This window comes from Vigna unguiculata, chromosome 2 (assembly GCF_037176805.1).
Source record: "Vigna unguiculata cultivar grain cowpea cultivar isolate G323 ecotype 2 chromosome 2, ASM3717680v1, whole genome shotgun sequence".
In the NCBI taxonomy this organism is placed as follows: Eukaryota; Viridiplantae; Streptophyta; class Magnoliopsida; order Fabales; family Fabaceae; genus Vigna; species Vigna unguiculata.
Window position 1 is genome coordinate 34,937,785 of NC_140793.1, and position 70,616 is coordinate 35,008,400.

At 31.6% G+C, this 70,616-nt stretch overlaps 8 protein-coding genes and 1 long non-coding RNA gene across 12 annotated transcripts in view; 6 read left to right on the forward strand and 3 right to left on the reverse strand.

Annotated features, from left to right (window-relative positions):
• Window positions 1-5,850: 5,850 nt before the first annotated feature.
• Window positions 5,851-7,115, forward strand: LOC114166698 (expansin-A7-like). The gene is made up of 3 exons (XM_028051472.2): window positions 5,851-6,067; window positions 6,147-6,462; window positions 6,549-7,115. Exons 1-3 carry the CDS (start codon window positions 5,905-5,907, stop codon window positions 6,859-6,861), a joined length of 792 nt encoding a protein of 263 aa, XP_027907273.1. The 5' UTR covers window positions 5,851-5,904; the 3' UTR covers window positions 6,862-7,115.
• Window positions 7,116-8,852: 1,737 nt separating this feature from the next.
• Window positions 8,853-15,793, forward strand: LOC114166689 (B-type cell cycle switch protein ccs52A-like). Its single transcript, XM_028051462.2, has 10 exons — window positions 8,853-9,383; window positions 9,466-9,588; window positions 10,071-10,175; window positions 12,680-12,859; window positions 12,961-13,023; window positions 13,114-13,308; window positions 13,702-13,803; window positions 13,898-13,960; window positions 14,089-14,157; window positions 15,381-15,793. The coding sequence occupies exons 1-10, from the start codon at window positions 8,973-8,975 to the stop codon at window positions 15,432-15,434; spliced, it is 1,365 nt and encodes a 454-aa protein (XP_027907263.1). The 5' UTR covers window positions 8,853-8,972; the 3' UTR covers window positions 15,435-15,793.
• Window positions 15,794-16,834: 1,041 nt separating this feature from the next.
• Window positions 16,835-18,876, reverse strand: LOC114173885 (protein STAY-GREEN, chloroplastic-like). Its single transcript, XM_028058545.2, has 4 exons — window positions 18,483-18,876; window positions 18,215-18,388; window positions 17,572-17,739; window positions 16,835-17,486 (listed from the first exon to the last, which is right to left on the reverse strand). Exons 1-4 carry the CDS (start codon window positions 18,609-18,611, stop codon window positions 17,142-17,144), a joined length of 816 nt encoding a protein of 271 aa, XP_027914346.1. The 5' UTR covers window positions 18,612-18,876; the 3' UTR covers window positions 16,835-17,141.
• Window positions 18,877-27,286: 8,410 nt separating this feature from the next.
• On the reverse strand, window positions 27,287-29,116 carry LOC114166160 (uncharacterized). The gene is made up of 3 exons (XR_003599858.2): window positions 28,922-29,116; window positions 28,740-28,802; window positions 27,287-27,525 (listed from the first exon to the last, which is right to left on the reverse strand). It is a non-coding gene; the product is annotated as an uncharacterized LOC114166160 (long non-coding RNA).
• Window positions 29,117-33,609: 4,493 nt separating this feature from the next.
• On the forward strand, window positions 33,610-42,004 carry LOC114173678 (FAM63A-like protein (DUF544)). 4 transcript variants are annotated; one of them, XM_028058198.2, is made up of 12 exons: window positions 33,615-33,947; window positions 36,751-36,869; window positions 36,952-37,058; window positions 37,154-37,241; window positions 38,802-39,873; window positions 39,983-40,037; window positions 40,144-40,225; window positions 40,373-40,453; window positions 40,685-40,789; window positions 40,879-40,928; window positions 41,019-41,139; window positions 41,511-42,004. In XM_028058198.2, exons 1-12 carry the CDS (start codon window positions 33,764-33,766, stop codon window positions 41,583-41,585), a joined length of 2,139 nt encoding a protein of 712 aa, XP_027913999.1. In that variant the 5' UTR covers window positions 33,615-33,763; the 3' UTR covers window positions 41,586-42,004. The 4 variants fall into 4 exon arrangements, 3 of the variants coding, with proteins under 3 accessions (XP_027913999.1, XP_027914000.1, XP_027913998.1); XM_028058199.2 differs by having other exon boundaries at window positions 41,518-42,004; XM_028058197.2 differs by having other exon boundaries at window positions 33,619-33,947; window positions 41,530-42,004.
• A 6,892-nt stretch (window positions 42,005-48,896) lies between these two features.
• On the forward strand, window positions 48,897-54,634 carry KNAT7 (homeobox knotted-like protein). The gene is made up of 5 exons (XM_085668103.1): window positions 48,897-49,778; window positions 49,888-50,008; window positions 53,533-53,723; window positions 53,831-53,962; window positions 54,136-54,634. The coding sequence occupies exons 1-5, from the start codon at window positions 49,506-49,508 to the stop codon at window positions 54,274-54,276; spliced, it is 858 nt and encodes a 285-aa protein (XP_085524229.1). The 5' UTR covers window positions 48,897-49,505; the 3' UTR covers window positions 54,277-54,634.
• A 1,670-nt stretch (window positions 54,635-56,304) lies between these two features.
• On the forward strand, window positions 56,305-60,556 carry LOC114173849 (phospholipase D beta 1-like). Its single transcript, XM_028058498.2, has 10 exons — window positions 56,305-57,516; window positions 57,588-57,704; window positions 57,841-58,035; window positions 58,114-58,362; window positions 58,490-58,558; window positions 58,639-58,786; window positions 58,961-59,109; window positions 59,393-59,566; window positions 59,677-59,874; window positions 59,990-60,556. Exons 1-10 carry the CDS (start codon window positions 56,551-56,553, stop codon window positions 60,281-60,283), a joined length of 2,559 nt encoding a protein of 852 aa, XP_027914299.1. The 5' UTR covers window positions 56,305-56,550; the 3' UTR covers window positions 60,284-60,556.
• A 1,445-nt stretch (window positions 60,557-62,001) lies between these two features.
• On the forward strand, window positions 62,002-64,026 carry LOC114173149 (bifunctional dTDP-4-dehydrorhamnose 3,5-epimerase/dTDP-4-dehydrorhamnose reductase-like). The gene is made up of 2 exons (XM_028057393.2): window positions 62,002-63,242; window positions 63,358-64,026. The coding sequence occupies exons 1-2, from the start codon at window positions 62,796-62,798 to the stop codon at window positions 63,814-63,816; spliced, it is 906 nt and encodes a 301-aa protein (XP_027913194.1). The 5' UTR covers window positions 62,002-62,795; the 3' UTR covers window positions 63,817-64,026.
• A 2,531-nt stretch (window positions 64,027-66,557) lies between these two features.
• The window catches only part of HMGS (hydroxymethylglutaryl-CoA synthase / HMG-CoA synthase / 3-hydroxy-3-methylglutaryl coenzyme A synthase), a 5,508-nt gene continuing 1,449 nt past the window's right edge, over window positions 66,558-70,616 (reverse strand). Inside the window, exons 3-12 of the mRNA XM_028058524.2 lie at window positions 70,308-70,440; window positions 69,869-70,012; window positions 69,532-69,690; window positions 69,231-69,304; window positions 68,712-68,787; window positions 68,474-68,529; window positions 68,303-68,390; window positions 67,987-68,127; window positions 67,749-67,898; window positions 66,558-67,070 (exon numbers count right to left, since the gene is read on the reverse strand). Of these exons, the coding sequence (XP_027914325.1) occupies window positions 66,843-67,070; window positions 67,749-67,898; window positions 67,987-68,127; window positions 68,303-68,390; window positions 68,474-68,529; window positions 68,712-68,787; window positions 69,231-69,304; window positions 69,532-69,690; window positions 69,869-70,012; window positions 70,308-70,440 (1,249 nt within the window). The 3' untranslated portion in view covers window positions 66,558-66,842. The remainder of the gene's footprint in view (window positions 67,071-67,748; window positions 67,899-67,986; window positions 68,128-68,302; window positions 68,391-68,473; window positions 68,530-68,711; window positions 68,788-69,230; window positions 69,305-69,531; window positions 69,691-69,868; window positions 70,013-70,307; window positions 70,441-70,616) is intronic.

The following is a 70,616-nucleotide window of genomic DNA, read 5'->3' on the forward strand; positions in this document are numbered from 1 at the left end:
TTTCCGCTATGCATCTCACCTTCCACATATTGTCCTGTTTTTTCTCTAGTTTGTGTTGATGATAGACAACTAAATAAAATGTGGCATAATCGTTTAGGCCATCCAAATTCTCATGTACTTAGTACCTTGTTTAAATCTGGTTCTTTGGGCTATAAAAACTCCCATGTTTCATTTGATTGTACTACCTGCAAACTTGGTAAAAGTAAAACTTTACCATTTCCTCATAATGCATCTCGGGCAAATCATTGTTTTGACATTATTCATAGTGATGTTTGGGGGATTTCTCCTATTGTATCTCATGCAGGTTATAAGTATTTTGTCACGTTCATAGATGACTACAGCCGATTTACTTGGGTATATTTTCTTCGGTCTAAAGCAGAAGTTTTCTCTGTTTTTCAACGTTTTGTTTCGTTCCTTAAAACTCAATTCTCTGCTCACATAAAAATTTTAAGATCAGATTCTGGAGGTGAATATATGTCTAACACATTTCAAAGTTTTCTTCAAAATGAGGGAATTCTATCTCAGCGTTCTTGTCCTTCTACACCACAACAAAATGGTGTTGCTGAAAGAAAGAACCGTCATCTTCTTGATGTTGTTCGCACTCTTTTGCTAGAATCCTCTGTTCCTCTTCGTTTTTGGTGTGAAGCTCTCTCCACTGCTGTTCATTTAATAAATCGGTTACCTTCTCCTACTCTCCATAATGTTTCTCCTTTCTATAAGTTGTTTGGGTATTCTCCTTCTTACTTTAATCTTCGTACTTTTGGTTGTGTTTGTTTTGTACATCTTGCTCCTCATGAACGTCACAAACTCACTAATCAATCTGTTAAGTGTGCTTTTCTAGGTTATGCTATTAATCAAAAAGGTTATGTTTGCTATGATCCGCAGCTTCGTCGCATTAGAGTTTCTAGGAATGTAGTCTTCTTTGAAAATCAGTTTTTCTTTCCCTCTTATGTTGCACCATCATCTTCATCTTTTTCCTTTATGCCACAATTTTTAGACTCTTCTCACACTATGGAACGGTTCAAGCCTGGTTTGGTGTATACAAGACGTCGTCTTCCTTCTGGTACCCTTCCTGATTCTGCTCCGACACTTGATTTTGTCCCTCCGCCGGCACTTGATCTTGTCACCTCTGTTCTACCTCTTCGTCGGTCCACTCGATCATCAAAACCTCCTGATTGGTATGGCTTCTTTACACCTATTTCTTTATTCACTACATTGTCGTCTATTTCTATTCCTTCTAGTTATACCCAGGCTATGGAACATGACTGTTGGAAAAAGGCAATGCAAGAAGAACTACAAGCACTTCAAGAAAATCACACATGGGATATTGTGTCTTGTCCTCCCACGGTAAAACCTATTGGAAGTAAATGGGTGTTCTCTATCAAACTTCGATCTGATGGCTCTTTAGATCGCTATAAAGCTCGACTGGTCGCTCTTGGTAATAGACAAGAGTATGGGATTGATTATGAGGAGACATTTGCTCCTGTTGCTAAGATGACTACAATTCGGACTATCCTTGCTATTGCTGCTTCTCAATCTTGGCCATTGCATCAAATGGATGTGAAGAATGCTTTTCTTCATGGTGATCTCAAAGAAGAAATCTATATGAAACTTCCTTCTGGTATGCTTCCTTCTTCCTCTTCTGATGTTTGTAAACTTCGATGTTCCTTGTATGGGCTTAAACAGGCTCCTCGGGCTTGGTTTGAGAAGTTTCGTACTACTCTGCTTAAGTTCTCCTTTACGCAGAGTCAATATGACTATTCTCTCTTCTTTCACAAGTCTACTATCGGTATCGTTCTCCTGTTGGTTTATGTGGATGATCTCATTATTACGGGAACTGATCATGAGTTAATTATTAAGTTGCAAACTGCGCTCCATGCAACATTTCACATGAAAGATCTTGGACAACTCACATATTTTCTGGGATTGGAGGTTCATCATCGATCCAATGGCATTTTTTTAAACCAACAAAAGTATATTCAAGATTTAATCAAATTGGCGGGTTTAGTTGGAACTACTTCAGTTGATACTCCTATGGAAGTAAATGTCAAGTACAGGAAAGATGAAGGAGATCTCTTGCCTGATCCCACTCTCTATCGGCGTTTGGTAGGCAGTCTTATTTATCTCACCACTACTAGACCTGACATTTCGTATGCTGTTCACCAGGTCAGCCAATTTATGTCTTCTCCTCGTCATCTTCATTTTGCTGCGGTTCGTCGTATTATCCGCTATCTTAAAGGTTCATCTGCACGTGGGTTATTCTTTCCCAAAGCCTCATCTTTACAGCTTATGGCCTATAGTGATGCTGATTGGGCAGGATGTCCGGATACTCGTAGGTCTACTACTGGTTGGTGTATGTTTCTTGGTGATGCCTTAATTTCTTGGAAATGTAAGAAGCAAGATCGTGTTTCTAAATCTTCTACTGAGGCTGAATATCGTTCAATGTCAGCTGCTTGTGCTGAAGTTATATGGTTACGTAGTCTTTTGGACCAGCTTGGGTTTTCCCAACCTACATCTACACCTCTTCATGCAGACAATACAAGTGCTATTCAGATTGCTGCAAATCTAGTGTTCCATGAACGTACCAAGCATATTGAAGTGGATTGTCATTATATTCGAGAGGCCTTGACCAACAATGTCATCTCTCTTCCTTACATCTCTACTGATTTTCAAGTTGCAGATATCTTTACCAAAGCTATGACTCGACAGCGCCATCAGTTTCTTGTTGGCAAATTGTTGCTGGTTGATTTACCAGCATCAATTTGAGGGGGGATGTTAGTGTGTATAAATATAATTGTTTATGTCTTTAATAGATTATTCTATACATGTAACACCTAGCTGTTAGGGATTCTCAATTACTCCATGTAAATAGGAAATCTCTTATAATCCCTCCCCCTTTATTGAATATTAATGTAAAGATATTCTGCAGTGCCTATTTAAGAAAAGGGTGTTGCAGAATCAAAAACAAGTCATTCTGAAATACAATCTTGAGTATTGGATTGAAGTATGTTTTCACATACCGTGATATTGTGACATACCCGGCACTATCCCCACCCTATAATTAGACTAATACTGTGATTTATGATATATGATCTGTGATAGATCATTAGTTTAACAACCCAAGTTTATATTTTGCCTCAGTTGTGAAACCAAAATGGTGTATGATTCAAGAACAAGATTGATTACATTACCGGAAGGAAGCAGTGCCTAAATTGAGGTACATTGGCATTATATTTCTGGCATGAGAACAGCTTCATGTTTGTTTTGTGAGTGGGGTTTTTCCTTGTTTTTATGGGACTTTTCTGCTAAGACATCTTAATCTAAATGTTATACATATACCTGAAGGTTTTTAGCTTCATACTATTGTTTTCTGCAATTAGTTGAGGTGGTGAGGGTCAGAAACTACTACTTACATGTGGAAGCTAGAGACTAATTTATCAAGCCAGAAACTCAAGGTCGCTGTTCTTCTATAGGCCATGAAAGTAATCATTATTCTCACTGTGGTACATCATATATACAAGTACAAGTTGTAATTTTATGAACTTAGTAAACAAATGCAGGATCGTCCACTGGAAGAGATGAGTTACATGATTTCTTTTGTAACAAAAAAACAATCTAAAAAAGTTATGAAACTGCCCTGGTGGGGGATTTTTATTTGTTGGCGTGCTTTAGGCTTTAGCAAGCTATAATTTTTTGACAAATTTCTATAGGATTTGAAGAAAGAAAACTAGAATAAAATGAGATTTTTTATATAGAAGTCTCTCGTATAATATTTTTAAATTATTATTTTTAATTTCTGGCCAAGTTAGTTTTAGCTGACGGATAAATTTATTTAATCAATTAATTAATTTATCAAGAAGTTTTAAATTAACATATACCCTAATTAATAGAGAAATGATAGGTTAATACTCATATTTGATCACTTCTTTTACCATCTTAAAATTAACTTGTAATTCAAGACAAATTAACTTGTAACCTATGAAGGTGATAAAAAAAGTGGTCAAATGTGGGTGTCAATCTATCATTTCTCTAATTAATATATATGCCTTTCACTCTTATATAATAGAATCATTTAAGATAAATTTTAATAGTCATTGTTTAAAGAAATCTTTACGTATTGGTCAGTGATTACTAAGTGTAAACGATATAATTAATAATATTAATAAGAAGAAGAATTTGTCAGTAACTTATAAGATGACGAGCAATGATATGTTAACAAAGTATTTTTAACAAAGTTTTGACAAACTTTCTTATTCAGGTAAAAAAATATAATTTTATTATTTTATTTTTATTAAAAAATAAAAAATTAATCAATGTTAATTCTATTTTTAGAAAATTTGTTAAGTTTGTTAAAATTTTGTTTGTCAAAAGGTAATTTTCCTAAGATGACACATAAAAAGCTCCTACATTTGGCTAGTTTATTTGTTAAAAATTTTAGTTGACTCGAAACATCTCTCCAATTAAAAATTAAATTTAACCTAAAATTGAAAAAAAAAACTCTTAGTTTTTTCCTTCTCCATACCTTATTTGTGTCCTATAAAATCCATTCACTTTAGAAAATAAAGCATTAAACTTCTAAATCCTTAACTATCAACATTTTTTTAATATATCAAATCGATGATAAACTCTTCAATATTTAGATAAAAAGTAACAGCTTGATGAAGAAAAAGAACAGTGGTGGGATCAGATTTACTTAATTTTAGTCAAAATAATCTGAAAATTTAAAAGAAAAGGCCTATGGCACAAACTAAAGAAATTGAAAGTGAGCTAGGGCTTTGAATAATCTTGTACAAAATTTATGTGTTTGGTTCCTTTTGCTTCCAGAAGAAAAAGGAGATGTTGATAAAATACAATTTCCTCTGAAAAACAAACATTTTTGTTAGGAGTGACAATACGAGTCAATCCGACCCATTTAGGTTCCGTGCGCATAAGACCCGTACATTGCGGGCTGGCCCACTCCGACACGCACAATTTATGCGGGCTGCAATCATTGGCCTGTCTCACACATCACTTAGCCCGTGGGTTGACTTGTTTTTTTATTTTTTGTTAGTTTTTATGATAAAACTTTCAATGTTTAAAAACTGGAACTTTAAGAAGTTCACAAAATTAAGTAAAAACTTTTGGAAGTTAGATGATAAAACATTTTTATCATATTCATATTCATACTATGACATACACAATGTATTCTTTAAATTTTAGCACATTAAAAAATATATAATACTTATCTTTTTCAATTATACAAGAATCTGGAACGTTAATTCAAGAGTCCATAAAAAAAAGTAACTAATATACACAAGTGTAAGTTTTTTTTATGCGGATCGCGGACCAATCCATGTAGACTGCGAACTTATGTAGGTCAAACTACTGCGAGCTAGTTCACTATCCTAACTCACATCGCATTTTTTTTGTTTTGTTTTGTTCTTGGTGGGAGGGTTAGCGGACTTTGTTAGTTCAAAGAGTGGAGTCGGTGGTTGTACTATAGACTCAAATTAAATACAAAAGTCAATATTTAAAATGTTATTGACTAATTAATTATAGTTCAAAGAAATAGTACAATGTCTAATGTGAATGAATTTTATAATCACACGAACATACAAAACTTGTCTGCACGTTTTTCACTAAAAATATATACCTTTTTTTTTTTCTTATGTGGTCTGTGGATGAATCATCTTTCATGGTCAGGGTTCGGGATTTGTCTTGTCTTGTCGATTACGTACATATACACCTTTGTCAAACCATATTGCTGCGAGAGCAAAAAAAAAAACAACAACAATATTGTTGACTTTGCAATCGTGGGAATCACTAAGCCAAAACGTGCCCTAGAAATTGAACTTCCTATATAAACGATACATGCACCAGTCAATCATCATATCATCATACAGTTAAACTATTCAAAACATCACCATGGCTTCAACTCTTCAAGCTTCTACCTTGTTCTTTGCCTTTGCAACGTTCATTCTGATGTTCATGGGAGAGCAAGCAATGGCTGCGGGAATATTTCGACCCAGTCAATGGGCTCTCGCCCATGCCACCTTTTACGGTGATGAAACTGCTTCTGCCACTATGGGTATGTATATGTATGTGTGTGTTTCTCATCACTACCATATTCTAGTGTTCTTGAAATTACTAGTATACGATTGTTGCAGGAGGAGCATGCGGGTACGGGAATTTATTTCAAAATGGTTACGGGACAGACACGGCGGCTTTAAGTTCTACGTTGTTCAACAATGGTTATGCGTGCGGAACCTGTTATCAGATAAAATGTTACCAATCAAGTGCGTGTTATAAAAACGTTGCCTTTACGACGGTGACCGCCACCAATCTCTGCCCTCCGAACTGGGCGCAACCCTCCGACAACGGCGGCTGGTGCAACCCACCACGAGTGCATTTCGACATGGCCAAACCCGCTTTCATGAAAATCGCGCAGTGGAAAGCCGGCATCGTCCCTGTTATGTACCGCAGGTGAATTAGCAAATAAATAAATCATTCAATCTCATAAATTTGTTATACAGTTCATGATGATGATGATGATGACGATGATGATGCAGAGTGCCATGTGTGAGAAAGGGAGGGATTCGATTCTCTTTTCAAGGAAACGGGTACTGGTTATTGGTGTACGTGATGAACGTGGGTGGTGGCGGAGATATTTCGAGCATGTCGGTGAGAGGAAGCAGAAGTGGATGGATCAACATGAGCCACAACTGGGGTGCTTCGTATCAAGCATTTGCAACTCTTGGTGGCCAAGCTCTTTCTTTCAGGATTACTTCGTACAGCACCAGGGAAACCATTATTGCATGGAATGTTGCTCCTGCAAACTGGAACGTGGGACTCACTTATTCCACCACCGTTAACTTCCGCTGAACAATGAACTGCGCAACCCTTTGCGGCGGCGGCACACGCTTTTCCCACTGTTTTTTTCTTTATATGAAATCAAGAGACTGTGTCTGCTGCAAGTGAATTTTCTGCATACCAGCAGGTGCACACATACAGGTAGATGTAAAGAAACTGTCACTTTTTGTTATAGTTTGACAAACTTAAAGGGACGTTCATCGTTTCCTCAAAGTTCACACGTAGCTCCAAATTTGCAATAAAAGCTTCAGTTCTTTTTTCATCAATCTGGGTAACTTGATTCAGAAATTATGAAAGTGATGGAATTTGTGTTCTAACAGAAAAAACAGAAAAAAAAGTATTGAACATCTAAAATTAAAAAAAAATAATTAAAATATTAATTTGAGTAAAAACTTTAAAAATTTTAAATTTTTTATTTTTAACCAGAACATTATTATCTAAAAGTTAAAAAGATATTTTTTTTCTTTAAAAATTCGGTTACATACATTCTTCTTCTTATATTTAACTAGAATTTATGTCAACATTTCATTGTTTTCAATAAAATCAAATAATTCGGTGCTATTGGACTTCTTTCTTAATGAAGTCATGCCAAACAGCACAACATTTTTTAAAAAATTACTCCATCTTAGTTTCAAAAGTAAATTACCCTACATTGTTAAAAAAACCTAAAAACTTGAGTCTGGTTTTATACTGAAATTTGGTTATCTTGGCCCCTTAATGAATTGAATTGGTGTTTACTGAGCTGGGGAGGCATTTGTTCTGTTAAAATGGGAAAATTGGGAATGAATTATTTTTAATTGTTTTGAAAAAGGTAAACTATTGTTTAGTACTTAATTTTTTTAGTTTTCTGTGTTGTTATTTTTCCGTCTACTTTTGTCAGGTTCATTAATCCAATTTAATTCAGTTAATTATATGTTTAACATCAATGATAACCATTATGGATATCATTGTCATATTTAATGTTGTTAGTTCAGTATTTTAAAATATTAAATGATTATTTTATATTAAAATAATATGACTACTGGACGTATTAATTATATATAATTCAACTGTTAAATTTAATGATTAAGATATAAATTATATTAAATGTATAATTTTCAAACCTTAAGTTTTGCTTACAAATGTTATATAGTAATTATGACCAATACGTTACACACACTACAACAAAAATCACTTTAGACAACAACATAAAATTATGATATAAATTATAAAAACCGTGGTCTAAAGATTAGACTACAATTTTTTAGGCGTTGTATAGGTGAGTGTAGCTATAGGTAATAGACAACGGTTTTTAGTATGACAATATTTTTAAAACCGTTGCTTAAAATTCTCACAATAAACAACAATTTTACATGTTGAATGTATACCTTACCTATGTTTTTAGACCACATTTTTACTAGTTTTGTCCACATAGTTTAAAGTAACAATTATATAATCATGGACTTTCATGATATTTATACATCATTTATAAAAATGTTGTTTATTATATGTTTAGGCTACATTTATTTAGCCGTTGTCTATTTTAGTGTGATCTAAACTATAAATTGTTGTAGTGACAATAATGACAAATACGAACTCCAAAATGGAAATAATTACATAGTAAATACGGTATACAATATTTACATTTTTAAAATTATATTTCTCACAAGCATTAAATTATTATTGATAAAAAAACAAATAATTATAAAATTCACCATACTTAATATTTTAAAAAAATAAATATGATTTAATTAAAATAAATATAATAGACAAATCGAAAGATCTTAAAGTTATTCGTCTTGAGTTAAAATTAATAAAATTTTAAAAAGGTTATAATTAAAATTTAAGCAAATAACTGATTATATTTTCTAAAAATAAATCTATTTTCAACTGCCACGACATTAAAATTTGAGGAATGAAAGTAAAAAGTGACTAATTATTTTACCTTACCTAGTATTGTGTGTGGTCGGGCGAGATGAGAAAGAGATAATATCATAGATAATAGGCGCCATTCTCACTTTTTTCCCGCGAAAAAAGCGTCTATTTCCCGGGAAAATTCTGGGGACTTCCCATTTCATCAAATCGAAGGAAGAAAAAGAAAAATAAGGGGGAAAGAGAAAAGGGTTTGGTCAGGTTTGATTATTATGGACGAATCGTTCACTCCACCTCCTCCAATGTCCTCTTCTCAGCACAACCATGTCAAACGAATGCTAGATTCCAATCGCTTCAAATCACCTTCCAAAACAATCTACTCCGACCGCTTCATACCCAGCAGATCCGCTTCCAATTTCGCTCTGTTTAACCTAACGCCGTCCACGGAAGACGGTTGTAGTTGCAGCCCCTATGGCAGTGCGCTACGGAGTGCCTTGTTTGGACCTTCCACACCCAACAAATTCGAAAGCCCTAATATATTTCGTTTCAAATCGGAGACTCGACAGTCCATGCACTCTCTTTCTCTCACTCCTTTTACTTCCCAAGATGTCCTTCTCCCTGGCTATGACTACAATCATAAGCCTCTTAAGCGACCTCGAAAGATCCCTCCTTCGTCTTTTAAGGTTTTTTTTTTTTTTTTGTCTGTTCCTGTTCTGAGAGGTTTTGTTTTGCGGTGTTTGGTATAATTGCAATGTTGTGTTTTAGGTTCTGGATGCGCCGGCTCTGCAAGACGATTTTTATCTGAATCTCGTGGATTGGTCCGCCAGCAATGTCTTGGCTGTGGCTCTGGAAAACTCTGTTTATTTGTGGAATGCTTCTAGCAGCAAGGTTTATATATTTTCTTTTTTATGACTAATTGGTTTTGGTAACCACTGTTAGGATCTTTGTTTCTTTGATTCCTGGTTGTACTAAGACGTTCCCACAAATTTTGGTCTTTCGTGTCGGTTACGAGATTAATCCTTGATCCATAGTCCTAAGCTTACTCGTATCTAAAACTATCTGATGAATATCGAGCATTCATACCTCTGGGGGTTAAGATTAGCTAGAAGTCTCTTATAGCAAACCAAAGCTTGAATTTTAGCTGGGAATTATGTTCGTATTTAGGGTGAGACTTCGCTTTGATTAGGATTGTTTTCAAACCAGGGTGCTTGTGCGAAGCAAAATAAAATTGAGCTATCATGTCGATGATGTTACTCGGGGATGTTGTGTTTCATAACTTGTATTGTTTTTTGTTTCCCTTTGTCTGCGTTTTATATTATTTGCTGGTGTGCTTAAGATGGAGCTGAATATTGAAAGTGACGAATGCGCAGGTAACTAAGCTATGCGATTTGGGGGTTGATGACTCCGTTTGTTCAGTTGGCTGGGCTCCGCTTGGTACTTACTTGGCTGTTGGATCAAACAGTGGAAAAGTCCAGGTAAGAGTTCATATGGAAAGCCAATCTCATGAAATTGTATCCACAGTTAGCTCTTTTAAGGTTTTTTAAGTGTCCTAGGTTAAGCATGATTCTTTTATGGGTATTCTTAGCAGATTCAGTGCACCCTGTCTGTTGAGGATTTTTTTTCTGCTATTCTTTCACGATGGTACTTGTACCCTTTGTGACGAGTTATACATAACTAGCCATGTACTATAATTCCAAAGAATCAAAGACATACTTTTGTCGTGTTAGGAAAGGTATCCGTATAGGAAGGGCATTAGCATGACATATAATATGACAAAGGTCTCTGTATAGTGATGGCAGTTGCAGTGGCATTTTATATAGCATGTGCTTATGACAAACACTAAAATCCATCGAGAATTCTAGATGTAAATTGTTACTCTGATAACAGCGTATTTTGGTAAGCTCACCATTAGCAAAGAAGGCTGATAAAAAAAAAAAACATTAGCAAAGAAGAAATAGAGTGGAATAGGAACCCTTGGTAAATGTTAATGATGAAATTCTGTATTTTGTTTTGCTGGGAAATATATTTTCAAGGAATTAATATGAAGTTGCTGGGGTGGATGTGAAGGAAGGGGAAGATAGTTATGGAAGTGATCATTAGATGGTGGTAGACATCATGTCGATCAATTAAACCTTATCAGAATGTTAGCAATCTAAATGCTCTCTACAGTACTTTCATGACACTGACAACTTCATGCAATACTCCTGTAGACAAAATGCGTTAATCTTAATGATTTCTTCTTGTTTAGCTTATAAATGTGTTTTGTTGCACATTAGGTTAGTTTTAGGCTTATGTTATTACATTTTAAGATGTTTTCACGTGTGTGTGCATCAAATATCCCTGAAAATATTTAGTTTTTAATATACACGGCTCATGTTTTGTCTTGTGTTTGCTGTCTATATCTATGGTTCAGCTTTATGTACATTCTTCATTATTACGCACTAAAACATGGGATAAAATTGTTCCTTTTCTTTATTTTTCCATTTTATTTGGAACCAAAGTACCCACTTAACCTGGAACACATCTCACATTAATGAAATTATGAGGAGGACAAATTAATACTACTGTTCTAGTCCAGGGTTATGCTAAACCAAGAAACAAAAGATTTAGAATGAGTATTTAGGATTGTCTTGGTTCAAAGTTATGGTGACTTCAAGCTAGAGAGTTTAAGTGTCCAGGCATTTGGACATTAGGGTTGTAGATTCAACAACTGATATCTCTACGTGTATGTTAAGATATGAAAAGATATAAAATACTGGAAAGTTGATTTTGGATATTTTAGTTAAAAATATAAGCATCTTATCTTTTCCTATAGTATCTTCGGGATTATAGGGGATTTGTTTTTAATTTATCTTCACCCAAAGTCCAAGCAAAAAGCTTCATTCCATCTGTTTAGTTGTGGTCGGTCAATATCTTATATAGCCTCAAATTCCCTAATCGGTACCTGAGTGTTCCAGATGGTTATGACAGGACACAACCTCCCAGCCTTTAGCCGATATCAGCTTAAGGTTGAATTCGATACCTGGGTGGTCTAAACACCTGGACACTTGAACTCTCTGGCTTGAAGTTACCATAACTTTGAACCATGACAATCCTAAACACTCATTCCAAATCTTTTGTTCTTCAGTTTAGTTTAACCCTATACAAGAAGAACGACTTATTGACAACGGGATTGTTCTACGTATAGGTCATGTAAATGATATTTCAAGGTGGCTTTTATGTAATTGTGCTGATCTTATATGTTGCTATTCCGGTAATGAAATGATTTGCTCAAATTGATTGTTGAACACATAAAATGCAATTAAAATTAAATAATTTAGAGTAGAACCCTCGTCTAAAGCTAGACTGCTATGCGGGGCATGGAACTACAAGTGCAAGTTCTGTCTATGTCTTGCATTTGTTTGATATCAGATCCATGCTCCTGTTCAGACCCCATTGGTTGGAAAGAGCGGTTCACTTACACTTAAAGCCAAGGCTGACATAAGTGAGTCTAGTATGGTACCAGACTAACGACAGTTTATTAAATGCACTATCAAGTCTTTTCCCCCTATTCTAGTTGTGCTATAGTGATTGTTAATTGCATATCCTGCTACCTTAAACTTGACTTTTGATGTTAAACATAAGTTTGTCGTGTTAGTGAGTCTAATAAACTTAGCCTCTTTGTTTTGGTGACTTCTATTCATTTGATAGTTATGTATTAATGGAGTACATAGGCACATGATGTGTTCTACTTTCAATTAACATACATAAACTTTATTTGCCCGCTTGGTTGAAACTTTGCTTTGGATCCATATCCATACTCAGTTGACCTAGAGGTAGGTGCCCGGTGCATCATTGCCACCTTAAACATTCTGAATTTGTGATATTTTGACCCATAAAACATGTTGTCAAAAGTCATCTTTTACTTGTTTTGTGATGTTGAGTACATTTATTGCATCCCTAGGACTTGCTAAGTTCCTCTTAACCTTTCTTTATGTAGATTTGGGATGTATCTCAAGGCAAGTCAATAAGAACTATGGAGGGTCATCGATTACGTGTTGGGACCTTGGCCTGGAGTTCATCTCTTTTGTCTTCTGGTAGCCGGGATAAAAACATTTACCAACGAGACATACGTGTACAGGAGGACTTTGTCAGTAAACTGTCTGGGCACAAATCAGAGGTTAGTCTTATTTATATTTGCAGTGACCTTATCTTATTAAACTAGCTACCTAATGTGTATGACTTAATGATTGAATTCCCCATTTTTTTGGTTCTTCAAAGGTTTGTGGACTGAAGTGGTCCTATGATAACCGTGAGTTAGCATCCGGTGGAAATGATAACAAGGTATATAACATCAAGCTGTGCCACTGCATTATTGTCTTTTTAATCTCTTCTTGACATAGGTTACTAATAATTTGTTTTCTATGTTTGCAGCTACTTGTTTGGAATCAAAACTCCACCCAGCCCATCCTGAAGTTCTGTGAGCATACAGCAGCTGTTAAAGCTATTGCGTGGTCTCCTCATTCAAGTGGACTTCTTGCATCTGGAGGAGGTACTGCAGACCGAAGCATTCGTTTCTGGAGTACTACCACAAACTCACCGTTAAACTGCATTGATACTGGAAGTCAGGTATTTGCTTCGTTTTAATTCTCTTGATCTAATAAATCTCTTGTTATTTGTTAGCTTTATGAAAAACTGAATTTATTTTGCCACAAGATTCATATTCCCCGTTGAAGGGTAATATGTTAAGTTTGATAAAGCATCAGATAACAGCAAACTATCATGCATGATAAAGCATCAGATAACAGCAAACTATCATGCATAATATGTCTGAGAAAACAATTTATATATCCCGTTGGCCACTCAATATCCATGGCAACAATTGTTAGATTATACTGAAGAACTGCTTTCAGAATTCATGGATTTTTCTCCACATATACAAGGATTATGGGTTTCTACCCCACACCGCCATCCCCTCTTTTTATATCATATAAAATGACTATCACATCTTGCATGGTACAGGTTTGTAATCTTGTCTGGTCTAAAAATGTAAATGAATTGGTGAGCACGCACGGCTACTCCCAGAATCAGATAATGGTTTGGAAATATCCCACCATGTCAAAGGTATATAGATAAAATCTGTTGTCATAACATAGACATAGTTCTTCAAAATTAATTTTAATATGTTTTACATTTTTTTTTTGTCCTTTTGATGCAGCTGGCAACTCTTACAGGCCACACTTACAGAGTTCTTTATCTTTCCATTTCTCCTGATGGACAGGTATTTCAATTGTTCTTTCGGCTATTATTCTAAGATTCTATGTAATTGGCGGCCATTTACAAAATTTCACTGTTTTCTGAATCTTATGTTATTTTCCTTGTGACGATGACTTCCATTTACGGCAATAGACTATTGTCACTGGAGCTGGAGATGAAACCCTAAGATTTTGGAATGTATTCCCTTCGCGGAAATCACAGGTAACTATTTATTAAAATATAGAGGAAAGAGTTTGTTATTTTCATGTTCAGCTCCTCTTGCTTACAACATAATTGACTGGATTTTTTTTTCTTCATCCTTTTTAAATGTTTAAATATCTGACTTTTAATAAATAATAGTTCTGAAAAAATATTTTCTTTTTACACATAATTGAAACTATCTTTTTTATTTTTGATACTAATAACCTTAAACGTTACCGTAATAATCAGACACACAAATTTACTCAGTTATAACCTTAATTATTGAGTGACAGAACTTGAACAAAAATTCAGAATTGTCAAATTAGATTTTTCTATATAAATTATTATTTTTAATTAAAAAAAAAGGTATTCATTTCCTCTCTTACCGTAATAATCAGACACACAAATTTACTCAGTTATAACCTTAATTATTGAGTGACAGAATTTCAACAAAAATTTAGAAGTGTCAAATTAGATTTTTTCTATATAAATTATTATTTTTAATTTTAAAAAAGGTATTCATTTCCTCTCTTCATTTGGTCTACTCAAAACAAGCGTACATGATAGTAAAATCCAAAAATATATAACTATTATTCACTATTATATCATAAAATTATCATAAAAAATTATCATTAAATATCAAAGATAAGATTACCTAGTATGGACCAAATTAAAGTAGTTGAAGTAATCTCTACGATAAGTTGTAGACTTGCCTTCTCCTAGATCTAAAATAGCATATTAACATAACATAGGTCAAACTACTTGTATTGGGTATTGCATACTAAAAGATTGTGTAATGTAAGTCGAAGCAAAAAATCATCTACAAGTCAATAATTGCTTACAAGTCAATAATTGCTCATAGGTGGGCCAAATTACATCAAAACCTTTCTAAACTTATATAAATAATATATAAATATAATTTTAAAATATATATAAAAAATAAAATGAGAAAACTTTGGGGAGCGGTGCTCCCCTTGGCAACCTTAACAGTTATCATAATATACAATCAGTTTTACACGATTTTACACTAACATAAATGTGCGAGTATGTTTACTATGTATATACATGAGAAGTCTTTCCTCTATATGTTGATTAGGATTTTTATTTGTTGGAAATGGCTTGGGCAACATTTGCTTGTTTTAATGTGTTGGAATGAATGCATATGCGTAGAAGTGACTTGGTCCTTCAATATTTTTAATTGTGAATATACTCACCATAGCCATATGGCTCTGATTATTGTGCAGAATACTGAGAGTGAAATTGGAGCATCTTCTTTTGGAAGATCCATCATCAGGTGACTTCAGCTTACATATATATATATAGCACAAATGGCTGAATGAAATTTCAGAACGGCAAGAATACCGTAGGGGTGGAAAATTGTATGTAAAAGACATCTACTAATTGTGAAAGCCTTGGGGAGCCATGAATTTACAAATATGGCTGCCACTGGTGGAAATCCCTGCCCTTCATGAATTACCTTTAGATTTATCTGTACATGTTTGTTGAGGGGAGTTGAAGCCCAGTTTTGTTTTCCCCATTTTTTGTGTTCTTTCCTGTAATGCACCTTGCATTACATTGATAAATTAAGAATGTACCTCGAAGCATGTTTTCCATGTAATGGAACAGCTTTTGTATATAAAAGTATACTTCCCTCGGATGGTGTTTGTTTGTGCAAGGGTAGTATCCCCTCAAATTAGGGCCAAAATTTCAGTAACATCTTCGAGCGGTGATAGCTGTTAACTGAAGAAAATATCTGGCGTCAAAAGGTATTTTATTCTCTAAATTTATCTGTCTATCGAGCATGTTAGGTTTTTATAATAAATGAGCAAAATTTGCCTTGGGTCGGACAGAACGCAGGTTTTCTTGATTACCAAGAGAATTTTTAACACTTAAGTCTATATTTTATCTGTTGACAAAGTTTATATATTACACATAAATCATGCTATGCAATTTAACCATTAGCCTACAATCTCTGTTTTCTGAATTCTTTCGTAAGTTCGTGTAGAAAATAGAAGAGAGTGAAAAAATGCCATTCAGTATCTAATTTTTTGTTTTTAATACATTTATTGATTTTTAAAGTAGTTTCCAAAACTTTTTAGTACATTTTTGTGTTGGAAATTGATTGGTAATAATTAGTAAGAAAATATTTTTTTAAAAAAGCTAAGAAAAGTGTACACACCCTAAGGCTTTGCTAGAGTAAGTTAAGATTGATTAATTTTAAAAAAATGTTTAATGGAGAAATAAACTTTTTGAACCCGATATTTAGCAAGTGATTTAAATTTTAAATATTTATAAAGAATAATTACCTTAAATTTGAAGAATTTAAAATTTTTTAAATAGTTGAAAAAGTAATCACTTTTCTCCATCTTGTATTTCATCTTCATCTCCGTTTCTTCTCTTTTCTCCGGTCATAATCATAGGGTGGAGAAATGGCATTGATATATTTGTGACTATTGTTTATTCTCTCTTCGCTTCTTCCACTACTTTAGTTTAGGGTTTAGAATAAAGCAATTACGTAAATTACATCACCAGTTCTCATCGCATTCTTAAATCTTCTCTTCTAAGGCGGAAACAAGAATACCATCTCCAGTCAAACATCTCTATCCTATGTTTAAATCATTCCCAATACCTTCTCCAAACAACTTCTCTTCATTGGAAATTCAAAACTTATCACGCAAACTCAGAAAACAACATGACATCGAAAACTCAGGTTATTGTGAGCATATATAAAGGAAATGATACTTCCAAAAATTTATAGATGGACTTTCACTCCCTAAAAAACACGGTTTATGTTTTAGACCAATCACACAGACACGTGATACACGAACCAATTTAATTTTCTGCGGAAGAAAAAAAAAGTAAAATAAAAAATTGCAAACACTAGTGTCCCTATTTACATCGAAAGGATATTTAAGTGTTTAAATTTATCCTAATTTTCTGTACAGGGATAGGACATGCTAATTTGGCAGAAACCCTGTAACTGTGACATGAAGGTTTTTGTTTGTTTATAGATTTTGTTGTGGCTCAATCCCATCACAAGGTTCGTAATGGTGATTGGGAACTTCTTGAGACCACTGAATTGGGTTCAATGTCATTGGGGGAAAGCAACACTCGCATTCTTCTTGGCATGGCTGTGGAATCGCCAACCCCTCCTTGCTTCCAACACTTTCTTCTTCTTCTTCTTCCCTCTCTTCTGGGGCCCCACCGTATGCATCCCTCAGTGGGCCCCAGCATTCCACCTTGTTGAATTCTGGAATGTTGGAGTGAAAATATACCCAAACCAAGGCCTCTTGCAATTCCGGGTAATTGTTGAAAAGATCACCATCGCCGTGAACCACTGCTTTCAACACCTGATTAACACACGCAATTGCATAATGTTACGTTCAATTTTCGTTCATTGACCCTTCAATTTCCATGCTTGCAAAACTTGCTTACCACTGGTAGCTCCTTGCAGAAGATGAAGTATCTTAACCTCGCTAACATGTCCAACAGAAAATGACCTCCACTGATGTGACAGTGAACGTGCAGGGACATCCTTCCCTTCACCTTCTTCCACTGCGCCACCACTTCGTCCCTCTGCAATCTGTTGTACCATCCCTGCAACTGCAATTCATTCCAAAATTCACCATCCACACTGTAAACTAGCTTTCGCTCACTAAAAATAATCAATTTTAGTACGATTTACATTCACCAATTCATATGGGAGTTTTCGAACTGTAATTCATGAACACCTTAAAAGATTTATTTCCTATCAGGATGATTCGGACTTTGGAGTGTTGAACAATCCATTCCTATTCCCCCTTTATGCGAAATAATCATTTTTTTTTTCAAACACCTGAATAAATTTCATGAATCCAACCAAACACCCACCCGATCCAATATTTTGCTTCGTCCAGCAGTATAATTCACGTGTTACCATCTAAAAATAAATAAAAACCCTTCCTCCCCAAAAAACGATCTCTTACTGAACAAGAAAACCCTGATTTCCTCTGTTTCGCGACAACTTCTGCATCCTCTTTTCTACTGATATTTACGTAACAGCAATTTCAAAAGAATATTAAGACATCAAAAAGAATACCTGAGAGTTATTTATGGTTTGAGAGATTGCCAAGGTGAGCTTAGCGGTTATATCGCTATGGGTTAGCGTATAAGTCCTCGGAAGATTTCCTGGGTGTTTATTTTCATCCACTCCCAAGAACAAAACCTTCAGTTTCGAGGCTTCAAATATGGCAGGTCCAAACAACCTAGCCATCTGTTCCAATTCCAATCATCACACAAAACCAACAACAACAACAATTTCAAAAAAAAATTGTTCGCAAAAACCCTAAGAAAAAAAAAAAACGTACAGGAACCATTGCTTTGTTCTTCTTGCGGTGCGGTGTTCCATAGGGCGAGAGAGAAATACCGTGGCGTGGAGGAAGCGAAGGGTTGTTGAGCTTCGAAGGGAGAAGATGAAGAGTAGTGAGAGTACCCATAATCCTTTTGTTCCAATAATCTCGGAGAATTCAAATTCAGAAACGAAACAGTAGCAGGTTGATTAGTGAGTGAAGCAGAAGCGATTAATATTTATTGTTTAAGGCTTCAACTGAGAGTGGAAGTGCTATGTTTCTTTGCTTCAGAATCTACTTTCTCCTTTGCTTGTGAGCTTCAACAATGAAAGCGGAAAACGCGATTATTGCTATAGGTGGAAGTGTTTGAAAGATGCGTGTAGTAAACTAATGCGTGTGACTTTTCCTCATAAAATTGCGGTTGCTTTAAGTCGTAGCCTTCGCAACTTTTATATGTGTTTTTTTTTTTCTTTTCGGTTGTTTTGGCTTGTAGTGGTGGCTCCTTCTCAATTAGACACGCTTTCAAGGTTTGCGCTACCCACTTTCATGTTTTTTCTAATTGCCGGTACACCCAATTTTCGGGTATATAAAATACCTGACTTTAGATTTATTTTCCTTTCTTTCAACAAACTGATTTAAAAAAATTATTTTTGTAAAAAGAAAATATATAGTTTATTAGGATTCTTTTTCTCACACGTTTCTTCTATGACATGTTGTGCTCTTATCAGTTATGTTACGTGTCATATATTATTACTGATATTTGTTTTAGGACTTTCAAAAATTGCAGCTACTACTGTCTTCTTGTAAGATCTTCATCCGAAAGCGTTGGTAATCGTAATTATTGTGTCGTGAAAATATTCCCTCTTAAAACGCACGACTTCGGTAGAAGGTAATCGCAGCATATCTTGAAGATTCAGGAGAGTGTGCTGATTTTCTTGATAATGGCTTATAAAACAAATCGTGAAATTTGAAACCACTTGGACCTTGAAATAAATCAATCGACAAAATTTACTTATTTTAGAAGATTTAATTATAGATAAGGTGTATTGAAAAAAATCAACTATCTTGACCAAAGAAATTTAAATATGAAGCTAATAAAGTGCTTATGGAAAAGGTAAAGAATTGAGTAATGATCACTGGTACTGTGATGTTCTAATTAGATAGTTGTATAGGTAATAAATTGTATTGATTTTTCGTAAATTACAATTTTTTATTAATTTAATAATTCAATTTATAAGTTGTAGATTTTTTAAAATAATTTTTTATATATTGTTGAGATCATGAAAACAATATACATCAGAAAGTTTTACATCATCTAAGATAAGTAATGGTTGAGCGATAGTAACTATACAATAAACTCTAAGTTTATAGTTTATAAGATTATTGTGAAGTTTGAGTCAAATTATTATTTTAAAGGGTTTGAATGTACTTAGGTTAGAGTGAAAATGGTATATTTTCACATATTATTATTATTATTTGGTTATCATTAAATAATAATCGTGATTCTTTTTCAATTATAAAGTTTTTACATTATATTATTTTGTTGATTTTATTTCTTTATTAGTATGGTAATTTTCAAAGATAAAAGACATTAATTAATAATGTTCATGATGAATGTTTTTTTCTCATTATAATGATACCAAAGTTTATGTTATAGTAGAATATTGTTAGTATGCTCTGTTGTTACAGTTTGATTAAATCTTATATATAAAAAAATATTAATTTTTTTTCATTAAAAATCATCTTTTCTTATCAAAATTACATTGATATTTGTGAGTGTTGTGAGACGAAAGACAAGACGATGGAATAAAGTTACAACTAAGTTATATATATTTTTCAAAATGTTAACAAATCATATTTTACATTATAAATATGATGTGACAGATATTTTGTAAAATTAAAAATATATTTTTAAAACACTTATTTGCAAGAAACACTCTCACCCAACATCTATGAATAGATCAAAATGGATTATATATTTTCGATATTATCTTCTTATATGTAAAGTTTATTTTTCCATTCTTTTAATTTTTTTTTCAATTTTATTCATCAAAATATTTATTCTACTAGTTATATGACCTAAAGTAAGATATTTATGAAGTAGAGTAATATTCAAGTATAAGAATATAAAATATTGAAATTGAATTTCATAAATACGGAATATCTTCAATCTCCTTGATTTTTTCTTTCTTGCTTTTTCTCTGCCTTTGTCTTCCTTCACCTCCCTTTGCATGTCAACTGAAGCGCGAACTGTTTTGAGATTTATCAAATATAATTTTTATGTACTTAAATATTGTTTTTATATTATTTTTAAATCATTATTTATTTTATAATTTATCTTATACCTCGTATTTTGTACCATAAACAATATTTAATGATGTTCAAGATTTCGTAAGGTTGTCCTTGTTAAATTTTTAAGGAGAAAGTATCACTGGAGAGATACAACACATCAATAAGATTTGAGCTCAATTATATAAGATATTGACACAATTTTCAACCTAAAATCTTAAGACAATGAGTTTATGGGTTTTTATTTTTGTACAGTGCTCTACTTTCTCATTTTTAGTCAATGTGAAACTTAGATTCACTTGAATTTCTAAGAGTCAACACACATTAATGAGACTTGAATTCAATCACATAACTTTCAACCTAAAATCTTAAGACAATGGGTTTATGAGTTTTTATTCTTATATAATGCTCTACTTTTTTATTTTTAGTCAATGTGAGACTTAAACTTAGACTTAGACTTCAATTCCTAAGAGTCCTTATCTTTATCCGTGATCGTGAGTGTATATGACCAATTGGAGCGTTGTATTTGAGAAGCAAGTATCTTCGCCGAATGAAATAAATAAAATCAGTACTATATGTTCCACATATTGTTTCTCTTTAAAAAAGAAAAAGAAAACAATAAGTTGGTCGGTGAAATTGTGGTTCATCTTTAGGTTATGTACGACTTCTTGTCTTGTATATCGTTTTAATATCTGCTTTCATCAAACATGTTTTTCGTACAATTGGTCGCAGCAAACATGGTTCATCTTTAGTCGATGCAATTTGAATTTTAGATTTTAAACACGTCAAGATACATGTTAAAATCTCAGATCGACTAATATAATTTTATAATATATATAAATGGACGTAAATTTTATTTTATAAATTTAATTTGATAAAATTAATTTAAATTTAAATGTTACTTACTAATATAATATCAGATTATTTTTTAAAATTTATTTTAATAATATTATAATTAAGTTTAAAGTCCACGGTTTAATAATAATGCTATCATAACAATTTTATGTTAATTTGTTCTGAATAGTATAATTTGTACTTGTATAAAACCATTTCATATTTTTAACTTACATTTTTCAATCCACTCCGTTATTTCAATATTACAAAAATCTGCAAGTGGATTTTCATAAATTTATAATAGATTTTAGTTTCATCTTACAAAAGAAAAAGTTTTATTGTAATTACAAAACATGATTATAAGATGAGAAATACCTTTTCCTTATTTTCCTTATAAAGACCATCTACTGTATTATCCCATCTGTGTTATATAGTTGGGATTTAAGTTCACTCTAAGTTTACAAAACTTATTATTTTTGTGCGTACAAATTATCTCTAACTTTTTTTTTTCGCTCCATTTTAATCGCATTCCACATCGACATAACCTAAAATATTGAATGTAACTAATCCACAAACCTAAATTCGTAGGACAACTAGATATTAGTTAAAAAATAATTAATCCACAAACCTAAATTCAAAGGACAACGAGAGATTGATCGGGAAATAATTGTTGCTTCTATTTTGATACCCGATAACTGCATATTCCTCAAAATTTTAAAAATATAAATGTATTATGTGAACTTTAAACTTTTTTTTTTTAATTTTGAATTAAGGTAAGGCATTCATAAATATTTTTAGTATTTTTTAATTTTAAAAATGCTTAATTTTTATAATTTTTATTCTCTGTTTTACTTCTATAGAATTATTCTCCTGAAACAAAGACAGAAGAACACAAACAAAATTTCTGTTCTCCCTTATCAGTAATTCACATGGCCTTCGTCCACTCTGACAGCGGAGCAGATTTCGTCTGATTCTTATCTTTAATTTATATATTTAAAAACAAGAGACTTTTTATTAAAATTTACTTTTCTTTAATTAATATTTAAGGTTGGATTTCGGGACATTTTTTATTAAAATATCTGGCTTCTAAAACTTTTACATTTTTCTAATTAATATTTAAGGTTTGATTACACTGCTGTGACAAGGGATGATAATGTATGGAATTAATCCAAATTTCATTAATTCATTTTCTTAAAATAAAAATATACTGAGCATACAATTTTTGTTTTATTTCTATCTTTATTGGGTAAGCGATATTTATATCCATACATGAATATATATATATATATATATATATATATATATATATATATATATATATATATATATATATATATATATATAATTTAATTATTCTAAATATCAATTAATTAAATTTTTTATAAAAATATCACAATAAAAAATCATAATATTATCAAAATATAAAATATTAAAGAACATATTTTATTTTTTTATGATATCAAATGTTAAAAAAATATTATAATAATGTAAATATCAAATAAAAATTAAAAAATAAAACATTTATATAAAAACTAAATCATTACACATAAATAAAATTTTATAATAATCAAAATATATATTAATTTTATAAATTAGTAATTTTGCTTGCATACTTACATATTAAAAAAATAAATATAATATAATAAATGAAATTAAAAATTTTAACTATTAGAATACTAGTAAATTATGTATATTTAAAATTGTTAAATAAAATATAGATATTTTAATAATTTAATTATTTAAATCGAGTTGAAAATAAAATGCGTTTAAGACTAATGCCTCTCCATACCCAAATTAAAAAATTTAAGTATTATTCTAAATACATTTAGTGAATAAAAATATTTCTCGTCAAGAACGAATTAAAATAATATCTACCAAAATAAATTTATTTACCATCTGCGATTCAGTATGTGTTTATGTTTGAAAATAATAAATAGTATAACTAAAATTTAACGTGTATCATAAATTTGAATATAATATTATAAATATAAACAATAACAAATATAAAATTTTAATTATCTTTATCAAATGATATTGTTCTTTTATTTTATAGTTAATTTGACTTATAATTTGAAATTTACTTTAATATTTAATTTAAAAAATTTGAAAATCTAATACTTAATAATGATATTATAGTTTTAAATCGATTTTGATTGTTTTGATAAAATCAAACTTATAAAAATTTATTACAAAATATAAATATTTCATTAGAAGTTTTATTTTTTATTTTTTATGTAATATAACTCTGTCATACATAGCTTCTTTATTTCAGTTATTTTGAAGTGGAAATTTATAAATAATATATATACATTGGAGCAGTTATTTAGCAATAGAAGGAAATTTAGCATCGAGAAATGTCCAGCTAATGAATATAAACAAATAATGTACGTAAACTATTAGTTTTTTTTGTTACCTCTGCGTAATTTAATGTGTTTATTATTTTCTAATGAAAACCTCTTATTACTGCAATCTAATATGATTATTATACTTAACATTGTATACACGCAAATAAAATAATAAATCAAGAGAAATAACAAAAAGAAATAGAATATAGTACCCTCAATTTTAACATACCAACCATTTATATTTTTCATTTAAAATATCGTCATATTATTAAGTCATAAATAAATTGATATCTCTTACAAATAAGATATCGACATATTTTTTTATCATGGGTTAAATATATTTTTGGTCCTCCAAGTTTTAGTGAAATTTTGAATTAGTTCCTTTTCAAAATTTTTGACAAATTTAATCATTGATATTTAAAAATGTGTGAATTTAATCATTTTAATCAATTTTTGTTAAGCTTATTTGACATTTCAAGTGCATTTCATGATAGTATTTAAATTGTTTACACCGTTTGACATATTTTCGTTTCAATATTAACTCAATATTATCATAAAATGCGTTTAAAATATCAAATAAATTTAACAAAATTTGGTAAAAAAGACTAAATTCATACATTTCTAAAAATAAAAGACTAAATTGATATAAAATTTTGAAAATTAATTAATTAATTATAAAGTTTACCGAAATTTGAAAAACCAAAAACATATTTAACCCTTTTATCTTTGTATAAGTCTTTTACCGAAATAAAAGACTTATACAAAAGACTCACTTACAAAATTTGTGCTCTTCTTTCGTATCATACCATTAGAAACAAAGGAGAATAAGACTCATTTTTCCTTCTTTAACAATAGTAATTAGCGTGAGACAAATAGGGGCTTAATAAGAATTGATACCTCGTGTTGAAACTCTTCAAGCTCAAACAAGTTTGCATTAATGTGTATAAATCATCAATGTCTTGATCAATTTTATAATAAAATCAACTTATTTAAGGGTAACATAGCATGTATTATAATTCAAATCATTTTTTCATATAAATACTCGTCATTTAAATTATTTGTCATCATCCTCAAAGGACAATCATGAAAACGTTGTTAGAATATAAATAATGAAATGACAACTTTAAATAAATACATAAAAAGACCCGCAAAGCTATTTTGGTTTCAAACGTGCTAAATGAGTTTATTGACAAGTCACAATGTCAAATATCTCCAGGGAATCTTATTTTAAGATTTTGACAAAAAAATTTAAAGAGATAAATTTATTGTATGAACTTTATTCTTTGTTTTTTTTAATTAATATAAAACATTTATATATATATATATATATATATATATTGAACTTTTTTTATTTTTAAAATGCATAATTGTTGTATTTTTTATTGTATGTTTTTTTTATATAAAAGTACTTCTTATTATACCACCGACAAAAGAAAACCAACAAAAATCGACGCTGAGTGTGGACTCCCTGGTTCACGTGGCCTTTGTCCTTCGTCACTCTTGACCACAGGTGCCAGATTTCGTCACATTTTTTCAAGATTTGATCGGTTTATTTATTGGAAGACATTTTCGATTTATATTCAAAAAAATGTTGTGTACTTTATATATATATATATATATATATATATATATATATATATATATATAAATATTATTCTTACTTTTAGTTTTTGTGATTTTAAGTTTGATAAAATAATTAAACATTAAAATAATATGTGTAGGGATTAAAATATCCAATTTTTAAATTTAAAAAAATGCATATTCTCATAAAGATCAAGTGAATAATTAGACTTATGATTGCCCTGTGATTATCTTCTGATTTATCAACCTTTATCTGATTTTTTAATTATATATATTTTTAGTTTCTGAAATTTAATTTAAAATTAAATTTATTTTTTCAAAATTTTAATATATTAAATTTTAAAAATAAATAAATATAATTTTTTTAAATTTAATTATATTAAATTTTGTTGAAGTGTCAAACACAATTTTCAGTAGTTATTGAACTGAAAATATGTTAAATAATATAAATAAATTCAATATTAACAAGTGTTTGACACGTTAAAATAATTAACATAATTGGGTTAAAATTATTATATTTATTCATTTCTAAAATTTAAAAATTAAAATGTATCAAAGAGACAAATTTAAATTTAATTAATGTTCGGAGAATAAAAATATACTTAACCCATTATTCTCTTAGTTTTGATAAATAGATAATTAATTATTTTAAAAATTATTATAATGATACACGATTTCTATTTCATATATATATATATATATATATATATATATATATATATATATATATATATATATAAAAGATAATTTTGTAGTGACGATTTTGTTAACATTAACATTGGAAGTATATTAGATTTTATTTAGTATATCATTTACCTTCTATTATTAGTCTGTTTACATGAATTTTACTTGGTTTCAATGTCTTTTATATGTTTTTGTTTTTTTCTTTCTCTTTTCTGTATATTTTCATGCAATAAAATATTATTATTAAATTTAAACATCAATTTTATGATATGTTAAAGTTAATAATGATGGTTATTATATATTTTTTTTTAAATGATTAATTGAATGATTTTTGCACTTTCCGGTGTACAAACAAACTTATGAAGACGGGATCACTTAAAATATTTTTATTTAAATTGAATCTAATTCACTTAATTCATAATAAATAAGTTTATGCATGTTTAATAGGTTTAATACATATTTAAAGTTAATTGGTTCATAATTTACCATTAATAATCTTTTATTAATTTTGATAATATTTTTCCAGAAATTTTTTTATCATAATTATTTATTATTTTAAATTATGTATATTAAACATATGATATTTTTAAATATTATAATATTTTTTAATATTATTTAAATAATTTAAAATTTCAATTTATTTATTGATCAAATTATCACATTTTAATTTTTAACCATTATTTTTATAATAAATATTTAATAGAATAAGTAAAAATTAATTTGAGTCTATCCATTGTTCCATAATAAATAAATAAAATAACTAAATTTGTAAATCTATGGTAAATCAAATCAAGTCCCACAATTTCTGTCTTAAGAAAACGAGATGGATTGAACCGACTTATTTTTAATTTAATATATAAAAATTCAAATTAGAAAATATATATACACTTTATTAATCCAAGAAAAATAAATAACGAACATTTTAGTAGAATGTTATCTCCATAATTCAAATAAGGTAATGATTTGTACAAAATAACAATTTCGTCACAATAGTTGTATGAACTATTTAAACTTCCATTAGTTTTGTCAAAGTTTTCGTTGTGACGTCCCATTTTAATAGATTAATCTACCAAATAAAGCGTCATAAAATTATAGTAATGAGAAGCACTCAGATGAACATAAACGCAGAAGAGGTAACTATTACAGTCATCTGGAATTACTTAGAGGCAACACAAGTCTAAAAGTTAAACAGTCTTGCAAAAGGGTTGCCACCAAGGCAACTGGTACAAAAGGCCTCATGGCCATGAAACTACTCCTAAGACATCCAGACGCGAAGATCTAAGCTGCACTGCTGCGTCTCCCAGATTCATCTCGGGCCTCCCTCTCATCTGCTCCCACCAGAAGGTGATCATTGCAAAAGAGAAAACATAACAGGAACACACACAAAATGCAAGGGTAAGCTAGTGTAATATAATACTTATCATGGTATAAAGGAATAAATACATGAACATTCCCAGACATACAACACAGAGGCACATAGATCATGTTATGGCAAACAAGCAAGACACTATGACTCAATTATCCGGATACATATATTAAGATCGGATTCACTGGATGCCTGCACTCGTGGTGGCCTCTACTGCTCTGCAGAGCCATTGCCAATGGGTTTCACCCTACCACTCACGAGGTTAGCCTTTAAGCGTCTAAGGCCATTATCCTGCCAAAGACTAGGGCCTCCCGCTACTCTCACCACTTGGGTCAGATTTCTCTACCTGAGACTCACTGACCCTTTAGAGTTTCGGGATGCGATCCTTACTTGAATCCTTATCTTAACATATACACTACACGCCACCATGGAGTCTCCCCATGGGACTCATGGAATTACGCCTATCACACCATCAGAATCATGTTTCTCATACCATAACCACCACTTGATCTCATACATACAGTTCTCATGTTAAAACATCACGAAACCACAAATCCATGATCAATCTCATACCAAGCATGTCAATTTCATTCATAAAAACCCAAACACCCAAGCATATTCACGTACACCATATTTAGGGAGAATGATCCAAACCATACATGCAACAAATCATCCAAACAGCCAAGACAACATGGCACACATTCGCAAACTCGCTCAGGCGAGACGCTGGCCTCACGGACACAGCGGATTCTCGCCCAGGCGAGACATGCAACGAGGGATCTTCACGAACTCTCGCTCAGGCGAGATGCCGTCTTCCCTGAAACAGCGAATTCTCGCCCAGGCGAGACGCGCGACGTGGGGGCTTCACGATATCTCGCTCAGGCGAGGCCTTCTCGCCTGAGCGAGACTATGCGTCGCTCAAGACGAGAAAGGGCCGCCTAGGCGAGTTCTCGTGGCAGGGGGCTCTCTGGTACTCTCGCCTAGGCGAGACGAGCTCGCTTGGGCGAAAATAGCAGAGTTCACCACTGTCCACCCACATGCAATGGCGGAATCAGCTCGGATCCACACCCAAACACACATGCAACTCCATTTCTCTCAACAAAACACACCATGCATGCATATAAACATGAGAACGACCAAAAACAACTTAAAACAGATGGATCTAGCTTCCCTTACCTTCGTTTGAGCACTACAAGCAAGCTGATCTGAACTAAGGAGTACTACAGCCCCGGGAATGAACTGAAACATGACAAAAGGGACAAAACGAAGTCAAGAAACATAACCCCAGCTCAACCCACGCATCTTAAACAGAGGGAGGGGGAGGAGGAACGGACCAGGAGCTCTAAAGCTCAACTTACCTGGAAGAAGAGGGAGTTTTGCTAACGTGAAGACGCAACGATGGTGTGCCCTAGCAGAGTTCCTTCTGATCTCTTAGAGAAGTTGAGAGCAACTGTTTTTCTGAAACAGAAGCAAGTGGGAAAAGTGAGGGTGAGGCTGGTAGGGTAGGGTCCTTCTGTAGGGCAGGGCCTTGGGCCTCCGAAAGGCCAGACCCAAACTCTACAGTACTGAAAAAGAAGGCTTACATTCGTTACCCATTTTAGGTTGTCAATGTCACGTATTATTTTTGTCAAAGCCATTAACATGTAAACAGAAAATGATACTTTGTACTACGATAGCGTTTTGTTCGATAAACTTTAACAAACAATTTTTTTTTTTTAAAAAGATGATTAAGTAATTTTACAAAAGTTATGGTAATATAGAAAGAAAATACGGAAGTGAGAAAGAAATACCTCAATCATAATATAATCTTTATTAACAACATAACCTTACATTTTGAAATATTTAAATATAAATTGTGATTTAATATATTTTTAATTAAAGCAATAAAAATAGTTTGTCATTTTAATATATTTTTTATTAGCCACAAAACATTACATTATTAACATGTGAATATAATTAAACAAAATGACAAATAATATAACATACACATCACTTACTCAATTTTGTAGAGAAAATCAACTTAGCACTGTGTAATTCCGACAAATAATTTTGTTTTTTCACTGTGACATGTGCAATTATTCCTACATACATAGAATTGATTTTGACATTTTGTTTTTGAAAAAAAAAAAAATTCTCAAAGGTTATGGAATAATTTTTGGTCTTATGTGTTGACACAGAAGCGATTCTAGTCTATTTCTACTAATAGAGAATCCATTGTCATCAATTATTGACGTTTTTTAGTGGTTTGAAAATCAATTATCCCTTGCATTTTTTCCGTGATTTGTATACATATATGGATGTGTTTTGCATTATACGTTTCACTTCCACTCTTTATTTTACTTCAAAAGAAATATTAATTTGATATGCGAGATTCAGAAAAACGGTAAAACTTGCTTTCACACGCGCTAAATCTTTGTTCATGCAAAGAAATAACTAACTTTTAATTTAAAAATAATTCCTAATTAAGATTAATAATAATAATAGTAATAATTACTATTATATTGATATTAATTATACTAATAAACAAATTTTATTCATGAAAATAGTTATTATAATGACTCACATCTCATTTAAAAATAATTTATAGAAATAATATTTTATTTTAAATTATTATTTAAACAAAAAGATAAAATTGTAATTGTACAGTTTAGTTATTTAAATTATATTTTAATCCATCAAACTAATTAAATTCTTCATAAATTTTATTCCTCGTTTTTTTTTATTTGTTACTAATAAGATAAGCTTAGCTATATATATAATTACCTCGTTTTTTTATTTGACCTAATTTAATATAATAAAATATAAATTAATATTTAATTACGAGTACAAATATTTCACTCAATTTATTTATAAACAAATATTAAATTATACCGTATCCATTACGCTTAAGTGAATATTATTTTTTATTTGATTTTATCTGCTGAAGTAAAGTATAGGTACTCGTATGCTCTCTCAATAAGTAAATAATTACACATATAAACTATTCACAAATATCCATAAGAAATATACATTTAACCTTCAATGCAAAGTTTTTTCGCAAATATCTGTAAATATGAAATTTTTTTATCATCCTAAAACAGAAAATATAATATAGAATTTTTTTAGAAAATACAGTGAGTCATAGTGAAAAGCAAAAACGTGGTGTTAATATCACAATCTTAAAAAGAAAACATGAGAGACGTTTTGGTAAGTGAGGTTGGGAACTGAGCCAACCAATGCATATTTTTGGGTTTTGTACTATTTTCACTTGGTCTTTCTTCCTACACCTCCGAGTTCTTTAGCACCTCTAAAATTTCTTTAAATTCTCAAAATATCACTTGACCATTTAAGGAAACTCACGGATATCACAATTCCAAAAATATTTTTAGATGTGGATTTTCGAAAGTCAAAATATATCACCGAAAGTCAACTTTCGAAAGTCAAAATATATCACTGGAAGTCGACTTCCGAAAGTCAAAAAAACATTACTAAAATTCAACTTCCGGAGATAAAAAAATTAAGTCAATTTTAAATATTTTCAATTCTTTTTAAAATTTATATTTTCTAACTTTTATTTTATTTTATTTTTTAAAACACGTATTAAAAATTATAAAAACTATAAATTTTAAAAAATACTTTAAAAAGTAAAATAAAATAAAATATAAAAATACTAAATAAAAAATTTAAAAATAATTTAAATTAAAATAATAAAACTTTAAAGTTAAAAAAAATGAATATATATATATATATATATATATATATATATATATATTTGTTTTTAGTTAAAGTTTTGTTATTTTAATTTAAATTATTTTTTAATTTTATTTATTTTATTGATATTATTGTAATTATTTTAATTATATATTTCATATGCATAGTATTTTATATTTTATTTGAATTTTTTAATTTTGTTTAAAATTTAAATATTTAATTTTAATCAAATTTTTAAAATTTTTTCAATTATATTTTTTTTTATATTTTTAAATTTAAATTTATTTTTATATAATTTATTAAAAATTTAATAAAAGTAAAAAAGAATTAAAAAAAATATATTTAAAATAACATATATAAATAATGAAATTTAAAATTTAAAAACACGACTATATATATATATATATTTGTATATATATTTTCTTTTTTATTTTTTTTTTAATTTAAAGTTTTATTATTTTAAAATGAATTTAAATATTAAATAACATTAAATGAAGCAGAATAAAAAATATAAATTTTAAAAAGAATTAAAAATATTCCAAATAAAATTTGTTTTTTGAGTTACGGAAGTCGGAGAATATTTTTTGACTTCCGAAAGTCGACTTCCGGGAATATTTTTTGACTTTCGGAAATATTTTTTGACTACCGGAAGTTGACTTTCGGTGATAATTTTTGACTTCCGGAAGTTGACTTCCGGTGATACATTTTGACTTCTGGAAATCGATTTCTGATGATATATTTTCACTTCCGGAAATCATATATGTTGACTTCCGAAAGTTAACATAATTTTGGGGGTGTGGTGTCTGCGAGTTTTCTTAAATGGTCAAAAGTTTTTTGAAAATTTAAAGAAAGTTTGAAGATGTAGAAGAAATTTTTGAGGTGCAGGAAGGAAAACCCTTTTCACGAGTACAAGCCCAATTGTAGTAATTTAGTCCTTGTATAGTGTATAGTGTTACGGGTGTTTCTTGCTGCACCCCATTTTTTTTTCTGCATCCCATAAAATAAGGATTTCTCAGACTATGGCTCATTAAAATTATACTAAAATCCCTAAACTTCCTCTTTTCTAATATTTTATAAATTGAATATTTCATAAAATATTTCCGAAATAAGGAGTATATTATGGAACACTCAATTCGAAAGGTATGAAAAATACATTCTGAAACGAAGATTCAAGAATATATTTTTGAATCGAAACCCTCATTCCATTTTTTTTATATTTCAAATTATTATTCTGGAAAATATTTCTAGATCCAGAATGTAGAAAAAAAAATGTATGAAACGGGTATTCATAAAAATATATTTTAAAATCAACTTTTGTAATTTTAAATTTTTAATATATTTGAAAAGTTTGAATGCTATTTTTTTTTAAATTCAAGAAAGAAAATCGGAAACCAATTCTTTTAAGGAAAACCTGGGACAAACAAAGTTGTCTTCAAATTGTTGTGTATTAGTTGAATTTTCACTTTCTTCATTTTTCAAAAGAAATTAAAAAAAAAGGATTAAAAAATCTTTAACGAAGCTGTATGTAGGAATACAAATAATGACCTTGTTATATTGTGTTCCAACCACCCATTTCATATCTATCATTATATATAAATCTAGTTATCACAAAAGAAAGCCATTTTCTTTCTTATTTTTTCATTCTCTTTCGTCTTTTATTTTCTCTACTAACTGTATCTTTTATGGTGAAGTTGCTTTATAGGGCAATAAGAAAAAATTTACAATGACAGTAAGAACAACCAAGTTTCAAGGCTTTTGTGACTACAACATCACTAACATCATATCTCAAATAATGCAAAGGCTGTCCCTTAAAGACAATTACTGTTTCATTTTTTGTATTATAAATAAAACTAAACTTTCGAAAAGTATTTTCAGAGTTTAAAATATAACTTTTTGAAAAGTATTTTTTGGAAAAAAAAAATTATAGATAAAAAGATATTAGTAAAACCGTATGGTGTAAATAACAATTCATTGGCATTTGGATCCATGATGGGCTGTCACCCAAAGTCACCATTAATTGGTAGGCCCAAAATCACACTGTAACTCTTTTCATGATTCTCCGTATTCACGTATTCACGTACAATGAAGCATGTAATTCAATTTATAATGTTTTTTTTTTTTTAATTTGAAGTAAATAATAAATTAGAAAATAACTCAAAAACATATTAAAAGTAGTATAATAATTTGATTTTTCAATAAAATTAAAATAAGTAATAATGGATAACAAATGAAAATAATAAATTAGAAGGGTCTGAAATAAATTATTTTAAGTATTATTAATTTTGTAGACAGAGAGGAGAGGGTGTTAATTTTGACAGAAAGTTAGTTAGGGGAAAAGAAAAAAAAGAAAAAGATTGGGGAAAGGAAAGAAATAAAATGCGAAGTAATGTGGGGGGTTTGACAATAAGGTGGAGCAATCAATGAAAGAAGCTTTAGTAGTGCTACTCCATTGACATATTTGTTTTTTCATAAAGTATTGTGGCGTTGGAAGCAAATCCGGAACCATCGAAATGGCATCGTCGTCTTCGCCTACGGACCAACAACAACTCAGAGATGAAGATCGTGAAGAGGAGCATCCTCCGCTTCAGCCAGTCAAAGAGTGCGTTCACAAAACCAAAACGATTCAGTTTCTCGGACGCACCACTCCGATCGTTCTCCAAAACGACAATGGACCATGCCCGCTCCTCGCTATCTGTCAGTGCATTTCGCATCTTAGGGTTTCGTCATTTCGCATCTTTTATTGCTCATTTGCTTGATTCCTAAGATGATACCGTTTTCTCTATTGCCTTTCCTCAACCAAATTGGATTGCGTTTCGAATATGGAATTCCCCTTTCTTCATGATTGCCTCTTACTGTCAATTCCCCTTCCTCTCTTTATTGTCTTTATCTTATTTATTATGTTAGTTCTTGATTGATTCTTTAAGTTGATGACGTGAACCATGTTTTGTTACGTATTAATCTTGATGGTATTTCGTTATTTCTACATGTTCCTTTTCACACCACACCGCACCATTTGCTTGTATTTTTCTTTCCTCTGGGAGATTTACCAGAGCAAATGATTTCTTGATAGATGCCAATTTTTACAATATCCGAGATTATCTTTTTTATTATACCTGATAGCATATCACAAACAAACGGAGACTCGACAAGGGTCTTACTTCCTAATATTTGGGTTCAGTTGCAACTTGCCAACAAAAACTTATTAGAATTCGTATACGAATTCTCTTTCAAATTGGTTGCTGGCCAAGATGCCAATAGTCCAACCTGTTTGTAGCCCCTCTTAGGTCTTAGCCCTTCTTTTTTATCTTTGGCATTATTTGCGTCAATGCTTTCACTCTTCTGCCTAGTTACCAGTGTCCCCTGTTCAAGGTTTCTCTATCATGAATCGTGGTACGTTACCTATAATTGTATATAACAACGTAGCTAGTCTTATTTTCTATCCTATGAATTTCAGCAAAAGTCGTAGTATGTTTTTCATAGACATCCTTCGCCTTCAAGGAAATGATATTATTTATGCCTGGAAATCTCCCAGATTCACTTCCTTTCATCTATTATTGAAAAAAATTAAAGTCCTCAGAACTATTTACTACTGTTGTCAATAAAGCAAAATTGCGGTGGAATTGTGTAATTTAATGAAAAAGCAGTTGGAGCATGCTACAGAAGATATTGTTGCAGCTTTAAGACATCGTTTAGGGCTGTTTTAGTGTTTAATTCAGGATTTTTCCCTCTTCTTTTGGAACAGAATGAAACCCTAACTTTCTCAATCACTTTCTGTTAATTTTTTGGCCGCCCCAACCTGTGCAGCCTTATTTCTCCATTGTAGGAGTGGCAACTAAATTCAAACCTGTAGGGTACCCATCTTACCTTACCCCAACTTCGGCAGGAAGCTTGCTTTGGCCGTGGTTAAGTTCAGGTTTTTCTGGACCTCTGAAATCCGGGTTGGGGATGCAACTCCCGCATCAATACATGCATACATATCTACACACATGTATCCCGTTAAGGTTTAGAAAAAATAATAATTTCCAAATACTATATCCTTAATAATGTGGCTTAGAATATTGAATGACCATTGTAGACACCGGTAGTGTTTCCCAATCCCAGACTTAGGTATTCTGCCATTCGTGTATGATCTAAGGAAAAGACATTTGTATGTTTTTGAATCTATATATTTCTATGTATGTTTACTAATTTAAAATGAAATATTGAAAGTGCATGCCTTCAACATAAACCTGAATATAATCTCACATGGGCTTCAACACATCTTTTTTCTTCAATTCCTTGATTGCTTTTTAGTCCATGTTAGGTGCTGTGCTGCGTTCTTAAACCTCTTCCAATGCTATTTCTTGATATTCCTTTTAGGTGGAAAGAAAAATTCTCAAAATTCTGTGATAGCTTAAATTTATTTGCAATATTTGTAGTTTAAATTTTTGAAATGGGTTTCCCTAGAGCTGTTAAAATGGGTTGGAACCCGCAAGCCAATCCGGCTCATCACGGGTTCGGGTTGGGTTGAAATTTTTTTACAAATTTCAATACGGGTTGATTTTTAACCCGACTCATTTAGAACTTAGCTCACTCGGGTTAAACCCGTGGTGAGCCGGGTTGGCTCACCAACCCACAGATAAAAGGGTCACACAAGTGTTTTTTATTTTTTTTATTAAGTTGGGTTTTACATTTGGGTCATGTTAGGTTGTTTTTTTATCCAACACATAAATAATTTGTATTTTTTTTTGTTTTGGTTTATATTTGAATTGTCTTAAAGTTTATTTAGATTTAAATTAGAAATACAATTTAGTTTTAATTGAAAAAAAATAAAAACATTTGTATTTTTTTAATTAAATGAACCCGTGAGCCAACCCGTTTAACTTGCCAACCCGTGGTGGGCCGGGCTGGTTCGAATTTTTTTGGCTCGGTAAAAAGTGAGCCGGGTTGGGTTGGCTCACTAAATCATCAACCCGTGGTGGGTCGAGCCGGGTCGGACCGGGTTACCCGTTTTGACAGCTCTAGGTTTCCCCAACCTAAAAATACCCAATAGGCATGGAGATATGTTTAATATTTTTGTCTGTCAGGGAGAGCAAAGCTCACCCTGTTTGTTATGTTTACTCCATAGGTTGTGGTCATCCCTGACCTGAGGTTCTTTTCTGGCAAACCTGTTACAGTGTCCAGCCAAAGTGACCTTTCCTATCTTGCTCTTTTTTGTTTCATCATTTTCTGTTTTGTAGTTCAGGCCTATCATTTCACTCTCTTGTGCTCTTGTCTACGTTTTACCCTTTACCATTTTTATATTTTCCATTTCTTCTGTACCATTTGGATAGACATAGGATTCTGCACAAACTGATGGTCTCTACTCTTAGATGATAATTTAAAAAATGTGATTAACTGTTTGTTTCCTTACATGACATGCTTAATTTTTTCTCTTTAGAAGGGTTACTTGCAACATTTGTTTGGCTTTGTAGCATCACAACTATTACTCAGTTGTTTATACGTTGCAATGCTGCAGGTAATGTTCTTCTGCTAAGAAACAACTTAAATTTAAGTCCAGATATTGCTGAAGTCTCACAGGAGAAATTACTTTCATTGGTTGCTGAACGATTAATTGATTCAAATAGTAATGTGAATGTAAGAGTTGCATTTGTTATTAGTGGTTACAGTTACTCCTGTGATGTAAGTTTATTTGACAACTTTTATTATTGTCTTGTAGAACAAAGATGCAGGCTATGTTGAAAATCAACAACAGAACATTGCTGATGCAATTGATTTGCTTCCTAGGCTTGCTACTGGCATTGATGTAAATATAAAATTTAGAAGGTTAGTTCCGGAGTTTTGCTCATCGTTTCTTTTTGCAGTTGTGTTCACCTGTTAACAATTCTGAAGTTCTGATAAGAATTACACATTAATTGTAGAATTGCTGATTTTGAATTCACTCGAGAGTGTGCCATATTTGATCTGTTGGACATCCCTTTGTATCATGGCTGGATTGTTGATCCTCAGGTATTTTTTCACCCTCAGTCCAAATTAATTAGTTCTATCTTGTCATGTATTTTGTTATTCTGAATAATTTGATTAAAATCTTTTAATTTGTTCACTTTATTGATTGACTACTTAATGATTATTTTGAATTTGGTTGCAAGCAAGGACATTTTTGTTTGTTTGGCCGGAGAGGGGGGTGTTCAACTATTATTTTATTGTGACTATTTATTAAGCGATATTATTAGGTTATCAAAAATAATTTTAAGGTAGTTATGATAGAACCTGCAATCCTTTGGGGATGCCAAAATGAATTTGGGAGGTTCCACTGTACCTGTAACAATCTTGCTGTCTGTAAAATGAGATATCTATTTTAACTCTTCAATGTTAGATTAAGGACATTTTTTTTTTTGTGTTCAGTACATTCCAGTGGCCTGGTAACAATTCCCCTTTTCTCATCCATTTCATTTCATTTTTTTTGGGAGATGCAAACCCTCAGTTTTGAAATGCTATAATAATGGCAGGTTTTCCCTATTCTTTATTAAAACGTTATGTGTTTCTGCTGCTTCAGTATTGATGTTGCTGTTTTGCAATCAGGAAGTTGGAATTTATTTTAATTGAAGAAAAAATATTTTTTATTACATTCAACTTTTTTGTTACCTTTCTGAGTAGAGCTGTCAAAACGGGTAACCCGGTCCAACCCGGCTCGACCCACCATGGGTTGATGATTTAGTGAGCCAACTCAACCTGGTTCATTTTTTAACGAGTCAAAAAAATTCGAACCCGGCCCGACCCACCACGGGTTGGTGGGTTAAACGGGTTGGCTCACGGGTTCACTTAATTAAAAAAAATATGATTTTTTTTTCAGTCAAAACTAAATTGTAATTTTAATTAAAATCTAAATAAACTTTAATACAATCCAAATACAAACCAAAATAAAAAAAAATACAAATTATTTATGTGTTGGATAAAAAAACAATTTAACATGACCCAAATGTAAAGCCCAACTTAATAAAAAAAAAAACACTTGTGTGACCCTTTTATCTGCGGGTTGGTGAGCCAACCCGGCTCACCACGGGTTCAATCCGTATGAGCCGGGTTCTAAACGAGCCGGGTCAAAAATCAATCCGTATTAAAATTTGTAAAAAAATTTCAATCCAACCCGGTCCGAATCCGTGATTAGCCAGGTTGGCTCGCGGGTTCCAACTCATTTTGACAGCTCTATTCCTGAGAGAGGTTTCGGGGGGAAAAATAGGAAAAAAAGGTGATTCCCCGGGAATCCTTAGATTTAATCAGAACCATCCTCTTGTATGCATATAATTTATCTCAGTCTGCAAATTGTCTGAGTTCATTGATTGTCGAAGCTGCTGTATCAAGTGGCTCCGTATGCCCCATCTTAAAGTTGATCTAGCCTTAGATTCTGTTAAAAAAATGTGTGGTTCAATTGTATACTGTAAATTTTAAATAGCCAACTCGTCTTGAATGTTTACCAAATGCTGTCTTCATGTTTTTCTCAAACAATGTGGGGTTTATTTATTATTTTTTGATGTTTTCATTTGATATAAAAATGTTCATTGGAGCCAGGATTATGACACTGCAAATGCAATTGGATCAAAGTCCTATAATGCTCTAATGGGAGAGCTTGTCTCTCTTGAAACACTAAACATGGATGTCCATCATAAAAATGTTGCAGAAGAAGATTGTGTCGACTTTGTGGCTGCAACAACTGCTACTCTTGGAGTTCCTTCTCCCAGTCTTTCAAAAACCAGGTCTTTTGAAGATTCTCCTCAATCTATTTCTGATCAGATACCAAGAAAAGGTGATCTTGAAGAAGAGGCAGAGTTGTTGAGAATCTTGAAACTGTCTGAGGCTGATTCTAAAGCTTCAATAAGTGATCCTGTTGCAGTTCACGTTAATGGAGGAGAAATTTCTGCCAGTATGGAAGGACATATGAGTAATGAACAGGTTATAAATATGGATTCTGGAGATAAACTAGGAAGTAGCGCTGGTGCTGGTAACACTCACTTTCATGATTCAGAGCCTTCTGTATCTGACGACATCACTGCTTCTGACAGAGACCTCAACAAACAGATATCTTCTACTTCTACTTCTACACTGGTAGAGGCAGCTAATTCATCCTTAAAAACTGATACTGTAAGTGACCTTCATCAATCGACTTATACTGGAACCAAAGAATCTTCTGACCAAAATGATGTGATAGAGAAGAACAGCCTTGATGCATTGGTTCAGAATGATAGTGAAATTATTCCTTCTCCCAAAGAATACTCTGTCTCAGACGTTTCTGGAGGAGATGGAAAAATCCATGATCAGTCCACTCCTACAACTATAGATCATGAAGTTGTTGGTGAATCTCATGGACCTGATGCAACGAGATCATTACATTTGTCCCCAGGCCATGCAGACTCAGACTCACGTAGCATCAGTTATCAGCAAACTGATGTTTCTGGAGCTTTGACTTCAAGTGTTCATGGGAGTGAACCCATATACGAGGGAGAGGAATGTGTGTTGGACAGAAGAACTTTTGAGGATCGTGAACCTGTTTATGAAGGTGAGGTGGTACTTGCAGAACAGGCCGACAAAAGCACCTTAGCTTCTCCTGATCTTAGAGCTAAGGATGAACTAACTCCAGAGCAAGGTAAGTAGTGCTATATATCAAAAAGTGGATTGCTTCTCATTACAGTATTATTTTCTTAGATAACTATATGTTTTTATCTCATGGGAGACGTGTCCTTTTATTGTCATAGGTGAATTGATCAAAAGTTTCTTGAGGAATAATGCCAGCCAGTTGACATTTTATGGGTATGTGATGTCGTCTTGTTGGTCTAATTATCAGGCCATTCGTCTTCATTGTCTACGACCTTTTTTTTTTTTTTTTACATTTTATACATGATTAATTCTTTTGCAGTCTCTTCTGTTTACAAGATGGGCTTAAAGAGCGTGAGCTCTGTGTTTTCTTCCGTAACAATCATTTCAGCACTATGTTCAAGGTCAGTCAAAGTCTTGGAATATTATTTCTTTGGACATTTGGATTACTCATATCAAGTGCAGTCAGTAGCACTTTTTTGTCATTGAGAAAAAAATGTTGGCTGTCTTGCAGAGTCTTCATACTAAAGTTATTTTCTCTTTATCCACAGTATGAGGGTGAGCTCTATCTTCTAGCCACTGATCAAGGTTACATTAATCAGCCAGATCTGGTCTGGGAAAAACTGAACGAGGTAAAAGTTTATATGATCTTTCTTGTTAGGATCATTTTAAAAATTTCCTTCTATGTTGCCACTTGTAGCGAATTCTGTGTGCACGAATCTTTATTAGAATGTTGTGCCGCACAGTTCATTTTTCATTTTACTGTTGGCATACCCTTTCTGGTCCATCTTGTCCTATTTTGTATTTTCTTACCGTCGTTGAGCAATATTGAATTGCAGAAAGTTTATGTACTTATGTTTCAGGTCAACGGTGATTCATTGTTTATGACCAGTAATTTCAAGGAATTTAAGGTAGAAAATCATGAAAATAGCACATGGAATGAAAGCGATGTCCTGACCAGCACTGCTGTATGTATAAATATATTCTTTTAAAATGGGAATATATTAATCTTTGCAAATAAAATTTTCTTAGATATTTGGACATCTTCTCGTTTCAGGACTATCTTGCCAGCATCGATAGTGCAACACAGGCAGGCTTAGATATCAAGTAATTTTCATAATTTGCTGTTGGCCATGAAAACTTGCAAATTATTCCTTTTTCAAAATTATATTCTTAACTAGTGTGCAATTGTTACAGTTCTGATCTGCAATTAGCAATAGCCTTGCAACAGCAGGAATTTGACCAGCAGCCATCACGCCAGAATAATTTACAACAATCATCCATTAGTGGTAACTCTAGACTGGTCACAGGACCCCAGGTACACATGCCTTTACTACAACTAATTTACAGTGTTTTTGGTAAATGATATCATTGTCTGCAGTGTGTGTGTATATATAATATGTATGTCACGCACACTTTTCAATTTGTTGGGATGGGGGGATCTTTATTTTATCGGTTAGCAAATCTAGATAATTTTTTATAGAATTAGTTTTAATATACTATTTTTATTTTGTCATCTACTCAGTCTGTGTCATATAGAATAAGATTGTTGATTACTGTAATAACTACTATAATTTGTTGAAAATCTAAATTTCTTTACATTGAAATACATGATTCTTGTAAGGAAAAGATTTGATGTTTGACTGCTCTAGTAACGCCTGCATAGATGATTTGTTGAATTTTTTCAAGACTTCAGCGGTAATTGCAGGTTGCAAGAAACACCGGAAGACAGGCTTCGTCTGCATCTACATCTCCCAGGCCTGATGGAAAATCCAAAGAAAAATGTATAGTGATGTGAAATTCACGGAGTTTGTGTAGAAGCATGCACTTGAAAATGTGTCCACCCTGATAATTGTATTCCCATAACAGCAATCTTATTGAGCTTGTATGAGATATTAGGTTGAGTTGCTTATGTAAATATTGGAAGTATATAGTGTATAACAGTGCTAGGTCCTTTTTAACTGTGACCACAACGCTCAATCCCTTCCCGCCGCCACTTGATATTGTCTGGGCTAACTATAACTATCTCAACCATTTTATGCTGATGATTCACTGTGCAGCACTCTAAAGTAGGGAGTTAAAAGGCCACTCAGAGACAACTCACGATTTTACCATGTAATATTGCCAGATAGAAATTGATTGAGTGAGAATCAAAGTGCATGATATTAATTTTTTTACCAAAATTATTTGTTTTTGTATTTTTAGGTGGCATTTTTTTTGTTCATCCTTTTAACGGCAACTTTTGAAATCAGCTAGTAATTCAACTTTTAAACAACTCACAAGATATTTTTTAAAACGGCTAGCAGTTGTTTTCACGTTCAATAAATCTGGTATTCAATACGTCGGTCGGTTTTGATAAATTGCATAAAATTTTGTATAATGTGAGCCTCAGGTTATGTTGAAGTTCCCCATCAGATTTGATGGCTCATTTTAGGAAGTATTAATTGTCTGCCTTATGTTTTGTTTGGATACGAAGAGAAAATAGGATGATAAGAAGAAGTGATTTTTTTCTTCTATTATTCACCTAGAGACAAAAAAAGGTGAATAAAAATAATTATATATTTGTCATTCATTTCTTATACTGTTTTTCCCCAGAGTAGGAGAGACATTTTATCCTGCAAGTTTCATCTGAATTATTTTGTTCTGTTTGGTGTCTATTCCAAACAATGGAGAATATTTAAGTAAAGCTTCTTTTTCCCTTTAAGTTTTCTTTCGTCCTTTTCCCTCTGAGTTTTTAAAAATTGTAATAGGTGATGATGAGTGAAAATAGTTTATTGTTATTTGATTGTGGTCAGGTGAAAGGAAAGTGATGGATGGAAGATAGGTTACTAGAATGATTTGTTGTGTATTGTAATAGGGGACCACTTTAACATATCGTGTTTTTAACGAGGAAATGAATTATGATACAACACTACAGTACTACAGCTGTGATGCTGATGCAATCTCCAGCTGTTACCTTTCTTCATTCACCATTTTTATTTATTATTATTATTTTTTAATTTCTTGGGGACTACCTTCTCAACTCTCATCTCATTTCGTTAATTACCCTATTTTCTTCCTTTATGTCCTCATTCTCTCTCTTCAACTTTTTTCTCCAAATATTTCTTCTCATTTCTAAACAAATATAACAAATAAGACATTTCCTTTCTTCATTTTTTTTCAATAAAGACATGCCTACTAAACTTTTTTCTTTCTTTTTCAATAAGCAAGCTGGGAATAAAAGAAAATGTCACCTCATGAATTCACTTTAATATGGGTAAGACCTAGTAATATTTTATTAAATAAATTAGTTAGAACGTTTATATATAAAAATTATACATTTATATATCTAGTTTGTGTTTTTCTCTGCATGTTCTCTAAATTTAAAGAAATTTTTGACAGTAAATTTTCTTATAGTTTGAGGCGTGTACAGTCAGTAAAGTGTTGACCGATTTGGATCAATGTAAAAAATATACAGGATTGTTTGACATTTTTGTTATTGACCAAAATAAACATAAACACTTAATTAATGTTTGAAAATCAAATTGAGAGATTAAGGACTATAATTTAGTAAAGGACAATTTGAATAATATGTGAATAATTAATTATTTCAAGAATAGGAGTTATTATCTGAAAAGATAATCCAGCAGAATCGGTAGTCTAACAGTTAACACCAAAATTAAAAGTATTATTAATATATTTTATTGTAACTTACAATTTTATTAATCAAAATATTTTTTTAATTTATCAAATTACTTCTTTTACTTAAAATTTTTCATTATTTCTTTTTTAATATTTTATTTTTCCCTTAATTTAAACAATTTTGTTTTTATCTTTTTCTTTTAAATATATCCTCCCATCTATTTTGCCTTTCACAAAAACATCTAATTATAAATTTTTCAACTGAAACATTTGAGACCGTTACAAATAATATAGAGCACAAAAAAGTAAAAGAAAAAAAACATAAATTAGAATGATATTTTTTTTAATTACTTTAAAGTTAGTGCAGACAATAAAGACGCATGTAGGGGCGTGGTGTAGTTTCTAAAATTATGATATGGTTAATGTTGTAAGCATTTGACAGTCACTTTATGAGGCTTTAACACTAATTGCAGTGAAATACTAATTCTTTTATCAGTGACACAAATCGAAGAGAAACGTAAAATGTGAGTTATATTGTCAGCTTTAAACGTTTCTTTATGAAGTACTTCTTACACACAATCTGACTTAAGAAGTATATTAGCTGCACAAGATTTCCAGTATTTTCCAAAAACTTTCTCAATCCAATTTCACTTACTAAAAATATTAACTCAATTTTATATATATAATGACCATTATGGTAGGTTAAGTTTTCAATCTATTCCCAATCCCCTTTAGCCACTAACCAAACACATGGTTGGGTCAATGAAGAGAGAAATAGTGTGCAATAATCATGAATTATTATTGTTTATTTCTCAATAAAAATTAATTAAAAATCGGTAAACATCATTTTCATATTTTAAATGAATTTGCATAGGAATGATATTATGGGTGCCTTTTTAGCATTAATTAAGCATTTTATGAATTGCCAAACTTGTTTTATCTTATGTTAGTTCCTTCTCACTTGATACATTTAGTGTTATCATCTACATCGATTTTTGTGCATATAGTCTTATAGTCATAACAATCATTAATTATTGTACCGTCTGGAGAATGACTGATTTCAACATGCTCATTTCGATTTCGACCCGATAAATATTTATCATGATTCAACGAGTTTCAGTCATGGGTCGAGGTGACGAGCATTTGGACCGAGCAGGATTTAGGTCGAGCAGGATTTGGGCCAAGCAGGATTTAAGTCGAGCAGGATTTGGGCCAAGCAAGATTTGGGCTGAGCAGGATTTGGACCAAGTACGATGTGGGTCGAACAGGATTTGGGCCGAGGTGGTTAGTTTGTTCCTAAAAAGAAGAGATTTAATATCCAACGAAAAAATAGAAATTTGTTACTAATATTTTGTCACACTAACACGTCTTCCTACAAATCAGGTAGGTAGGAAACCTATATAAAGGATAAGAGAGAAAGAGATAGATAGACATTTTTTGGAACCATAACTACTGAACTCCAGAAAGAGAAGAACACATATCTATTAGTATAAGAGTCAGATGGGTAGTTTGTTCTTGGTTTTCGTCTCACTAATTAAGATTCGAGATCGGAACAATTATACATGCAAGGACAAGTTGGTTTAAATTTAAACATTAAATACTTTATATATAATATACATATATTTTAACTCATCACAATACATCATAAATTGCAATGATAATTTTTATTCTTACCATTTGCATTAAATATTTTCTATTAAATTTAATATTTATCATTTAATGAAGTGATTCATGCGTTAATGGAAAAGATATAGCACCAATAAAATATGAGTCCAGCCCACACATAAAAGATTAATACTATTTTTAACTAATAACAAAATCTTAAGATAATAAGTCAGAATCTTCGTCCTTATATAATACTCAATTTTTTTTATTTATACTCAATATAAATCTTAAAATCACACTTAATTTCTATAATACTTTACTATATCAAATATCTAACATTACACGTACTCATAAAGAGTTATTACACACACAAGGAGTTTTACCCCTAAAGATTCACATTATAAAGATATATACATAAACCACCCAAAATGGTATGTATCATAATAATGATCTCATTTCTATCATGCTCATAATATATAGAAACGTGTATTTTCTTCATCCGATTTTTTAGTCTTAATAATACTAAGTTTAAGAATAAGTATGATTCTTTTATCCTTGCAATTCATCCACTTTTTGACCACAGGTTTGTATGGTCTTAATTTCTAGGGCGGTAAAATTACGTGGCACATCTTGGAATTTAGCTGAAATAAAAGATACGATGTATTTCTTGTTACATGTAAAAATATAAGATATATATATTACAAAATGGGGAAAGCATTCACGTGCTTCTTATCACACTCTTTCTCTTCTCTACTCATTCTCAACCACACAATCATCCACTACACTGCACCAACTTTAGACCTAATCGCATCTTTTAAATTATATTTTTCCATATATTCTTATCATTATTATTTATTTTTGTTCTATCAATTGTCTTCTTCTTCTTCTTCTTTATTTTTCAGTGTTTTTGTACAAATTCATCTTTTTTTATGTTCCTATATTCATAAATATTATTTTAAAAAAAAAACTGTGTACTTGTTTGATTGATATTAGGACAGTTTCCTTTCCATGTTGGATCGCTTCGCATGTCTGCGCTTCAAAGCTTGTTTTTATCGCTACCTTCCTCCTTTTCAAATATGTACATGTCCTCTTCTATTTTCTTAAAACATTAAGTTATGTTAAATTAAAACGAAGATAAATAATCAAATATAAAATGAAAATTGTTTATAAAAATTTGATTTCATTAAATTTTAAAATTACTGAAAGAAAATTAAAGTTTAAGGTAATTATTTGTGAAATAGAAAGGAAATAAATAATAATAAATTTTGATGATGATTAGAAACAATCAATTACTTAACTTACATGAAAATGACTAAAGGGGCCCGCATTGTAAGATTGTGGAAATACTATCTTCTTTTAACGAAACAATGTGAAATTAGAATTATGGTTCCTCTTTTGATCTTTATTCTTCCGACGACGAAAAGAAAGAGATTACATAAATGGAGAAAATGGAAGATATGAGATGTTGCTTCAAAGGTTTTGATTCTAGTCTTATGGATAAAATGCTTCCTTCTTTTACACGCAACACCTACTCTTCAAACAAAAGTAACCACACACAAAGTAAAAAGAATATTCATTTCAGATTTTTATATCATTTTTTCTTTGCATTTGCTTTATGCATTTTTTAACTTTTCTTTTTGATGATTCAACCACCAGTTTTCTAAAATAGACAAAATAAATAAAAAAGAAAACACAAATTTCAGTATGTGAAGACGTCCGTGACTTGTTTTGTTCTCTTGCAAATTGTCATCTTTATTTGTTTGAGGTGAATAAAAGACTATAAATTTATCATATTAAGATTTTAAATTAAGATTGATGTTGGATTTGACTCATATTTTATTAATGTTATATATATTTTTGGTGATCATCTTTTGACAGATATAATCACAATTTATAATATTAAAAGAGTTAAATATGTTTTGTTCCCTTAACTTTAAGTGAATTTTAGAATTAGTTCATTTTAAAATTTTAGACCAATTTAGTCTTTCATCTTTCAAAATACGTGTATTTAGTCATTTTAATCAAATTTTGTTAGGTTTATTTGATGTTTCGTACGTATTTCATGATTGTATTTGAGTTGTTTATACTGTTTGACATATTTTTGCTTTAATGTTAAGTCAAATATTATTATGAAACGTACTTGAAATGTCAAATAAACTTAACAAAATTTGATTAAAAGGACTAAATCCACATATTTCAAAAGATGAAAGACTAAATTGGTCTGAAGTTTGGAAATTGACTAATTTCAAAATTCACAAAGTTAAGGGATAAAAACATATTTAACCTATATTAAAAATGTAAAATCAAAAAGAAAATTTGAGTATATTAAAATATTGATAGTTATTATTAATTATGCTATAGTTGAAAGTCTCGCATTATATAAAACTATGATTATGAGGGTGTTTTTGAGTGAAAGTTGGTGGTGAGTGAGTATGTTTTTGTTGTGTTTAAAGAAAGGGGTTACTTACACAACATAAACACTGTCCCTTTCTTTGATTTCACCTTCTATCCCCTGAATACTGCAATATATGAACACTTGTTATACACAATTAATTTGCACAACAAGTAAAGAAGATGGAAGATGAAAAGCATAGCACCACCAATTGTGAGAACCAAACATTGACACCTCAACCTTCAACCCACTTTATCAACAACTAACAAAATTAAACTTAAATGAAGGTTGGTGATAAAGGATATATACATCTTTATTTTATTTTCTTTTTTAATATATATTTTTTCTTACTTCAACCCATATTTTGCTGTTGCGTATATATTAAATATCGTCGGTTAATTTAAAACATCAAATTATTATAACTAATCGTTTGTTTTTCTTTTTGGTACAACTAACTGTTGTTGAATTTTGCACTCACCAAGTTTCTCTGCCCACTAATTAGTTGAATTAATATATGACCCATAATAATAATAATTATATGTAGTTGTCGAATAAAATTACTCTATCAACGATGAAATAAATATAAAGTATAAGTTAAACTAACCACTGGATTAATTAATTCATAACTGCACTGTCGGTGGTCTTGTTTCGTATGATTAAAATGTTAATACACATTAACTCCCGAAAAAAAAAACTATGAACACTTTATTATAATTTTATTTCTAGAACTAACATTATTGGTGTGTGACAACAATAGAATAACCGTAAGGCTTCACCCAGAAGCAGTTACGGTTACACACATTGCTTAATGCAGATAATTATTATTTTTTAAATCTATTTAAAACACACGGCTAATTTAATTCATGGAAATAATATAAACAAATATTTGGCATTTTGATGACGCCAAAAAATTGCGACGCACATGTTGTTAATTCAAGAATAGTTAATTCTGTGTTGTATTACGTTGGGATAAAACCTAACCTATGAAGTTTTGTCATTGCAATAGATGAAACATGTTTCTGTTATTGTTGAGGCAGAGAATTACTTTATATGAGGGACAACCATTTATAAGGAGACAGAAGGAAAAAATATATCTTTATTAATGTTTTACAAATTACGTTAATCTATGGTAACTTTGAGATCTAACATCGAAGAAGAAAGCATGTGGATTGGTATAAAGCTCCATAATATCTTCGGTGTCCTTAATTCTTTATATACTTTTGTAAACAAAATAATAATTCATTGAAAATTTGATAGGATACATGTAAATTGAATGATTAAATGTATTTGAATAAAGTAAAAACATTTGAATGGAAAGAAAATGAAAAGTGTTTGACATGTTTAAACAAAGTTTTAGCAGAGTCCTTGAAGTACCTAATTGTTTTGTCTGTTTGTTATCTCTCTTCACCTTTAAAGGCACAGATTTTTTTCTTTGGTGGTGATAGGTGTGATAAACTCAAACCATCGTCGCCAATCAAATCAAAGTACCTTAGCCTAAAAATCCATTATTGTTCCTTCCAGATAATAAAAAAAAGAAAAGAAGAGGAAAAAGAAATGAAGGTGTCAGGTGACAGAAGCAGCTTTATCTTCTTTTTCTGACCTCGCTTCCATCCCCTTTCATAGTAATGATTCCGCAGCTTACTCTTTTCTCTGTCTCCCTTCCTCTTTCTATTTTCTCTCTCTCTTTCTCTCTTTCTCTCTTTCTTAAATAAACAAAACAAAACTTCAATCTCTCTCTCTCTCTCTCTCAACCGTGTTTAATGCCTTTGCTTCACCCTCTTTCTCTGTGTATGTAAAATCTTTGTTTTTATCAGAGCTCCTGCAGAAAGTTGTGTCTCAGATCCCTATAAACACCGAAAACGATACAACTCTCTGCACTCTGCACTCTCTCTCTATCTCTGAAAATCATCATTTACAATTTTACACACAACCTATTACCGAATAGGGTGGTCCTCAACCTCAACCTCGCTCATTTTTCTTTCTCTTTTTTTCTCTCTCTGTCTACCCTATATTATTCTGCTCTGCCTTTATCAATCGATCCATCGCACTCTCTAAAAATTGAGAAAATGCAAGAACCGAGCCTGGGAATGATGGGCGGGTTAAGCGGCGAGGTCTCCGGCGATCACCACCGTCAACTGAAGGCGGAGATAGCCACACATCCGCTGTACGAGCAGCTGCTGGCTGCACACGTGTCGTGCCTCCGTGTGGCTACTCCCATCGACCAACTCCCTCTCATCGATGCTCAGCTATCTCACTCTCACCATCTCATACGCTCTTATGTCTCTCACCATACCCACTCTCTCTCCCCCAATGACCGCCAAGAACTCGACAACTTCCTGGTAAATATACCAAACAAACAATATTATTATTGTTTTTTTTTTCTCACAAAACAAATTAATTAACACAATTTCATGGATCCCTGTTGTTTGTTTGTTGTTACCACCGCAGGCACAGTATTTGATAGTTTTGTGTACTTTCAAAGAACAGCTTCAGCAACATGTCAGAGTCCACGCCGTCGAGGCTGTCATGGCCTGCCGCGATATCGAAAATACCTTACAAGCTCTCACAGGTATTTACCGGTTGTTACTTCGTTTCTTTTAGAAAAAATATCATAAAAACGAGTAGAATGTATGATGTTGCCATTTTTTTTTTCTGTGAGGAGTTAATGGTGGCAAGTAAAATTAATTTCTCACGGTGTGAAAGCATTTTTTGTTTCTTGTGATTTACGCGATTTAGCTGAAAGGAAAGGAGGTACATAATAATGGTATACATATTTTTTTCTTTTGCAAAAGTTTTTGTTGTCGAGTTAATTAGACTAAGGAATGGGGTGGTGGGGTCTAGAAATGTTATCTGGTGGAGTGTACAGAAATGGCAATGGGAAGAGTTAGTTAGTTTGGTGAGGAATGGTAGACCCTCTTCTCCCACTATGTCACTGCCAACAACTTATAATGCCGTGACCCAATAATTTTGTTCCTGAAAGGATCTGCTACACACATATATATTTATCCCTACAATGCAATTTTCAGTAAGATTTCTTACACCATGTTGTTTTACTATTTTACTTGTATGTATATATTTGTAAGTATTTGATTTAAATCAAGTATAATGAGACAAATTAATTAGCTTGTTTTAAACATTGGAATGATTTTAAACATCTCCTGACAAAGTATTTAATTAGGAGATGACAATGATTTTAAACAGTAGAAAATGAGAGATTTTGGAGCCTTGCTAGTTTGTTATCCCTGCTATAAAAAATCCCACATGAGTTTCTTGTCAATCTGCATCATGTTTTAGTACTGATTTGTTTTTACAAGTTGGGATACTGGTATAACAAGCTTAGTTCACATATTATTTATTGTTGAGAAGATAGAAAATAGAATAGCTAGGAAGGGAAAAGAGAGAACAATTCACAAGTTGATGTAGTAGAGAAAATCATAGGACTAAAAAAACATTAAGTTGATTGTAATAGACAAACTTTTTTATCCTTACAAATATGTCTCTATCTTATGTATAAGTTGAGATAGGTGGAGAAAAGATAAAGAGAGCATAAAAAAGATGAAGGATAAAACATTTAAAAAAACGAGTGTGAAAAATATCAAAACTCTTTCTTAAAAGGATCCATATATTGTTTCCATGGAAGTGCATGATGAGGCTGTCTGACTAGTGCATATATGCTGCGTTCGAACCAGGCTGGCCTGTGCCTATAACGCATAAACAATATTGAGAAGTTCTAACGCACCCAAAGCTGAAAACTACATGCCAAGCTTTATATCACAATATTTACTCTTACAAATAATTCAATATGATTTTAATAAGTCTTCTTGTGGTTAGTATTAGTCAATCAATCATAAACCGGTATATTTTTTTAAATATCACTATAAAAAAGTTTATGAATTGTAGTTATATGACACTATAAAATATCTTCAATTACAATATATTACTTATTTATTATAGAGCTTTATTTAACCAAAGGGTTGATCTTTATTTAATATTTAATATTTCAATGTTTCTTTCTGTTTTTCCGGCCTTAATCTTTTTATTTAATGTCTATAAGCCTTAATCATTATTTTACAAAAAGTATTTTCAAAAAATCTTGTTACTTGTGATAGCTTTTTGGAACAATATTTGTAGAGCTAATGTGAATATATATAGTTGTGGCACATTGTTTAATAGTATCTTGACATTAATCCAATTGAACACTTCATAAAGTACATGCTTTAGAAGACTGCTTAAATAAAGAATTGAAATCTATTTTTGTAGACAAATATTAGTAATATATTTGACAGTAGTTTTTAATGACATTTTCATTATATTAATTTTTTAACTTGTATTCTTAGAACACTCCATATGACACTCTTTTATTGATTATTATCCTTGAAACATTTAAATTGTTTTATTTAAAATTTTGAAATTTATTGTTACTAATATATTAATTACCATGATTTAAAAAAGCCTCTTTTATCTATGTAGTAGAGATTGTTGAATAGTTGCTTTGCTATTATAATTTTGGCATGTTAGGAATTCAATTTTACACCAATTTTGTTATATTAGGTCTTTATTTTTTTTAGGATTTTGTTTCTTTGGAAATATTTTAATGGTTATGTATCAATTAATTATACCAGGGTGTATCAGTGGTTAGTTTAGTTGAGTTAGAAAAACTATATTAATATAATCACTTCAATTCAATAGAGTGCATTAAGTACTGTCAAGAGTAGGAGTGAACAAAATTAGTTGGACTGAGTTGAAATTTTCAGATCGAGCAAATTAGAAAAGCTAAGTGTCTATAATAAAAATTTACTAAATTAGTAGTTATAGTAGTTCAGTGCACTGCTGAACTGATTTATTTCATGACGGTTCAAAAATGAAAAAAAATATCAACATGAAAGTGTTGTTGGATTTAGCTATACAATATCAAAACATAAAATATTATAGTAGCTTATTTAGAATTAGTAGTAACAAATTAGTAGCTTTGCAATATTTTGAATATTTTATTAGAAGTAATGAATTAATAGAAATATTAAGAATAAGAAAAGTGTTGATTTGAAACTAAAAATAGTATTTTATAACGCACTGAAAAAAATTCAACTAAAAAACAATTTAATTTAAATATTCAAATAAAATTCACAAAACATAAAAATAGTGCAGATGAGTATATTCAATTTATTTTTCAAAATTCTGTTTAATTTCTTAAAATTATTTTTTCTGTTTAATTCAAGTATTACACTTGTTAAAAGCTGACTTTAACATGCATAGGTATTAGATACATGAAGAATTTCTTATATAATATTAAACAAACGATAAGTGATAAGTAATCTAAATTTTACTTTTCTGGTTTAAGCAGATATGGTAGATATAGGGGGAATTTTTATGGTTATTTTGATATCCAACTAATCGTCCACCTCATAATTATGGATGATATGACTGCACATATGGCGTATTAAGTGGGATGAAGAAGAGATATTCAACTGACCCTTTAGGACATCTTCAAAGTATAACTCACTTTAGGATAAAATAATTAACTTCAATTCGCCTGGTCAATGTCATCTCTGAATTATGATTAAAAATAGATGATTAGTCCATTATTGATGTTATCGGCAACTAACTTTATTGCATGCTTTTATGTATGATTAAGATGTGTCGAACATTTTGGCACTATTCAGACCCGTCACTGTTCCACTCAAAAACCAAGGGCCCCTTCTATCTGTACTTCTCTCCCTCACCTGCACTTTCTTTCAATTTCAAATCACCAAGTTGCCACCCAAAATTTATGCCATGCATTTTCTGCTCTAACCCTTCAAATCGAGCCAAAAGAAGTTTCCTTTGCAAGACTAATTACTTCTTAAGTGTAATTTCAAAGTAATTACAAGACAATCCAAAGATGTCAGACACAAACCAAACTTGTTCCCTCACCTGTTAGAGAAAAATATTCGGAGTATTGAACAAGAGTTTTTTTTATCAACCATACTATGTTTTGACTACCCTTTTTTCCATGTATTTCTTCAGTGACAAAGATGAATTTCTGTAGTTCCTTTTGTCGTTAAAAATGTTCTCAAAATCAAGTCTTATATGGACTTCTGTTTAATTATATTTCAGGAGTGAGTCTGGGGGAAGGAACTGGTGCAACAATGTCAGATGATGAAGATGAGTTACAGATGGATTTTTCTTTGGATCAATCTAGCGCTGAAGGGCATGACATGATGGGATTTGGTCCCTTACTTCCTACAGAATCTGAAAGGTCACTGATGGAGAGAGTTCGTCAGGAACTAAAGATTGAGCTGAAGCAGGTCATTCTTGTACTCAATATATATACATGCTACCTGTTCTTGCAGTTTACATGCAGTTTTACTATTTTCCGTAAGTTTGAATCACCAACCAGTTTTAGTTTCTGCAGGGTTTCAAGTCAAGAATTGAAGATGTCAGGGAGGAAATATTAAGGAAACGTAGAGCTGGGAAATTACCAGGTGACACAACTTCCGTGTTGAAGAATTGGTGGCAGCAACATGCAAAGTGGCCTTATCCTACCGTAAGTGAACACCTTCTCATCAATATTTCCATAGTTTTGTGTTTCGCCAAAACTTGTTTCTTAGCTAAGAAAGAGTTCATGTCATACCCAACATTGCTACTATAAGATTCTGCTAATTGTGACATTTATGATACAATAATGACCTCTGACTCATTGAGGTTGGTTTGTTTCAGGAAGATGACAAGGCAAAACTTGTGGAGGAGACAGGGTTGCAGCTGAAGCAAATTAATAATTGGTTCATCAATCAAAGGAAACGCAACTGGCACAGCAACTCTCAATCGGTTACCTCTTTGAAGTCGAAGCGTAAGAGGTAGACATATTTTGTCCCAACTATGTGGAACAGCTAGCAACACAACTTATATAAGAACTTACTATATATATATGCTTATTTCTGATAGAGTGTAGTCTCCCTAAGGATTCCGATAAGATGCAGAAGATAGTAGATGGGTTACTGTAATGTAAGATAGCTGAAGAAAAAAAGCCTGCAAGTAAATTTGTGGAATTTAACGTATGCAAACAACTTTTGTTTTAGGTGTGGTTATGCCTCTCTTTTAACGGTCTTTGTAAATTGTTTGTTACTTTTCTGACCGACGGCAGAATTATTACTGTCACTACACACATCATTGGAAGATTTTCGCGGTTCTTTACAATTATATATGTTCTTTGATCCTACATATTTGATCTTTTATACCACTCCAGTTCTTTTATCAAAAAGAGGAATAAGATTAATTTCTTTTTGGATATTAATGTTGATATTTATTCTTACAGTATTTTGTCATCTATGGTAGAAATTAGTGAAGAAAGAAGCATGCTAATGAGTAATGAAGTTACAGTAAAGAGTTCAAAAGTTGGTTCACATTAAATATAATCTAAGCACAGCTTATAGTTTGCATACACTTTAGTTAATAATTCGTAAATTAAAAAACTATAATTATTTATTTATAAAATAGTCCTGTGTTTGAACTCGTCAAATTGGGCAAAAAAAAACGTTTTTAGTTTTATTTATTTAACTTTCAAACTTTAAGACGAAGTATGTAAGTTGAGGTTGCTTTAGTTGCCTTTAATTGAAAAATAGGTTTAAATTATAGACTTTAAATAATTAATATTTATGAATTAGTCCCTGTTGTGTATACAAATTATAATAATGTCTTTTTTGTCATGTAAGAACTGAAATGAAAATTATGTATTCAGGAAAGACTGAAATGTACATTTTTTTGGTGAAGACCAAATGAATGTAAATTATTTTACCCAAAAACTAAACATAAATATTAATACTGTGTCAAATATAAACACGAAATCAAATTCTGTTATAATTCTGGCGAATGACAAAAACTAATTTACAAACATTTTTTTCATGAAGATAGCGTATGATATATGAAGATTTTAATTAAAAGTCGTTTTATAGCTACTGTTAGAAATAAGAAATTAAAATTAAAATTGTAAGTAAAAGTCATTTTAAGTTTAAAATATACTTTTAAATTAAAACTTTTTGAGTGATGCTGAATATTGGAATTTGAAATAGATAAACAAACACCTAATTGTTTTTCCCTCTCTGATATTTATGAGCGTGAAATATCCATGAAATTTCTTTTTTTTTTTCTTTTTCTTGAATCACTTTACACCACACACATACCATTCATAGGACTTGTGGGTTTTTTGAATAGTCTACCGTTCAATGTTGTCAGGTACGAACTGGGTCTCAATTAGTTAAACCATCATTTGGTCTATTTTTTTATCAGTTCCTTGGACGTAAGAAATATTGGAAATAGTCCAGTGTTCATATAGGATATAACAAATGGAGTTAAATATTATATAAAAATAAAAATTTATTGATATAATTATTTTTAGATTTTAGAATAAAAATTATGTCAAATATTTTATAAACATAAGATTAATGTTATATATATATATATATATATATATATATATATATATATAATCTTTCACTATATATAAAAATGGCTTTACTAGTCCGTAAAATAAAAATGGCAGGGTCTAAGTTAAACTTAACATTTGTGCAAATTCGTATTTTCAGCATTTCGTGTGATGTAATATCTTTTATCGTTAAGAAACTCACACCGGCAACAACATTGCACGATCAATAGTTTGAAAACTTTCATTGAATATACAAATTCAATTAATATCGCATACATGTTCCCGAATCCGGGAATGATTAAATTCGTTATTCAGTTTTTTTTTTTTTTTTATTTCGAATTGCTATAATTTTTGTATTCTTTATGTCAGTGATTCAATCGCCACCACCACTATTCTGGCGGACATAGCTAGTGTCTGACCCATTCACCATACAACTTGAACTAAATTAATTTATTCATTTTCCACTTGTTATGTAAAAATAATAATTAACAGTGCGTTCATGACCTTCTCTTCGTTTCATTCTTCGAATCCTTAACCCAGTCAAAATTGAGACACTCCTTTTGTATCACATGAGGGTCAACGCCATTTTCAAATCTAGTCTTCTTCTTCATTATGACTTCAAATGCTCACCCCCACGTTACATTTCTCAGATCCATCACCAAAGCATCGTTCTTTAGCAAAGTCTCTCACATTCTAATTACTTCTTACACTACATGGCTCATATGGTTTATGGTGAAACTCCATCTTTTGGAGCTTCCCACCATGGACAGGCTCAGCAAACTATTCCGTTTCCGACCACCGGAACTTCCTTAAGGATTCTGCTCTTACATGGCAACTTGGAAATATGGGTCAACGAGGCCAAAAACCTTCCTAACATGGACATTTTTCACAAGAAAACGGGAGATATGGTTTCCAAGTTGTCCCGAAGACTTGGCGGCAAAGTCGAAGGCATCATGTCCAAAACTGGAACCAGTGATCCCTACGTTACGGTGTCTGTGGCGGGTGCTGTGATTGCCAGAACTTTTGTCATCAGGAACACGGAGAACCCCGTTTGGACGCAGCGTTTCAACGTCCCCGTCGCACACCTTGCTTCTGAAGTCCACTTCGTCGTAAAGGACAGTGATATCGTGGGTTCTCAGATAATTGGAGCGGTGGGAATTCCAGTGGAACAGTTATGTAGTGGCACAAGAGTTGATGGCTTTTTCCCTCTCGTTAGTACTAACGGAAAACCATGTAAGAGTGGAGAAAAGTTGAGTTTATCCATTCAATACACCCCTGTTGAAAAGGTGCCTCTATATATCCATGGAGTAGGTGCTGGTCCTGAATATCAAGGGGTCCCTAACACATACTTTCCCCTTAGAAAAGGTGGAAAAGTTACACTTTATCAAGATGCTCATGTTCATGAAGGCTCCCTTCCCAGTTTGAAGGTGGATGGGGATGTGAATTATAAGCATGAAAGTTGTTGGCACGACATCTTTGATGCAATAAAACAGGCTCGTCGGTTGGTTTACATTGTTGGGTGGTCGGTGTACTATAATGTTAGTCTCATTCGGGACATGGGTGATGGAAAGGCTTACACTTTAGGTGACCTTCTCAAAGCTAAATCACAGGAAGGTGTCAGAGTGCTGCTCCTTGTATGGGATGATCCATCTTCTGGAAGCTTGCTTGGATATAAAACGGTAATCAACTTCAAATAATTGGTTTTGGTAATATTCACTGATTAGTATCTGACTTTGTAAGATTTTTTCAGGTTGGACTTATGAAGACTCATGATGAGGACACTCGCCAGTTTTTCAAGCACTCTTCAGTACAGGTTCTTCTTTGCCCACGAGCTGGTGGCAAGGGACACAGCTTTCTCAAAACGCAGGTATCAGAAATACTGAAATTTTTAATAATCTTTGTCTTTCTGGTTTATACTTTTTATGTACATCTTCTGTCATAAAAGTTAGATTTGTGATTGAATTTAAACAAGAGTTAGTTTTTGTTTTATACTGAATTGTTAGGAAGCTGGAACAATCTATACCCATCATCAGAAAACAGTCATTGTAGATGCTGATGCTGGTCACAATAAAAGAAAGATAAAAGCTTTCATCGGAGGTCTTGATTTATGTGTGGGTCGATATGATACCCCAGACCATTCTCTCTTTAGAACTTTGCAGACAACACACAAAGATGACTATTATAACGCTAACTTTGAGGTAAATCAATTTCAAAATTCATAATCTTTATGCTGTCATCTGTGTTGTAATTATCTTATTTGTGTAACAAATAAACAGGGTCCTGTCACTGATTGTCCAAGACAACCATGGCATGATTTGCATTCCCAAGTTGATGGACCAGCAGCATATGACATCCTCACCAATTTCCAGGAGCGTTGGTTGAGGGCTATAAAAATGAATAGATTGCGAAGGATGAAAAGCTCGCATGATGATTCACTGCTTAAAATTGATAGAATCGATGACATTGTTGGCATTGATAATGTTCCTGGCCTTAATGAAGATAACCAGGAGACTTGGCATACCCAGGTATATCATCGATTGTGTTGGAAATAGATGAATAATTCCTGCTCCTATTTCTAACAGAATATATATTCCCTCTGAGAAACTTGTTCAGATTAGTGTCTGATTATCTTTTGCATTGTTCTAACTGAAGATCTTCCGATCAATTGATTCCAATTCTGTGAAAGGATTTCCAAAGCAACCAGAAGATGCTATAAGAAGGGTGAAGTGACTTCCTTCTGAATTTTTACCCTTTTTTTTGTTGTGAAGGAAAATGCTAATTCCGTTTACTTCATTGAACAGAACTTGGTTTGTGGGAAGAATGTGCTGATAGACATGAGCATACATTCTGCTTATGTCAAGGCAATTCGATCAGCCCAAAAGTTCATCTATATTGAGAACCAATACTTTCTTGGTTCATCATATAACTGGGATTCTTACAAGGACCTTGGTGAGTATTGAAGTTCAAAGATCTTGTTACTGAAATTACCTACTGTTATGGCATGGGCTATTTTCATTTCAAATGCCCTGTATTATCACATGTGATTTTTTACCAGTTCCTCCTGAAATTCCAATGTTACGCATGCATCTTGTTACATGATGGTTTTTTCCATTTTGAACACAGGTGCAAACAACTTAATTCCAATGGAAATTGCATTAAAAATAGCGAGCAAAATCAAACAGCATGAGAGATTCTCTGTGTATATTGTCATTCCTATGTGGCCTGAAGGAGTACCCAAAAGTAAAGCTACTCAGAGGATTCTCTTTTGGCAGGTACGCTTCCTTTATATTTATCTCTTAACATGGTACTATATAACAAACCATTAAAACCTTTATTGGCTCGATCATGAAAATGGATTAGGAAGATTTGGTGTAAGAAAAACTGCTCTCAAGCAGAAGAAACTGCTGATTTTCTTGTGCTTCATATTGCCAAATGATGTTAATTCTTTGAAGCACAACTAAACATTTTGCACTGCTGAAAATATGAAGGAAAACATAATGTTATTATGGGTTCAGTTGTGCCTTTGTACACATTCTCATGTTGATTTGTTTGCAGTTCAAAACAATGCAAATGATGTATGAAACGGTTTACAAGGCCTTACAGGAGGCTGGGCTTGAGAATCAGTATGAGCCACAGGACTACTTGAATTTCTTTTGCCTTGGTAATCGTGAGATCCCTGACAATAATGTCTCAAATGTTACAAAAACTACCGGAGAAAACATACCACAGGTTTCTTTTCTTACCTTCCTAGATAAACTTTATGATTTGTCCTTGTCTCCATGTCTCATTGCCTCCTAAACAAGTTTCTCCTTCTGTTTCCACACTGGTATGTAACCTAGGCACTGACTAAAAAGAACCGAAGATTCATGATTTATGTTCATTCAAAGGGGATGATAGTGGATGATGAATATGTGCTACTGGGGTCTGCAAACATCAACCAGAGATCCATGGAAGGCACCAGAGATACAGAGATAGCAATGGGAGCATATCAGCCTAATCACACTTGGGCAAAGAAGCATTCTAAACCTCGCGGACAGGCAAGATTCCTAAACTTACAAGTACTTTTTATGAAAAAACAAAACATGATACTGTGATAGATGGTCGAATCTAAGAAAAGTGTATGTGTTTTGTTTTGGGTTTATATGATCTCAGGTGCATGGTTATAGAATGTCACTGTGGAGCGAACATGTAGGAAGTGTGGAAGAATGTTTTGAGGAGCCAGAGAGCATTGAGTGTGTGAGACATATAAGGTCATTGAGTGAACGTAACTGGAGACAGTATGCAGCAGATGAAGTAACTGAAATGAAAAGCCATTTATTAAAATATCCGCTTGAAGTTGATTCAAAGGGCAATGTGAAGCCTCTTTCTGGCTGTGAGACATTCCCAGATGTTGGTGGGAACATTAGTGGCACTTTCACAGTACTCAGAGAAAATCTCACCATCTGATCAATCTTTTCAGTCACCTTCTTCACAGGTTTTCATTCTTTTGGAAGGACAAAATAAAAAGTATAAAGGTATGTACTTATAATAATAACCTGCTCTGAGTTATTAGATTGCTCTCAATGCCTTATCTAGGGTTTAAAGTTTTCCTTTTCCTAAATACCAGTTTTCTATTTTTCCACCTCAATAAATCTCTCTTTTTTTTTTATTTTATATATATTAATGTAAGATTGTAGTTGTGTTGAAAAATATGATGGTATAATGGATTTTTCTTTTGAAGTGATGATTCAAATTTATAGTGTGTACTATTCCTGAAATGAAAAATAAAATAAAATTATGTGTATTGGATAAAGTAGCACTAAAATGGTAACAATAGAATGTTGTTTTCGACATTTTTCTAGTAAAAAAGCGAAATTTGATTTAATTTGTTGAAGGAATAATAATTAAAATTATGAGTTCAAAAGTTGTAATCATTGAAATTTTTATTTTCTTTAATATTTTTGTTTCTTTTACATTCATGTCGTTTTTCAAAGTTTTATTTAAATTCCTCTTCTAGTCTAAAATTTTCAATCAGCTTTTCCTATTTATTTTCTGGGTACCTATCATTCACAATAATTTAAATTCTCTTACTGTTTTTTTTAAACTAAGATATTATATATATATATATATATATATAAACTTATTTTAGATGCAAGCATATACTTTAAATTATTTTAACAAATATGTACGGCTATCTATATTGATAACCACGTATCATCTTTTCTTATAACCGTTTTTGATGCATATATATTTATTGTATAATTTCAACTTGTTATTTTGATGTATATATTTTCTATATTTATATCATATCATCAATTTTGAAAGTTAATTTGGCTTATACATTTTTTTTATACAATTTTAATTTTACAACTTCGATAATTATATTTTATCATTTTACATTGTATTTTCGCTAATATTTATAAAACTTATCATACCTAGTTAACATGTTATAGTGTATGTATGGGTAGGTGACAAATCAGTAAAAAAAAAGTTTAATTAAATATTAAATTTTAAAATTATTATAGAATATTTTCGAAAACAAAATTATTTATTTAAACTATAAAAAGAATGATAAAGGATGTTAAAAGATGACTTTCTATGATGGATGGGTGAGTGTTTGATAAGAAATGGATATCGAAAATGAAATTATTAAGATTTGAGAAGACTCTGCATCCCAAATTTTAATTGTGGTGTGCATCTATTTCACCATTCACAATAACATGTGAACTATAACAAATCAAATTTCAATTAATTTTCCAGTTTAATTATTCCCACCACAAAAATACGTAAGGAGGCATGCTGTTATTGTATCTTGCTAAACATAATTAAAAATAAAAAATAAAAATAAGCTAATAAGTTATTTTCTTATAACCATGTTTACTTTGTGTAAGATACAAGTTTAAATATAGCAAAAGTTATCTACAAATACACAAAAAATATGAAAAAAATGGAAAATTTAAAAATATATTTTTATTTTCATTGATATATAGAGATAATATCCTTTTTAATAACTTTTTTTAATCATACTATTGTATTCTATTTTATTAATTAAAAATCTAATGTGTATATTGTTAATCTTATGTATTTTTAAATAATATTTATTTACAATTTTTTTAGTAAACTTTACTATGACAATTTGTGTATAACAATATTAATCCATTCAACAAAAGTTTAGAATATTTTTCTATTATTATATATTGTTACATATTATTACTACACTACACACTCTCTTTTTTTTTTTTTTTTCAGAGTAGAAAGGAGTGGATGAATAGAAGGAAAATTACATATCATATAAAAAGTTAAATAATTTTAACACTTCATATTTAAGATGTGTGCAAAAGTAGATAAAGATGCTACTTCGTTTTTGAGATTCGGAATGAACTTGATATGGTGTCCAAAATTTATAACAAGATATTTAAATTTTTTAAATTTGCAAATATTTTTAGTCTCAGTCTTTAAAAAAAATAACTAATTAAAAAAAACATTTCTAGTCTCTTCACACTAATTATTTAAAAATAAGAAATAATTTTAAATTTTAGAGAGAATTAAATTTACATTTATAAAGTTAGAAACATTTTACACCTACTGAGAAAGTTATAAAAAGCGAGATAAATATTACAAGGATGTTAATAATATTTTATCCCCGTTTCTTAGGTGTCATAGAATATATTTAATTAACATTCATAATATATATATATATATATATAATATAATTAAAAATGAAATGAAAACAAAGATATGGAAAAAGTAATAAACATTATATTAAAATTTAAAATTTAAAATAAAAATATTTTGAAGTTGCGACAGTGTGGAGGAAGATTAAATATTGAATTTCGGTGAAGATAGTACTTTTATAATCACCGTCGTGTTGAGTTGTCGGAAAAAGACAGAAAATGAATAAAAGAAGGGAACCCTCCCTCTGTATAAAAGAGATAAATCGAAAAAGAAGAGAAGAAGAAGAAGAAGAAAATAGAAAGAGATGGGTGCAGAAGCAAACGGCGGCGAGAAGCAACTGAAATTTCTGATCTACGGTCGAACCGGTTGGATTGGTGGTTTGCTGGGTAAGCTGTGCGAAGAGCGAGGCATCGAATACGAGTACGGAAGCGGGAGACTGGAGAACCGGTTGTCATTGGAGGCGGACATAACGGCGGTGAAGCCCAGCCACGTGTTCAACGCCGCCGGAGTGACCGGCAGGCCGAATGTGGACTGGTGCGAATCTCACAAGCTTGAAACCATCCGCACCAACGTCGTCGGCACTCTCACCCTGGCCGACGTCTGCCGTCAAAACAACCTCATTCTCATTAACTACGCCACCGGCTGCATCTTCGAGTACGACTCCTCCCACACCGTCCGATCAGGCATTGCCTTCAAGGAACACGATACTCCCAACTTCACCGGATCCTTCTACTCCAAGACAAAGGCCATGGTATATATATATATATATATATATATATATATATATATATATATATATATATATGCTACTCTCTATCTCTTTCTCAACGTTAATTAATTACGTCATCATGTGATGGCTGGCACAGGTGGAGGATCTGCTTCGGAACTACGACAACGTCTGCACCTTGCGTGTGAGGATGCCCATTTCCTCGGATTTGTCGAACCCTCGCAATTTCATCACCAAGATCACTCGATACCACAAGGTTGTCGACATTCCCAACTCCATGACCGTACTCGACGAGCTCATCCCGATCTCGGTGGAGATGGCGAAGAGGAATCTGACTGGGATCTGGAACTTCACCAACCCTGGAGTGGTTAGCCACAACGAGATTCTGGAGATGTACAGAGAATACGTGGATCCCAGTTTCAGTTGGAAGAACTTCAGTTTGGAGGAGCAGGCTAAGGTGATTGTTGCTCCCAGAAGCAACAACGAGCTTGATGCCTCTAAGTTGAAGAAGGAGTTTCCTCATCTTCTCTCCATCAAGGACTCCCTCCTTAAATACGTCTTTCACCCCAATTCCAAGAACCCTAAACTCCTCGTTTAACGTTCTTAGTTTTCAGATCTTGTGTTGTTGTTGTTGCTGCATGTCATTTTCAATCTATCTTCTATTTCTTTCTCCACGTATCCTATCATTCGAGTCTAGTTCACTATTTACGGATCATTTTTGTGTTTGTTTCTGACACACTGCATGATGCATTAGCTGCCAACTGCTGGATATTTTTTAAATATATTGTTGATATGCATTATTTTAGTATTTTAAAATATATTAAAATTATTTTTAATATATCAAATAGTATATTTTGCATGTATAATATCCGGACTGGAAAGGACATGCTGTTTCATTTTGGGCTAAAATAATGATTCATTTACTAAGGATTTTTGTTAATATCATTCTAACCACCGAAATACATTGACAATATGCAATAGTGTATAAACTCTCATAGTCAGCATCGTTGGATTACCTAGGAATGGGTATGAAATGATAAGGGTTCAGGTTGCACATGAATAATATCTATTTCAACCTAATCTTTAGTCAAAAATTTCATTCATTATTCGTCTATTATTCGTTTGAATACTTATGTGTTTTTTAAATTTGTAGGTATGATTGATATCTAAAAAAATATTTTATAAAATTTTAAAATAAAATTACCAAAAAATAAATAAAAATTATTTAATTTAATTTTAATTAAATTAAATTTAATAAAATATAAATTTAATAAAATATAAATTAAACTTTAATTTTAATTTTTTTCGATAACAGATACTTACGAATACAGATAGAATGATATCTACCAGACTCATTTATAAATGGGTTTTAAAATACCCGCTACTCGGGGATACCAACTATTTATCATAGGTTTGATCTCTAGATACCTACAAACATAAATATTTTTGTCATCTCGGATAAGAATATAAGTAATATCCAATAAATATATATATATATATATATATATATTATATTTAACATCTATATAATTTCAATTGCTTATTCCAATTTGATAACAATAATAAGATGGTTCCTTCAAGAGGAATTAAGTAAAGTTTTGGGTCATTGTGTTCTTAATAAAAACTGCAATTATCTTCTTTCAAGCAATGTGGAGTCTTTGCTTTGCACCAAGAATTGGTTGTTTGTATTTGATTTCAAAGGTACAAACAAGTATGTCTGAAGTTTGAATTAAAGTTTTTAATTTATTGCAATTTATGTGTTTAGTTTTATGATGAATTAAAATAATTATTTATGGAAAAAGCTTCTGAAAGTAAAAATCTATCACATAATGATAAAATTAGTTATAATTGATTAATGAATTTGACGTTGTTATGTATTATCTTGTGATAATTTTATATTTTTTATTATGTAATTTAATATTCAACTTATTTTGTATTTGACTTCAAATAAAATCACTTTTTTAGTTATACTTTGACGAGTGCGAGAAAGTCCATCTAACCCACAATTGTGCAGGGTTTGACGATTTACTAAATGGAAGCTCATTTAAGATGTAATTTATACGAACACACTTTTTATTTATTTATTTATTACGGTTTTATATGATGTAAGCTATACGAACATTCATTTTAACCTTAATTATGTATGTACAGAATTATGTTCCGAGATTTGTATAACTTTTCATAACTATATGATATTTGATGTTTTATGCTATTTAAGATGGATACAATCTACGGGTCTGAGTAATGAAATTTAATATTTAATGAAATTAACATATTTTTCCCATGATATCTTTAGTTATATAAAGATTTGATGTTTTAAGAAGTCATTAAATAGTTCTGAATTAACAAATTGTTTATATTATATAAAGAAATTAGTTGCGTAAAAAAAAGAAGAAGTTAATATTACTTGTTTGTTGGCAGTACATATTTTGTTTCATTTCTATAATTTTGTTCATCAAAATTGTTGCATAAAAAAGAAAAAAAGAAAGTTAATATTACTTGGTTGGTGGCAGTATATATTTTGTTTCATTTCTATAATTTTGTTCATCAAATCAAGACACTTTAAATTTTGTATTTTCTTAAATATTTTTATTTATTTTTTATTTTATCATGTAAACTAATATTTTGATAAACAAAATTATATAATTATTTTAATTTTGTAACTCATTCTTATAAGTATAATTTTAGTATCATAAATGTATAAAGATGTTTTTATTTATTATAATATAATAATTTAATATTTATTGTCATAAATCTTAATTATCATCCTCCACAATAGACTAAAATTTAAAAATAACTATTTTTTATATTTTAATCTTATTTTATTTATGCAATTTCACTGTAATATAATTTTTATTAGATTATAAAAAAAGAGATTTATTTAGTGTAACAAATATTTGGTAAAGTAATTTTTGGTGAACTAATAAGTTTTAGATCATTATACATGAAAATATGAGTTAGAGCTGAATATGAGATTTTTATTCTCACATCCAACCTTTGGTGACATACTATTATGCTCCAAAAATACCATTCATTTAGGTATGAAAATTGAGCCCATACATCTCCCATCATGCTTAACCTAAGTATGTGTGAGACAATAGATTCGCTTAATCTCTCAGATCCACCTGTTTACCCCACATAAACTGTTTTTTGTTTTAGTTGATTTAGTTCAGAATTATATTTTATATTCTATAATTTTTTAGTTATGCTTGTTAATTGCTTTTTTTTTTTTCATGTATAGATTATGAGTGAAATAGATATGATATATACAAGAGAAACATTTATGGCAAAAAAAAGACAAAAGGTGACTGAAGTCACATGGCTTTTAGCACATGGAAGGAGGGAACAAATATCTATAAAAATTTAATTTTTAAAAGATAATTCATCTTACCTAATAAAATAAACAAAGTTATTACAATCTATTCTTATTCAACGGATTCTCATTCATAAAATGCGAAAAAGAAAAAATACCCAAAAAAATAAAATTTAGACTTGAGTAAATACATCTAATAGCATAAAATAATTGAACCAAGAACACTCACCACCCATAAATGATTACCTAAGCAAATAACAATACCCTTCTTCATTCTAGGCGAAGTTGGCTATCATTGAACATTTTCAACATTAGTGGCCATTGGCGATCACACCATTAGCAACCACACCGTTCGCGGCGGGAGTAGAACGGCTTTCTTTAGTTTTCTCTGAATAAAATCTCCGATACATGGAGTCAACTTCAGTGAGATAGAATGTGCCCGGAGATAAAAGGCTACTGTCCTTGCTTGTCACAAATTCCTTAGCACCATACCTATGCTCCATTAGCTTCAGGGTTTCAACAAACTCCTCCGGTGGAAACTGCATCAGAAAAACACTCATCAAAAGACTATTAAACACAGGACTTAGTTTTCACCATCTTAACAAACATTACGACAATGATCTTAACAAAGGACTGATTGGATTCAATCGTTTACATAGGTTGACATCTATTGTATCCATCTTTAAGTTCTAAGATACTTTAGAGAACGACATATCTATTTTTGAAGTTTCTAAAATTTCAGTAAAGAAATAGGAAAAAGAAAAATTCTTAGCACCTATATATGCAAGCTTGATTCAGTTAAATTCAAGGGAATAGTTTTCCCCCTTTAAAAATATCATTATCCTTAAAAATAATGCCCCAAACAATTCCAAAACTGGCACTACTCTCCCCTTCTCCGCTATTTGTTCCCCTCCTGTTTACCGATTATTCTCTTAAAAATGTCCAGCCGTCATTTTATTTGGATAGTTATCAAAAGTAACAGATCATCGCTGGTCTAATAATCTGCTGCAATATTTCTATTCATTCTAGCAAGACCTCTCGATTGGAGGCCAAACAGTATCTCTGTCCGATGAAAAATTCGTCAGTTGTCAATCAAATGTTTGTTACAAAAAAACATATTCTTATGCTTTTGGCATGCCCACCTTCGATTCAATATTAAACCAGAAAAGCAAATGAGGAATACGTCCATATTTGATTAGACTTTTATAGATCATTACCTCGTGTCTTGACTTCAATTTTCCATCGACATCCATCACTCTAGCGATGTTTGACAAGCTAAATGGATGTTGAATATCTCGTAATTTCAAAGAAAATATTGTGGAAGTTAAGCCACTTCCGTATGAGAATAATATCACCCTCTTACCAGCCTGACAATTGAAATATGAAAATATTCATTAGAAAGCCCAAAACAATTACGCAACGAACTTTATTTGCGGTAGTGGTCAGGACATTCACCAATGTGCTATGTTTGTTGTGAATAAGGGATGCAAATGCTGCATAGAGAGACGCGGTGTACATGTTGCCGACTTGCTTTGGTATCAAAGTTGTTGGCTGTACCTTCTCGTCATACAGAGGCTTCGCAACTTGCTGGGATGTCTGCAAATCAATAATATTGCACATCAGCAAAAAAGTTAAAAATGCTGTTCGTTTCCAATAGAATTGTATATATGTGAACCTACAGCTGTTTGACAACTCAAGATCGAAAAGGAAAACTAATCAATATCTAAGAGAAAAAACAGATTATGGATTTCGAGGGGGTAGGTTCTTAGACCTTTTCAAGATCCCGACTTTGGTAGCTCTCATCACCAGATAAATTTGCAAAAGGTCCCAGCTTTTCTTTGGCATCCTCATCCACAGAGCTGCAATCATAACCAATTTTAGAACATCCATACCACACATTAACTGATAAAATAATTCTAGATGATGGAGAAATAAAGAGGACCTGGCATTCCTCAAAAAGTCATTGAAATACAGCCGTGCAAAACTCTTCTGTACAAGCTGCAGAAGCAAGTGGAATTAGACGAAACATACCAATAAATATACTGAAGAAAAAAAATGTACATATTAATTAAAAAGATCCATCAATGAGATACCGAACTGTATAGAACATGTTATAGGCATTATTATGCATCATGTGGAGTTGGGAGATTAAACAATAGATCCTTCAGAAGAAAAACTACCTTGTTGTAAGGTGAGTGAAAAACAAAGTATGCAGCATCAGAAAGAGAAAATTGTTTTCCCTCGAATTTCTCATACCTGCAAAGTAGATATAGGTAGGTACTTCACTGATCAGTTGTTACTATTGATGTTTTGAACACAATGAGTGTTAATACAGATATTCCTATTTAATGAGTCTAACTGGTGATTTTAGTTAAAATAAATGTTAATCAATAATAAGGATACGCTGTTAGCATAGAATGTTTATCAAACAGAAGAATCTTTTTTTCCTCAGTGTTATGCACAAATCTCGTTATTAGATCATTTAAGATTTTGAAAATGTGATTTAGTTCACAAAAAATTGTCAATAGGACAGGGTAGGTCAGACCCAATTTGCATCAAGCCAGCAGAATGTGGATTAAACTCAAATTTTTATTGGGTTCTTTTGAGCTGACACTTCCAATCAATTTGAAAGGATCCAATTTTATATTTATATTGATAAAACATATTCAAAAGAACTAAAATTAACAATAAAGACTTACTTGTGACAGAAACTCTTGTAGCAAGAATCAAGAGCCATGAGGTAACAAGTTTGTGAAAGCTTTCCATCAACAACCTACAACAAAAAAAATGAGTACATAGCAGTTGACATTCTGAAACATCAGTGGGTTATGGGTGAAAGTAAAATGGACACGGACAATCAAAATGCTATCCTTCATGGCATATCAAAACAAAAATAAAGTGCAACTTGCAAGGATAATTTTAACCGTCACGCTGGCAAATAATTGCAAGTTGTTATTCAAAGGATATGATCCCACAAGTCAAAGGGAGTAAAAAACTTACTGGATATTCACTAGCAAGATTTGGCTTGTAAAAATCATAAACATGAGACATGTGACTTCCTCTATATTTGCTTTCAAAAGAAATGGGAGCATCAGGACCAATTAGCATGGCAATAGCAGCAGCTCCTCCAGTAGGTCGAGCAGGTCCTTCAGCATAGACCTGAGAAGGGAAACATTTGAAACAAACTTGAAATTAATCTACCATATAATCTTAAGACTTTGAATGAGGAACTCAGGACTTTGAATAAGGAACGTGTATTGTTCTGGTGGCAAATAAGAGAGTCACACCAAGTTTAGTATGCTGCATATAGTCCAGAATGATTAGAAAATTATCTTACAGCACTGTCAGTGCAGACAACAAGTCCATAGCGTCCATCCCATGAGTTGCTCTCCACCCAATTGACACAGTTAAACAGAGCGGCAGTTCCCCCATAGCATGCATTAGTTGAATCAACACCCTCAATGTCAGTATTTCCGCATTTCTGTTCATTTCAAAAGGGCATTCATTTAGAGAGGAAAGTAAAGGAGAATTGGATGAAAGATCAATAAAATTATAAATGAGAGAAAAAACCCCATCAGATAATTAACATTGTAATTGTCCAATAAGACAGTAAAACATTATGATGATGGTAACTGGTTACTATTAGGATGAAAAACGCACAGTTGTCAGCAAGTAAATAGGCATTTAAATTACAATTAGAGGATGAACATGCCAATCTATTGTGACAGGGAGAATCACATAACAATGATCCAAGAGGTTAGACTCGAAAAGTATACCTCAAAAATCTGCATAAGGAATGTTTTGATGGATTTGCTTTTGTCTATCACAGTCTCACTTCCAACTTCGAGGCGACCAATTTGTTTAGCATCAATTTCATACTTCTCAAGAAGAGAAGTAACGACTGTCAAACTGAAGATGCGATATTAGTTTTGAAGAAGTGAGATTAGGAATATTATTAATTGTAAGGTATAAGATAAATCTTCAGCACTGGAGTCCTATTCAATATTAAACATTCCAAAACAAGGAGCCTTAGTGTGACATATATTAAGATGGCTTCAAAATTCAACAGTATATCTAGTGTCATC

Excerpts from the sequence above, each read along its gene's own strand:
- LOC114173678 (XM_028058197.2), top strand. The coding sequence starts at position 33,764 with ATGGCATCGTCGTCTTCGCCTACGGACCAACAACAACTCAGAGATGAA. Across the intron at positions 39,874-39,982 it reads TGAACTAACTCCAGAGCAAG|GTGAATTGATCAAAAGTTTC; the intron begins GTAAGTAGTGCT and ends TTATTGTCATAG. Across the intron at positions 40,226-40,372 it reads ATTTCAGCACTATGTTCAAG|TATGAGGGTGAGCTCTATCT; the intron begins GTCAGTCAAAGT and ends CTTTATCCACAG.
- LOC114173885 (XM_028058545.2), bottom strand. The coding sequence starts at position 18,611 with ATGGGTACTCTCACTACTCTTCATCTTCTCCCTTCGAAGCTCAACAAC. Across the intron at positions 18,389-18,482 it reads AGAACAAAGCAATGGTTCCT|ATGGCTAGGTTGTTTGGACC; the intron begins GTACGTTTTTTT and ends GAATTGGAACAG. Across the intron at positions 17,740-18,214 it reads AAACCATAAATAACTCTCAG|TTGCAGGGATGGTACAACAG; the intron begins GTATTCTTTTTG and ends AATGAATTGCAG.
- LOC114173849 (XM_028058498.2), top strand. The coding sequence starts at position 56,551 with ATGGCTCATATGGTTTATGGTGAAACTCCATCTTTTGGAGCTTCCCAC. Across the intron at positions 57,517-57,587 it reads GCTTGCTTGGATATAAAACG|GTTGGACTTATGAAGACTCA; the intron begins GTAATCAACTTC and ends AGATTTTTTCAG. Across the intron at positions 59,875-59,989 it reads ATTCTAAACCTCGCGGACAG|GTGCATGGTTATAGAATGTC; the intron begins GCAAGATTCCTA and ends ATATGATCTCAG.
- LOC114166698 (XM_028051472.2), top strand. The coding sequence starts at position 5,905 with ATGGCTTCAACTCTTCAAGCTTCTACCTTGTTCTTTGCCTTTGCAACG. Across the intron at positions 6,068-6,146 it reads AACTGCTTCTGCCACTATGG|GAGGAGCATGCGGGTACGGG; the intron begins GTATGTATATGT and ends CGATTGTTGCAG. Across the intron at positions 6,463-6,548 it reads GTCCCTGTTATGTACCGCAG|AGTGCCATGTGTGAGAAAGG; the intron begins GTGAATTAGCAA and ends ATGATGATGCAG.
- KNAT7 (XM_085668103.1), top strand. The coding sequence starts at position 49,506 with ATGCAAGAACCGAGCCTGGGAATGATGGGCGGGTTAAGCGGCGAGGTC. Across the intron at positions 49,779-49,887 it reads AAGAACTCGACAACTTCCTG|GCACAGTATTTGATAGTTTT; the intron begins GTAAATATACCA and ends TTACCACCGCAG. Across the intron at positions 53,724-53,830 it reads TAAAGATTGAGCTGAAGCAG|GGTTTCAAGTCAAGAATTGA; the intron begins GTCATTCTTGTA and ends TAGTTTCTGCAG.
- LOC114173149 (XM_028057393.2), top strand. The coding sequence starts at position 62,796 with ATGGGTGCAGAAGCAAACGGCGGCGAGAAGCAACTGAAATTTCTGATC. Across the intron at positions 63,243-63,357 it reads ACTCCAAGACAAAGGCCATG|GTGGAGGATCTGCTTCGGAA; the intron begins GTATATATATAT and ends TGGCTGGCACAG.
- LOC114166689 (XM_028051462.2), top strand. The coding sequence starts at position 8,973 with ATGGACGAATCGTTCACTCCACCTCCTCCAATGTCCTCTTCTCAGCAC. Across the intron at positions 13,309-13,701 it reads GCATTGATACTGGAAGTCAG|GTTTGTAATCTTGTCTGGTC; the intron begins GTATTTGCTTCG and ends TGCATGGTACAG. Across the intron at positions 13,961-14,088 it reads CCATTTCTCCTGATGGACAG|ACTATTGTCACTGGAGCTGG; the intron begins GTATTTCAATTG and ends TTACGGCAATAG.